The following is a 71,494-nucleotide window of genomic DNA, read 5'->3' as shown; positions in this document are numbered from 1 at the left end:
TAACAAAGAAGCTCACAGAGAGAGATTGAGCTTGTTATTTAACCCCAAGCTGGTAGGGGGAGCTCCTTAATAAAACACTTGCGGTGCTACAATGTGGCTCAAGGTTCAACAACAGCACAACAGAAGTCACTCATGGTACAGCACTCTCTCTACAAAACAACAACTGTCAGTGACTCTGCACCACGGCGTAAACACAACATTCAAGATAACAGTTTAGAGTAACGTAACCATAAACAATAAAACAAGAACATCTAAACAGCAGCACATGTCCCAAGGCATGATGGGAGACATTTCTGGATGTATTTTTACGATCTAAATATGCATATGTACAACAAAATATATTTAACAAACAAGTAAATTGTGTTTTATTACATTTACAGTGATGTTATGTTATTTTACATTTGACGTGTCAGATCACAGTCTACTTATGTAAATGTAATGATATTCTAGAAAAACAGTACACATCTGTAAAATACACAGTAAAATCATTTGACATTACTATTTTTTGGAACAGTGTAGGCTAACACTAACTAGCTAACAAGATTATAAACCTGGGGTCTGTTTCAGGAAGCGGGTTTAGAAAACTCAGAGTTAAAAATGATACTCAGGGTTGAGTAACCCCGAACTGTCCAACTCGGAATATTCAGTTTCAGAAAGGCTGATAACAATTAGTTCAATCAACGCGGAGTTGCTTTAACCCCAAGTTAAGCGCGCGCACGAGGATACATAAAGCCCTGATTAGTGGAGCACAGATTAAGCGAGTCGCCATGGAGACGGAGGGAAAGAAGGCGTGGTCAATGTATCTTACAGCGCTTGAGGCCGAAATTCTGATGGCAGCATATGCCGATAACATGCAAATTTTGCGGAAAAAAAGTAACACAGCCTCAGCTGCAAAAGAAAGGGAGCCGACAGAGTCAATGCGTGAGTGTTAATTTAAACATTGATCTAGGGATTTCCACCCATTTAACACGTTATTTTATTATATTTTATTTTATTTTATATTTTATACATTTTATTTCGTGATGTCATGTGAGCGCAGGTGCAACCCAACAGGCCCCAAACGTTCCTGGCAGCAAGTAAAAATGAAATATAAAAATATAGTCCAAACAGGTAAGGTGTAATTGTATTATGAGCCATAGTGCTTGGTCTGTTTGTCCTATGTAAATCAATTGCAGTTAGAGGCTACATTAATTTTCTTTCTGTAAGCACTTATTGAAATTATCTGAGCACATTACAAGTACATATTTGCTTACTCTGTATGCTCAAATGTGACCCATTATAGCCAACAGAAAAAAAGCAGAGGCCCGAAAAACAGGTGGGGGTCCTCCACCACCACCACTCACAGAGGCTGAGCAGTTGCCCTCAGCCAAGACAGTGGGCGCCCTGTGGCTGAAGGCATCTCTGCGGGGACATCCTCTGAGGCAATAACCCCGCAAGACACAAGTGCCTACATAAGAGTTAAATTCTAAATAATACATGATGTGCATACATCCTTTCTTCACAGTCACCTTTGCAGTGCGACACATTCATTTGATAAACTCTTCACCATAATGAATTATTTTGTAGTGAAGTTATTTTCCTACTGATTTTGCCTTCCCTCAGTCTTGGTTGTCTTTGAGAGCATAATGACAATGAAGTGTAAGGTGATTGGTATATGTTTGTTAATTGCCATTTGGTCCCTTGTAAGTTATAAGTGACCTGTATAAACCTCATATTCTATCAGTTGATGGTGATGGTGTACTGCATCTGGTGCAGCCTCCTGTTGAGCCAGACCAACATGCAGTTGTGAGTAATACTCCACAGATTATATGAGTTTACAGTAGAACAGCAATGTTGTTAATTTCTTTACTACAGGAAAATAATGAAGAAACATTGACAGCTGTTACAGAGGAGGAAGCAACAGAGACACTTTATGAGGTTTACATCTTACAATGGAAAATATAACAATTGAATAAAATGTGGTACTATAATAAAACCATGGACTTTCTATGTCTCTAACAGAGTGATGATGGAAATGAAGAGGAAGAGGGTCCAGCCACTTCTCCAACAAACCTTTCCTCAGTAAGATGTTCAGCACTGATTTACAACCAACCTAAGTAGGCATGTACTATGAATGTCAATGCTATTTTCTGTGTTTCAATAGCTCGCTGTAAAGCAGCTGTACAAGACCTATTTGATCAAGAAAATAAAAAAATGCGACTTGGAAATGGAACACTTCAAGCAGCAGATCCAAAAGACCAAGATTGAGATTTTACTGCTGGAACATCAGTTAAGGGTGGGTGAAGTGGTCAGAGATGGACGAATTATTTCAGTGTTTGAACAACATAATAATATACTTATTAATACTTTGTGTACAGGAAATACAGGCGACCAATAAAGCCAGTTGAACAAAAAATCTGTTTATTCTTCTTTCAACATGTTGAGGTGATGGGTCAAAGGAAATGATTGTGACATATGGTGTCTCTGACTGCTCTTCCATCTTGTATGTCCGTGGGAGGGTCAGGATGTTCATGGTTTGGATCACTGCTGATGTTTGGTTCAGAAGGACAGTGTTCTCCTCTAATTGTGGCAATGTTGTGAAGAATCACACATGGCCACAATAATGTCACATGCCCTTTCTGGGGTGACCCTGAGTCTTTGAAGGCACTGGAACCGGGCCTTAAGCATTCCGATAGTCATTTCAACTCTGGCTCTTGTCCTGCAATGAGCCAGATTATATTGCTGCTGTGGGCCCGGTTCAGGGTCAGGGTAAGGGGTAAGCAAATAGGGTAAACATGGATACCCCCTATCACCAAGCAAGTAGCCAGTGAACTCTCCTAAGACAGAAGAATACACTTCAGTTCAAATGTCCCTGTAGCAATTGGTCTTTATATAGTTTAAAGTATTTTCAACTCACCATGTCCAAATTTTGTGCTCAGTGTACATTCACGAAAAATTGGTGAGTCATGAACAGAGCCTGGCCACTTGGCTTCCACATTTGTGATAATGTTGGCAGCATCACATATGATCTTCACAGTGCAGAGAACACAAATTAGCATCCATTACTATAATGAAATAATTTGTTAGTTTGAAATGCTAGGGAACTATGTACCTGTACATTAATGCTGTGGAAAGACTTCCTGTTCACACAGTCTCCTTCATTTACTGAAGGAGCAATGATTGGAATGTGAGTGCCATCTATACAGCCAATCACGCCTGGGAACCCTGAAAATAAATGTAAAATTTAAGTAGTAGTTCAAGTATCACCACATCATGAATTAAGTTTTGTTCATCCTGATACCTGCAATTTTGTGGAATCCCTCTTTGATAAATCTTGTGGGTCTATGACCGGGGAACACCACAGACAAGTACAGGAGACGTTTCAGTGCAACTGTAACATTCCTGACTGCCCGACAGACGGTAGCCTTGGAAACGTGCTCAGCGTCACCAATATTATACAGAAAGCTCCCGTTTGCAAAAAAAACGAAGTGCAATACAAATAATATGTACAGAACTGAGAGCATGTCCGCGATGTGTCACATGAGTAATATTAGGCCTGAGGATGTTATTCAAATGAATTATAGATTGTGCTGAAAAACGGTAACGTTCACACAGGAAATCATCAGGAAATGATAAAATGTCCAAACGCGCTCTAATCACTCTCTCCCGGCGGAGAGCTCTGCGGAGAATTTGGGCTTCAACATCTACTGGCTCTTCAAGGAAGGAGCACGCCATGTCTGACACTTCCTACAGTCAGGTTTCCGACAAAGAGGCGGAGAAAGTCAGAGTTAGTTGAAGTAAACCTGCTAGGGGGCAGGTTAGCTTCACGGAGTGTGTCGTCATAGTAACTCACTCAGAATTAATCTAAACTCGCTTTGTGAAACCGAAAACCCAGAGTTTTCGTTAACTCGGGGTATACTTACTCAGAGTTTGCACTAAACCGGCTTCCTGAAATAGGGCCCTGGTGCTAAACTAAGAGAAGCCACAAAATCAGTTTGAATAAGAGTAAACATTTACTCGCCAAGTCAGTGTATCAGGTAAAGATCCACAGCAATGACAACAATAATATCTTGAGCTGATGCTTTTCCAGGTTTGCTCAACATATTCCATAACAAATGCTGGCACCATGAACATGCGGACTGATCCTAGAGGGAGGAGGACGGTAGTCACGTGGCATTTTCAAAACACTTCTTTCATCCTTCCGCACTGAGAAGCAAAACTTCCATCTTACTTAGTTTTTCTAAGTTAAGACAACTCAAATAAATTGAGTTTATCTCCGTGTTTGCATAAAAAGTACTGGTAACTTATTTAAATCGAGTTCTAATAACAAATTGATAAAAACTGAGTTCAGCCTATTTAATATTTTTAATTAAACACAATATTACATTTTACAGTGCACGATGCCCAGCTGGAAACACTTCAGCTACCCGAGATTCACAGAATTTACAGAAAATGTTACATTTTTGTGATTTATATCGTTATCGGACGATAGATGTTTTATATCGGGATATGAGATTTTGGTCATATCGCACAGCCCTACTCTGAGGGGGGTTAGTGAAGTGGCAGTTACCCACTCTGCCGCCCTCACCATCCGCTGCAGTTTTCTCTTGTCCTCCACATTTTTATTTTTTTAATTTGCCAAAGATTTCTGACAAATATTTTGTACATTGCTTGTATTACAGTTAATAAAACTCATACACTTGAGGTATTATAGTGAATATTCAATGTAGAAAATGATTCACCTTGAATCACCTCCCCTCCAGCAGCCCAGAAAAAGCAGTCCTGCATCCAGTTTTGCTGTCTTGATGTCTCTCATATTCTTCTATCACCGTTTCTTTTAAGTTGCAGACATGACAGTCCAACGACAGGCCACCCTGTTTTATGTGAAGCATGAAGCCAGTGATAACAAGTAATAACAAGTTGATAACTGGGATTTTAACCTGAACCTGCTTTATGGTGCAGCTCTCAGGTCTCTCTTGAAAACGTGTTTAACATCAGTGAGACCTTTACTCAACTATTACCCAATAAGCTCCTCTAAATTAAGAAATTCGTTTCCTTGCTCATCCCATTAGTATACACATACTCTATGATACCTGTGTCACACCACAGCATCATCCTGTCCCAGGACAGTGATGGGTTCTGTAGCTGTCCTTTTCCTTCTGAAGCTGATCACAATCTCTCTGGTCTTATTTACATTCAGCAGATGATTCATCACAAACCACTCTGCAAAATCATCAATCATCAAATTGCAATCACATTATGCAATGGAAAAACATGTGTTAGTTTACTGATGATAACTGATTATTTCTTGTTGAACTTGTTGAGCTTTTTCCAAGGATCTAAAGAAAGAGATTCTTCCACTGTAAGAAGTCCAAGTTGTTTTTTGTTTTCCAGCTTACGAAGACGGCCCTCTTGGTGACAATAAAAGCTCTGAATGGACTAGCAGCAGCACATGTTTGCAATTATAATGTTGCAATCACATATGTTCATGCTTTTTATGGCCATAGTTACGACTGACTAAAGGATGCTGTTCCTTCTTGCATTATATTGCGTGGCTGTGCTTTTATTTGGGATTCATGTGTAGATTGCAGACTTTTAAATGTAGTCTTCAAATGAGTTTGTAAAAATACATTTTTGTACATGAAGATTTTATTTTCAGTCAAAACTATGATGATGTTTGCATGGTGTAGAAAGACAATAGACTTAACCAATAAAAAACTGAAGTTTCTAATGCACTTAGAGGTTTCAGATCACAATACAGTATAAAAATCAAGACCAGCTATACGGCTGTGCATTTTTCTGTTTGTTTAGTCAGCTGTAGGCTGTACAATACATGGGTGGTGATTGAGGTCACACAGTCCCCTCAGTTGTCTCTTTCAGCTCCTCTTCAGTGACTGCAGGCTGGTAAGTCTCTGTGAGTCAGATAAGCAGATCCATTATAAACACAAACCGAGATCTTGCACAAAAGTTGATCAACTTGTGGTTAAATATGAAACTCTGTGGTCTGGATATTCATCTATATAAAAAATAGGCCAATTTTGACACATGGAAGCAGAAAAAAGCACCAACAGTGTTTAAGAGAGCTACTTCATGCTGGCTGACAGGACAGAAAAATTATATTTGTGCTTTACTGTAATGAGAAGTCAAAAAGTATGTTGTGGAAAAAAGTCCAGCTTTCCCTTGCGCTACACACCAAAAAGTATTTTTAACACGATTCTTCCAATTTTTAAAAAACACAAATGCAAGGCTTTACTGTTTGTATTAGAGCCTTCATACCTTATATTTTTAGTGACATTGTTTTTTTGTTTTTTTTTAAGGTGAAAAGTCTTGTTTCAGTGTTTCAGCATGACTAAAGTATAAACTGGTCCTTCCCAACATTTACAACAGCCTTTGTTTTAAAAACTAACAAAAGTTATTCTAAGATCTCATACTTGTAATTCAAACTCCAGTCTGTTTTATATTTAATATCTTCAGTTCAGATGAATAACAAGGAAATTATATACAGTAGAATAAACACCCCTCTATGTTCTATGTACCTTAATAAAAGGTCAGTTTTGATGCCATTAAATGAGGAAACAAATGAGGGTATGTCATTAGAGCAGGGCTGCCCAATCCCAGTCCTCGAGAGCTACTATCCTGCAGCTTTTAGATGCATCCCTACTCCAACACAGCTGAATCAAATGGTTTGATTACCTCTTCAGCATGCCATCATGTTTGGCAAAGGCCTGATAACAAGCCATTCATTTGATTCGGGTGTGTGGGAACAAGGATGCATCTAAAAGCTGCAGGACGGTAGCTCTCGGGGACCGGGATTGGGCACCCCTGCATTAGAGGTTCAAGATTGGTCTCTATAACCTACAAAATAAAAGCTTACATCAAATCTGCCTTGCTTAGATTAATGCCCACTAACAACTGTTATTAATCATCAACACTATAAAGGGTCAAGGCTGAACTTATTCTTGTTTACTCTCCCTGTTTGTTCCCCATGTTTTTTCTTGTGTCATAAAAGGCCTTAGATAACCTGATGTACCTTTCTCCTTTTTCGTGAACCTTCGGTAGCACCTGAACAGCACGACGAGCACCAACGCCTCCGTCACCTGAAAAGACCCATAGATCATTGGGAACAGAAACAGAGGGCCTATCACTTCCTGGGGGAAAGCTATCTTCAATATGGTGATGCACAGCTGGATGTTCTGACAGCCTGTTTCCACAGAAACGGTCCTCCGCTCCCTGGTGACAGACACACATGTTCATGAGTCATGAATATAAACAGAAAGGCTCATAATTCTTTCATCTTTGATGTGACTGCCTTGACTTGACTCGATGACTGAATTAAGCCAAAGAACCTACGATTGGCTGAGTCTGAAGATCGCAGAGAGGACATATCCAAAGGAGTAGCCTATCAAAGGCATGAGAGCAGCGATGGCCAAGAGCGGAGGAGACAGCACAGTCAGCATGACTCTTCCGATTCCAATGTTGGTTAAGGTGACGATCACCACGATAAAAATCATCATTATAATTAGGCCTACCTGCAAACAGCAGGACACGAAACAAATCAACTCCATAGCAATTTGACAGTTGACTGACAAGCATTTTAAGGCAAAATGAGGCGTATTCCCTTTTACTTCATAACAAATGTGGCAGATAAAACATTGTGAGCTGAACTTGTATTTGACCACAGTAGTAAACAGTTAAGGTAATTACTTTTTTTAAATTAAAGCTGAAAGTCTGACTTGAGTCACAACTTGATTGCTTGATTTAAAACCCACCATGATTGTGTACAGATGCAAAACTACAAAAAATGACTGTTGAAAAACTTAAGGACCTGACTCTGTTGTCAACAGATCCAATAAAAAGATCAAAACCAAAAATAAGCCGATCCAGTAACAAATAGTGAAGCCTGATTTCTGATTTCGAAGTGATACAGAGATCCTTTACCATCCAAAAACCAGAACACCGTTCTCTAAACCATGTACTGGTTCACATTGACCTGGTTACCTATATACGACCCTGGTCCAAAGAACTCTTTAGGACTCACTGGGTAGTCATGTGATGTGAGAAAAATGAGAAAGATTCATTTAAAACATGTGACACACAAAATCAAACACTTGATTGATGTAAGAAAGTTTTGACTGATGATGTACTGATAAACATCTCTGTGCCAGTTAATCAACACTGTTTATCAGTTCTAGTGATCTGTCCAACCTTCAGACTCTTGTGAGTATGCACAGACCTTTGTGATGATCTTTGAGTACTGCGGCCTGTAGTTATTGATGATGATGCCGATGCTGCACGGCACCAGGATCATGACCAGTGATACGATAATTTCAACATAAGGGACAGCGTTCTGCAGGTCGGAGAAACCCTGACAGTAGAGGTAGAGCAGGAGAGGCATCATACCAAGAGCCAGCAACGTTGAGCAAGAGGTCATCACGATGCTGAAGGAAAAAGATAAGCGTGAGACCGTGACAGCTTTTATCTTTTTGTAGCACCATAATGCTCAAAATTTCCTTCTCAGCATTATGTTGACAAAATGCATTCAAAATTTATCATAGTGTGAGACACTTCATACACGCAACACGAACAGGTTGCACAAATTCTGACTGTTCCAGAGGTTAAATACATTCTGTTTATATAGCGCCAAATCACAACAACAGTTACCTCAAGGTGCTTTATTTTGCAAGGTAAAGACCCTGCAATCAGATGACCCCCTATGAGCCAATGAAGAGAAACCAATGTGGAAGAAATATACTGTCTCTTTCTAAACTGCAGAAAGAGTATATTTCTGTCTCAGATGTGTTTACATACAACATAAATAATGTGTATTCAGTATCAGTATTCTGAGGTTAAGCCAAGCAATGAGAAGAAAAAAATAATTAATATGAACAACAACAAGAAATAGTAGAAGAAGAATATTTGTGCAGCCATGTGTACATTACTTAGGGTTTCAAGGCAAAAAGGCAACAAAAATCCACTGCGAAACATTCCCGTTTTACCAGAAATTGAATGCTCTGGACTTTAATTCCCCTTTACAAAAAGTGAATTGAAAATTGAAATAATTGAATAATAATTGAAAATATTATAATCTAGATGAGGTAAAATTTGACTGAAGAAAAGCAGTTTTTACAAATAGCAAGCAAGAGCCCAGTGGAAAGACTTCATATCATATCATACTGAGTGTTTCTTCAGTCACATTTCTCACTCATTATGTGTTAATATACCTCTCTGCACTGAATCATACTTATTATTAATCTTTGGCTCTCTTCCAGAGCATGTCTTATCCTGTCTTCCTTCTCTTACCCCAATTGGTCCCAGCAGATGTCCCCCCTCCCTGAGCCTGGTTCTGCTGGAGGTTTCTTCCTGTTAAAAGGGAGTTTTTCCTTCCCACTGTCACCAAAGTGCTTTCTCATAGGGGATCAAATTATTCTTGGGTTTTTCTCTGTATGTATTATTGTACAGTCTACCTTACAATATAAAGCACCTTGACATGACTGTTGTTGTGATTTGGCACATAAATAGAATTGAATTGAATTGAATATCATGTCTAAATTAAGCAGCAAGGTCTCTAGAAGCCAAGAGCAGTCCTTATGTTAATTGTTAAGATCGCAGAGTGGATGTTCCTCTTATTTCTACATGCTATCAAAAACACAGTCCCGTTTTCCCACTTTTCCTCTTGTGAGCAGCTCACCGTTTGGGAGCCTCATGCATTACTTCCAAAACCCTGCCTAACTGGAAATTCCTCATATCCTGTCGAAACATTGCTTGTGTTATTTTTGCTGGTTTGGGAGCCCATGACATGCTTGCCAACTAATTGTTACAAGGTTGGCTGCTACACTGTGTTATGCAACTCTAGTACATGCCATTACGCTCTTGTTAACATTCCTTTGTTGATCAGAGTTCCTGTTTTGTCAGTGGTCATTTTCTTGTTCCCAAATGAAACAAAAACAAAAATTCTAATTTATAAAACATTAGTGGGGTTGTGTGAGATAACGATGTTCTTCCAGGCACTTGGTTATACAGCATAACAAGATAACAAGCTTGTAGTGACTGAAACAATCTGCATTCTTTGCCCTCATTGCCCACAGTCTGTCCTCACTGATCATGTTTATGAGCAACAGGCCAAACGAGGTCCTCACGTATCAGATAAAGGAGGACTGTCTCGAAGCCTAAAGTAACCACCTGTTGCTTCATAAGGGAGAGATAAGAGACGAGGTGAAAGGCTAGCCGAGTGAAAGTATAACGCCTAGGTGTCGCTCTGTTATGATAAAATGTGTCACAATGATGATGATCTGTAAGACATTCATTTCTAATAACGTGTATCACTGCTTTTCAGACTGCAAGGTGTATTATGATTATCAGCGGTACGATAACAAGACGGATGAGGTTGCTTAACTTAAAAAAAAACACAGTTTATTGCATATCTTTTCCCAGAACTGAATTTAAATAAACACACACGGTTTCGGGTTTGTGTCTTTAACTTGTGTGTTATTTAAAGTTGTTTCAAAGAAAATTAAACCATCTAGATTCGGAGGTGTCAGAAGAAGATACCTAAAAAATGTGAGATTTTAACAGCAAACCATTTAGGAATGCACTTCCTCCCGCAGTAAGGGGTTTTGAATTTTACAAATAAAATAAAGACTAATAATCTCTAAGGATTTATGTCTTTGTGCATTTGATCGTTTAAGAAAAAACCCAATGCATTAACAGTTTTGGAGCTAAATATTTTCTGTTTGTGTACCTGAGGTTCATGTCGCCCTGAAGAGCCAGAGCCAGGATGTTGGAGAGAGCTCCTCCGGGACAGCAGCCACAGATCAGAATCACCACAGCTGCTATTTCAGCCAACTTAAACAGCTGTAACGCAATAATCATAGTAACCTCATATGCAAAAGCAACAAAAGCGAGATCTGATAATGACACAAATGTGCACTAAGAATACCTTTAAGCATTTTCTTTTACTTTTTTTAATTACTGATGATTCCTCTGCAGTTAATGTCATAGTTCATGAATAAATTCTTAATCAGTGAACAGATTAAATGACCATTTTATATATTCAGAAAAAAACAGAAAATACTTTATTTTACTGTTTTAGCGCTACTAACATTAGAAATGACAATTAAAAATGAAGTAAAGAAAAAACAGGAACACAAATATTTTCCAGTACAAACATATTATGCCTACTGCCTTTCTTACTGTAGTGTTTATAATCTTATTTCACTTTGCATCAGTACCAACCTTAGCTAAGAAAAAAGCTGTGAGAGGCATTATGCCATACTGAGCCACGACTGCAATAGCCACCCCCTTAGGTTTTCTCATATGATGCTGGAAACAGAAGAAAAGTTCACATTAGCATAAGATTGTCTCCTTACATTTAGCTCACATATGAAACTGAACTTGCTGTAGTCACCTTGATCTTGGACACCTCCATGGTGCATCCCAGTGAAACCATGGTCACAAATAAGACAATTATCATAATTATGTTGATGGTTTTGTCCATTACTGGTGACATGGTAGGCATGTAACTGGAGGTGCTGTTTGCATTTGTGTTGTTGAGCCACGGATCTGGATCGGAGATAATATCCACTGTGTGGTCCATGGTGCCTTCAAATCAGAGCTGTGAGTGGAAAATCAAATGATAGGGCAGGCTGACTTTTGCAGGCTCATTCAAAGAATTTTGTATCCTGAGGACAGAAGAGGTGCATTAAATTTCAGTCAGTGTAACTGTCCTTATATTTATGGTGCATTTGGTTGGAATTGTAGCTGTTTTAACCTTGAGTCTTGCACAATGTGGATTTGGTGTTGTGTGCAATGCAGTCCGTGACAGTTAACTTTGGCTTTTTGCAGGTTTTGCAGTTGGTACTATGTTTGCTGCTCATTTGGCCTAATGAGCAGCAAACATAGTATGATGCACTGTGAAGCAAAATAAAGTCAGGTCAATCAATGAGCAACTTTAACCTCCAAATGTATGGAGGTTAAGGTTTAACAAGTTGAACGTGTCAGATTGCTAATGATATGTATATTGGCATATTTATTACCAAGATTAACAACTGCCTTATTTGCAGGACCTGCATTTTTATTTTCAATGTTTTTCCATGAAAGGTTTGTTCTGTTTAGCACTCATTCTGTTCAATTTCAGTGACAGAAGAGTGAAATGAAGCATTAAACACATCTGTGTGGTCTCGGTCATCCAGGTCATTATAATCTTGAGAGCTTAAAATAAGCGGTAACCGGCCTTCTTTAAGTTTGTGAGGATGTTTCACTTCTCATCCAAGAGGCTTCTTCAGTTCTAAAACCCAAAGGAGGATAGGCCCAGGTATTAATCTCCTAATGTAGGTTTTCCTATTTAGGGGTGGTCATTGACCTACTAGTGATCATGTGGATCATCACATGAGCCAAGGTGTGAAACAAGGCATGGCTCATTAAAATGCTAGAGGGTTAAGGGTGAAACCACTATGAGACTTTGCCCCACCCTATCATGTGACTTCTTGAGATCACTAGAGGCTAGGTGTGAGTGGAAAAGGTTCGCAAGATTGTATCATAGATGGCTGATAGCTGTTGTCATAAGACAATGTCTCTGTTCAGCGATGGTCAGTCACAGTGGATGTAAACAGCCTCCATTACTCCTCTTAGAAACCATTGATGCTTTCAGCCCTGAATATAAACACTGTCATCTTTAAAGGATTATCCTTTGTCCATCAAACACTCTGTTGTATGTGAGCATACACAGAGATTGAAGCAAAAACAAACCTTAATAATTACGATGGAATCCAAGTTCTCTAATTGGATAATTTTAGGTTTTATTGAGCTAGTTAATGCAGAGAAATCCTCGATAGGTTGAAGCTGCTTTATGGTGCACTCCTCTTGAAAAAGGTGTTTAATATCAGTTAGTTTTGTTCACTTAAATAAAATATATGAAAAAAAATTATAAAACTAGATCAGAGTCAAATAAAGGGGTCTCATTCCTCACTGAATCGCTCTTAACGGTTTCTACTTTGTTTACTTTCCCAGAAAGCTCGATGTTGTGCGGACCTGAGATAAGATCCCTGTTTTGAGATAGTAGTTGTACAGGTCATAGTACACATTATATGGGCCTGAGACCATTTAATGTAATCATTACATGTGCTGTAGATGTTCAGACTTTGAAACTCCTTCGAATTCCCTTACTGTGTTTGAGGTAATGCTGCTGCAGCCTACACACCTTATACCATGCTGTTTTTATAGCACACACAGTGCTGCATACACAGTGATATAAAATGACTTATTTTGTGTTTACAGGAAGATGAAGGAGTTTAAAGTCATTTAAAAGTACAGTGCTTGACATTTAACCAAAAACACTTGGATAAAACGTGTTTAACATGGCATAGTTAGCTAAACAAAGCATATGCCTCGCTGAAAGTCACTTAAATCTAGTTAATCTGTGCATTAATGCACAACAACATGCAGCATTTGCTTGTTTCAAACCTCAAACTCCAGCATGCCTCCATCTCCATGTGACAACCACATCCTCCCTGCTGGCATGCTCACATGCTGTGTGCACACAAATTGCTTTCACAAGATTGCACATCTCTGTTTTCTGCTCATATAAACAAGAACATGTTTGGAAAAAAAAACCTACAGCACAGCAAAGCTCCATAAAGGTGTAAAGCATTACTTTTTGACTGTGCTGAAGGTGAGAATTGCACACCTAAATCTAGAGGTCAGTGTGCAGAAAGTAGGAAAAAGAAGAAATTAGGAAAATTCTCAAGATGCTTTCCAAGAAATGAACAGCTGCAGTTTTAAATTGAATATATATATATATATATATATATATATATATATATAAATATTGCTGTATTTACCTTCTGGGACAGATTCTTCCTTTCCTCGTCTCTCGTCTCTTTGTCATAAAATCAACTCTTTTGTGTTGACACTCCTGTTATCTGTAACAAATGACAACACATGGAGGCTTCTGTTTGCGCAGAGGTGCCATCTAGTGCACAGCTGACTACAGCACTTTAAGAGAAGACAATCTCCTCCGGGAGCTTCTGTAATGAAAAACGATAAGAAACAAACAAACAAAAAAAGACTGAACTATTAACGAATAACTTCCTCTAACTTTAGAAAATCAAAAGGTGTCCATGTATTGTTTTTGTGGGTCCTTGCTGATCTGATTCATTCTTTGAATGAATCAGATCAGCAAGATAAGATTCTTTGAATCTTATCTGATTCAAAGAATGAATCAGATAAGAATGCATTGTGTCTTTGACAGTGAACATCTGTGAAGGAGTCAGCACTGTGGAATTCCTCGAAGAGTCCCCAAAGATGTTTTCTGCGTATCCTGTTGATTAGCTGTAATTGAAGGAACAAGGGGGTTGCATTTTGAACAAATATCCAGAAAAAGACATGCCTGTGTGAGGCTTTGCTTGTAGATGAAAAATAATGCACCAAAAATGGTCATTTAGTGCTTAAAATATCAGAATTACTGACAAATATTTGAGGCAGAAAGGGATGGGGCAGTGGTTTGTAGGGTTTGGCCTGTTGAGCTGTTGTAGTTGTTGTAGTTGAAGGAAAGCCCAACACCAAGACATTCAGAGATGAGAGCCGAGACATATAATCTCTCTGTTCTGGGCCTGCTCAGGGACCTCCACCTGGGGGGACATGCCTCACCCAGTAGGCATCCCTGTCAGCTACCAGCTTTTAAGCTCTCTCGTCACCAGGACAGACTGGTATAGGTCGTGTCCAAATTCATGGGCTGCATCCTCCTGAGGCCGCATTTGTAGGCCGATTATGCCACAGCAACACGACGACGGCTGTCCAAATTCGTAGACTCCTCCGAATGCAGCCGAAAAATGCGTCCTCCTTTTCCCCGAATTTGAAGGATGGGTCGGGTGTATCCTTCATGGCCCACCATATCTCAGAATTCATAGCGCGGCCCAGCCAATTCCAGTTTTCAACAATGCGGCCGCTACTAAGTTTTTAATATTACTCTTATTACTCTTTCTGGGTCACAAAATAAACTTTTAACATATTTTCAATGTAGCTGTGTAAACTTCAAATATCTGCTCGGTTTATGAAGATATCGCATATTTGCAAAAGTGCTCTGACATTTTTGGAGACGTCTGTTATCCGCCAGCTCGATAGCTAGCCGGGAGCTCGAGGGTCACTAGAGCTGCCGAGAACGGCACAACTCCCGGCACATCATTTTCAGATCACCGCAGACTTTCGCTACTCACGTTAAACGTAATATATAAGTCACTTAGACAACCTAAAAATGTTATTGTTTGGCTTTTTTCAGTGTTTTATTTGTTCATGAGTGAATCAGTTTGGCTGAGATTAAAGTTGTTAGATTAGATTAGATAAAATAAAACTTAATTATCCCTCGGGTGGTTTTCACACAGCTGAATAAACATCAAATAGAAAACTGATTAAACAGAAGTGTGAGACGGTCGAGAATTTACACCAGTGTCCTGTTATATTTTAGATAGCAAAGAGCAGACAGCTGAGTTGATTAAACTCCACCAAGACAGCGGTGACACAAATCTGAAGGTTAGACTGTCCAATTTCACAGCCGTTTACTTCCGGCCTACCCGACCATCTGAGGACCCGGCCCACGTAGACCGCGAGGGCCGGGTCCTCAGGACGATGCAGCCCATGAATTTGGACACAACTATAGTGTCCACATCACTGCAGTCACAGCACCACTCCGTCTGTTGATCTCCCGCTCCCCTCTCACCTCACCCGTGAGCAAGACCCCGAGATACTTAAACTCCTCCACTTGGAGCAGTAACTCATCCCTGACCTGAAGTGGGCACTCCACCCTTTTCCAGATGAGGACCATGGCTTCAGACTTGGAGGTGCTGATTCTCATTCCCAGCGCTTTGAACCTCTCAAGTGCGAGCTGGCTTCATCAGGTGGTGGAAGCCACCACCTGATGAAGCCAGCAGAACCACATCATCTGTGAAAAGCAAAGATGAGATTCTGAGACCACCCAGGTGGAAGCCACCTGACTAGCCCTGGTGGAGTCCAACACCCACCGGGAACAAGTCAGACTTATTGCTGGCTATGCAGACTGAGCTTTGGAGGTGTCTGGTTGTCCAGAGGTGCCATCTAGTGCACAACTGACTTCAGCACCTCAAGAGGTGAAGCTCATCCAGGAGCTTCTGCAATGGAAATGTAAAAAATAAAAAATAAATCTGAATGAACTGGTAACTAATAACTTCCTCTAACTATGAAGTCAAAAAGTGTCTTTGTTTTCTTTTTGTGTGTCCTTGCTGGCTTAGCCCTTTAAAGCAAGAGGCATTGTGTCTTTGAAGATGAACATCTGTGAAAGAGTTGACATTGTGGAAATCCCTGAGGAAGATTCCCAAAGATGTTTTCTGTTTGCCCTGTTGGTTATGGACCACAATGAGTCACAGAGTATAAATAAAAAAAAGAATTTGCAGCCCTTTGTCTGAACACAATGCTGTAATCACAGAAACAACATCTTAACATATCCAGGGGGTTGCATATTTAAAAACAAATCTCAACAGATGACGAGTGGCTGAACAAACATACAGAAAGAAGAGGTCTCTGCTTTTAGATGAGGAATGATGCACCCGAAATGGGCTTTTAATGCTTAAAATGTCAGAATTTATCAAAAGTAGAACATTAAAAATACAAACAGATGATTCAGTCATTAGGAGTCTGCAGTCTTGCTTTATTGCTAAAAATACTTGCAATGATACCTTTGTGCCTGCTGGCTTGCCAGCAGATTAGCATCTGCCAGGTACAAACTCCACACATGATCACAAGTTATGTACAGCTGACAGATTGTTACCTGAATACTGATGCCAAGTTCCTCACTGGCTTTCAAGAGCTCATAATTCCATGCCAAAAATGATAGAAGTAGCTCTGAAATGACAACAGTACGTCCTGCTTTATGCTTTAAGATGTTTTTTGGTTATAGTCGTGATAAAGATGAGTTTCCACTGTTGCCGATGGACTTGTGGGAAGCATGTGGAGTAGCTCTATTTATTTGAAAAGAAGAAGATACACACATAAACACAAAAGTAGCTTATAAAGTGGTGTGGGCTGAGATTTTGGTATAATACATTAACATTTAGCTTATTTAGTTCATTTAGTGTATTTTTATATAGCATTAGCCCTGTGTCTGGCGGGATACATTCGGGTGTATCCGGCCTCCTGCTTTATGGAAGCTAGAATAGACTCCCACTCCCCATGACCTTGAACCGGATAAGCGGAAGAGAATGGGTGGATGGCATTTGCATTTATTATCAAAATAACTGCTAAACAGCAACAACTACAACAGATCAACAGGCCAAACGCTACAGGCCTATTGTGTCAATTGTGTCAGCTTTTACGCTGTGAGAATCACGTCCTTCCCTTAACCCTGCATGACCAGTTGTTTATGAAGAAAACAGAAAAATCATAACAAAAGCATTTTAAAATGTAGATAGAATAGAGATACATTCAATCTGAGTCAAGACACTAATTAAATTTTTCAAATATGTATATAGAACAAATTTCATATATATAATGATGTTTAAGTAAAACACGTGGACCACGTGAGATACTGTAGATAAAGGTGCTTCTTTAGACACAGTAATCCAAGGTACTGGATGTCGTGCAAATAAAAAAGAAAGTCTGGAGAACAGTAATACTCCATTGAAGCAAATTGGCAAGATGTCCCAGTATGACGCAGAAAGAGCAGAGATTGGCATTTCCAAAAAAGTCAACACCATTTACTGTAAATCACTTGAAGGGATCTACAGCTGACATACAGCACAGACTGCATTCTGTTGTGAGACAGGCACAGTGAGTCATAACGCACCTGCTTGAAAGATAAAAATGCTAATTAGTATCACTGAAGAAACGGCCTCTGTTTTGGTTACTGTTGCAAAAAACAGAATAATTATCTTTATTCTGTTTTTTGCAGCACACAAGTCCTATCTCGCTACTATAACATGATGCACAGCATTAAATTTAATTGTAATTAGAATATTTGAAAAGTATATCGACATCCAGCCAAATAAAAATATATAATAAATTGTGACACTAGAGCCTAACATGGTACAAACTTTTTTTAATATCATGTAATTTTAATCATTTGCCATATTTCCAAAGCATGTTGTTATCCAATAATGAGGACTGCAAAAACAGCAAATTCTTATAAATAATTGCAATGCTAATTATTGATCAAAGGCTTTCTACATAATGAGGGAAACTGTGATAATGTGAAATAACTGTCCTTTTTCGAAATGGCGAACACAATGTTCCTATTAAATTTACACTGGTGATACTACAGCTTGAATTCCAAAAAGAGTTGGGATGCTGTATAAAATGCAAAGAAACCCATAATGCAATAATCTGCAAAAACCCATAAACCCATATTTTATTCATAACACGACATGGAAAATATATCACATTTAAACTGAGACATTTTATGATTTCATGAAAAATACTACCACATTTTAAATTTGATGGCAGCAAAGCATCTCAAAAACGTTTGGATGTGTAAAAAGAAAAAGCTGGAAAACAAGTCAATAAGACAACTGAGTATAAAAAGGACATCTTAGAGAGATGGAGAGAGAAATAAAACTGTGTCAAAATAACGTTCTTCCACATAAAACTGTAAAGAATCAAAAGGCAGGACTACAAGAATCCAAAACAACATTGCCAATGTTTACCCAAAAAAGTACAAGACTAACGGCTATGAATGTGTGAATATGATGCAAAAATGTTTTCCAAATAAAAAATCGTGGACACCATGTCCTCTCAACTAAAGAGAAGAAAGACCATCTAATTTGTTATCAGTGCTCAGTTCAAGAGCCCGTATCTCTGATGGTATGGGGGTACATTAATGCCTATGAAATTGGAATTGGAAACAGAAAATCAGAATATTCAATCATAAATAACATTTAGGTAGAAAACATGGAGAAAACATTGAACATGAGATTAATGCTCTTGTGCAGTCCTGAGTATCTCAAGTATTTCAATAGCACACAATATATTTAATCTTAACATCATATTATTGTAATAATAACTTATATTTGTATATCTATTGAAAAATAGTTCAAATAAACAAAAACACATAAATAAAATAGGGTTGGAGGGACAGAAAGCAGCCCCATAGCTGAGGACCATAGCATGTGAGACTGTGTATATGGGTGCAGCAGGTCAGAGAAGTACTGAGGGGCTCGTAACTGAATCATTGGATCATAATTATTATTTCACACTTTATTGCTGCAGCTGTTGATGATTTAATTACAATCCTACTTGTTCCTTCCATGTGCTCATCCAACAGTGCTGGGCATTGCAATTGACAGCACTCTCTTCCAGTTTGTATTTATCATAAAAATTGATAACCCACGCACTTTGATATACTAATTAGTGCTGCGCAGTTGAGATAAACATGCTTATCTCTCTGTGGATGACATTACTTACTCTTATTTATTTACTTTTTTCTTTTGAGGGGGGGGGGGGGGGGTTCAGGAAATGAGTTTGGATTATTTTTAAGTGCAGTCACGTTTCATATTACATTAGTATACTGTATTTCATTTGCTCCATTTAGATTAACACTGATAATGTATAGTTAACTGGTTTATTGATTAAAATTTACAAGAATAATCTACAATAATATGATCTAAGACAGTTTAAGGATGTAGTGAAACTTTTCTAGCATTTATCTGGCACTGCAGTGCTCCCCCCTTCCTCCTTTTCATAAGTGATGCACCAACAACAATGGCAAGAAGGACAAAAAAAAATCTCTAATGGTGTCTGCATACTGGGGCTCTTCCAGTATGCCAGTACGCTGCAAGGAGACAAAAGGAGGGCATTTTAATGGTTTAGCAGGCCAATCTTGTAAGGACACAGGGGGGAGGGGAAGGTGGCTCAGTCTGGACAGATCAGCTTTTCTAGCTGTAATTACAGCCAAGTCTTCCTTATACCTGGATTTTAATAGTTTTTGCTTCTTCTATAGTTAATCAGTGTCTCTACCTTCCTGCAGCCTGAACACTGTGAACTGTAATGGTGCTCCACACTTCCTAACTCAGCTCAGGCCTGTGAGAAACAGTATTAAGGGTGTGGCGAGACAGCAGAAAATTTAGACTTTTGCTATATCTACTTCATCATCTTATTATTCTATAACATAACCCATCCCTCGAGGTAATTTAAATTCAATTTTGGTGCGCATACACAGCTTGATGGCTTCTTGCTTCTTGCTTCTTGCATGAAGGCGGAGAGGCTTCACTACAGCAGATGCATTATTAAAGCCTGGCCTTATTGTGTTGTCTTCTATTAAAAACGGGTATGCTGTTACTGACCATATTTCTAGGTGACCCTGTTGGGCCATCCTGCTGCAGGACATACAATAAGATTCAAGAAAATTGTAGATGGGGCCCAAAACTGGCGGAGTATACAAGAAATAGAAGAGGCAGATGATCTAGACTGGCTTGACAGAAGGATGAAGGTCAGTACAGGTGTAAAGCAGCAGGGAAAGCAAACAAGATGTTGCCTGCAGCTGATGTGGTCTCTTGACCTGCTGGTGGGGGAATGGAGGAGGCTTCTCCCAGCCATAAAAAAAAAAAAATACTGATTCACTGTTGCAGTGCAGAATAATCCACAGTGTAAGCTCCTTATCTACAGCACAATTTAGTGAAAAAGGAAGCACCAGAGCAGATTATTGCTCTTACTCTTGCTATTATTTGTGCAGAGACCAGCTCCTATTTGCATTTATTCCACTAGCATTACAGAAAGGTCTGTTTGTTTTTTTTCTTAAATTTTAGTTTATCAATTGAGTCATTAACATTATTTTGTGTATCCCAAATAATAACCCAAGGATATTTTATTGTTTTTATCATTTTTAAAAAACTAAGAAAACAACACAAGTTATAGTTTTTGGACAGGACTCAGTCAATCTTTATTTCATACTCTTGATCCCTAAAAAGAAAACGAATTACATAAAACACAAACAAGATGAAAAGAAATAAAAAGAAAAACAGAAAAGAAGGAGAGGCATACTAGGAATGAATCGCCTGATTGGTGTATATTTGTAGGCTGCTGTAGCTGGGCCTGAGCATGTGAGAGTTTATGTTTCTTCAGTATGTTCTTGAAATCCACGTGTCTCAGCCATGGCCCGTTTAGCTCTTCTGACATACAAATACGACTCCAACCACAATTCCCAGAATGCAAATCAGAAAAATAAAGACGCTGTGACGTAGTATACAAGCGAAATCCCTCCTGGATATTGTAGTTTAGAAATAACAACTGCTTACATTTACAACGGTATTCAGACTTTCTTTTTAAATGCTTTCTTGACTCATCCAGGGGAAATTATATATTTTATAAATACTACCTGTAGTAAAATGCTCCACAAATATTAATTTGCATCTGAGAAATTAAGAAAACAATCCTATCGACTACACTTCCCAAAAGCCCTCTTGCTTCTGCGCATGTGTACAGCGGTGTGGCAGCTGCGTGTGTGGAGTGCAGTCACGTGGAGCCCGTAGAGTCCACCTCGGCTCCGTCCAAACAGAACGTGAGCTGTTAGCTGTCCGTGTATAGGAGCGCCGCTCGGTGCTAAGCTGATTCATGTTGTTTTTTTAGCCACCCGTCCGTTTAAACTAGCCTATTTAATCGAAGAATGAGTGATAACGATGACATCGAAGTCGATAGTGACGTGAGTATGGCTGCTTTTTGCTTTTTAAGGATGTTATTCCGCCAGCTGGAAATTTTTTTTAGCTCAACTAGCTCGTCGGCTAAGCGCTAGCTGGCAGTAAGCTGGCTAGCTCTGATCTTCTGAGTAATTTTATCGGGATTCCAGCTAAATGATAAGAAACAGTAGGCTTTCTTGCATCAGCTCATTGTTGACCTGATTAATTATCTTACTTTTCTTCAGCGAAAACAGTGAGATTGTGGAGCTTTACGAAGAATTGTGGCTACAATTGTACTTTTTGTTCTGTTTCTTTGCAGGAAGAATCACCGAGATATCACTCTGTGGTGCGTAATGCTGGATTTGTCCACTGTCGACACAAAAAAATGTGTCTCTGATTATTGCTAAGTTAACTTATTCATCACCACTTTGCTTATTTAATTTTTATTTATTTATTATGGTGTATTAGTCAGATTGCACTATTTGGGTGGTGGGGGCTAGTCATGAAAGAGAATGTGATAGTGCGGATATCTCAATGATAACACGTGTATGTTTTAAATTTATTTATATATGTGTGTGTGGACGGTATTTTTTGCTTTGCGTGTAGTTGTTCATGCATCTCTGCAAGTGAAGCGATAATCCTCGGCTTCAGTGTATTGCAGGGTATCCCCCATCCTGTGTATACCCGACCATAGGGAGACTGTAACACGAAATCTATATTTAGACCAAAGCTTTATCCCTACAGAGGCTTTTTTTGTGTGTGTGCGCGTGTTTGTTGTTTTTTTTCCGGTTAACACAAAGCCTTCTGTGCTCCGTAGCAGCAGGTTAGTGGCCTGAGTCGTCTCCCCCCCTCTTCCACCCCAGGCTTTTTTGCTCCCCTCCGCGGGGATTCCGCTCACAATCAGGTTTGCATATCATACATGTAGGTCATCTTAGTAAAGAGAGCGCGTTTACATTTTGTTCTGCAACCATGATGCAGATGCAGAGGGGGGGCGTAACGGGTAGAGAGGCTGCTGCATCTCCTCGGACAGGGCTTGGTGTCAGGAAAGGGTGCAGCGGGATGTTTTCCTGTATTGCAGACGGTGATTAGAGCCATCTTCTCTCTACAGGCAGCGAAAAGGCTGGCAGCCTAAATGAATGACGTATAGCTGCATGCATACAAGCTAGGGGGAAAAAAAACACCCTGCACGATTTGGTTGGTGCACACAAAAACACCATGTTTCCCCGCCTGTCAAATAACTAGAATTAAAATGCGGAAGTGCTGTTTAGGAAATATTAGTGTTAACATTATAACATGAAGTGATATAAAGATTAGAAAATAGACTTTTTGCTGCTTCCCCCCAACAGACCTGAGGCAGTTCTCTCTTTATTTTTTGATCAATACTGACTTTAATGTTCTGCTTGTGTTGTCTAGTTTATACATGCATACCGAAAATATTTCGTTTTCTGCTGAACAGTAGGAGTATTTTTCTTCTTGCTTAAAATGGGCCTTTCGGGGTTGATTATGCAAGCAAGTCCCATTGGTCTGCTTATGGTTGCCTTACTTACAAGAAGTTTATGCATTTTCTTTTTCTGGGGGGTGAATTTAAACTAGATTAAACCCCATTTTAAAAAAAAGAGTAAATATATTTAACGCAGTTAATTTTATTTGCAGGAAAACCCTGACTTACTGCTTCAGACAGTTAGAGAAAAGCTAGCTTTAGAGCAAAACCTGGCAAGTTGCTTTTAGAAAAAAATCACCAGTGTTTTGCACAATTATTGAAGTGTTACCTTAGTCATAATTTTGGATGTTTGTCAGATGGCTTAAAAAAAGTGGTCTCAAGTGTATAAAAAAATGTTGCAACATTGGCAGATGTGCTCACAGATGTGTGGAGAAATATCATTACTTTATGCAGGATAAAAACAAGTTTCCCTCTTCTTGTTTTGCCAAACATCAGTAATAGAACAGAATGGTGTCTCTTCGTGGTTTAATTATCTACAGACAAGTAAATTTACCACCAAGAATACTTTTGTCAGCTTGTTCAGATGCTCTCGGTTATTTATTTATTTATTTATTTATTTTTTAATTAGATTGTGGCTTGTATTTTCTCAGGATTGCACTTCCCAGATTGCAATTTCTGTTTCCAAAAAGCTAAATTCACCACTTTAGCTGTGCAAACAGAGATAGGAATAAAATGTAATGATGGTTTTGGTGTGGCAGACATTGAAAAGCTCTCAAAACTTGAATAGTGATGTGGAAAGTGGGCCGGTTGTTTGTAGATATGTCTTGGAAGGTGAGATAAGAGACTGAACGCTGTCTAGTCATGGAGCAAAGGGGCTGCTAAGCACTTAATGTATGTATGGTATGCAGTGTGTAATGGTTAGAAAATGTACGAGGGGCAAAATATGATTTGTTTTGTAGCTCCAAGAACAGAAATGTATAAACTAATGAACAGTGAAACCAGTCATTGTAACATCTTAAATATGTCCTAATGAGGACATTTTTTTAAATCGTCAACTTTGCTTCACTTGCTGGCGAATCTGTTTTAGTGGCGTTTCCATGGTTACTAGTGCAAAAAGTTTTGACAGCAGCGTAGGCTTTCGTGCGGGGAAGGTGAGTTGGTCAAGGAATGGCCAGGAAGCAGCAGCTAGGCACCTGGTGGTGTTATGTAATGTCTCATGATCAGGTATGAATAGAACGGAGGAGAAGCTCAGCTGGCGTAGGCCGCCAGCAGAACGTATCAGCTTTACAGTGAAGTGATAATGGTTGCAAGCAGGTAATAGGACACCTGCTTTTTGTGGAGCCTGATGTGCTCAACAAGGTAGCTTGACCATGCAGATACTGCTGTGTTTATAGCAGCTGTTTAGTGTTGGCGACCTAGTTAAATGTAATTATGTGCATAATGTAACCTTTAAAGTGGATTCACTTGGAATTAAAATTTCCTACACAAGTCAGAAATAAAGAAAACATTGCTGCAGTCCTGGCTCTCTGAACGAACAGACTTGTTGAAAGGTATGTCAGGTTACGTGACAGTACATACGTGGAGATCTTGTGGATATTTTATGTAAAGGGTGTGGTGTCTGTCCTTTAATCTGCTCTCAGAAAGAGGCATGATTCCTTATTTTTCTGTCGGTACTGTGGGGTCACATCTTGATATTTGGGGGCAATTATATTGTTTAATTTTCCCAAAACGAGCTTTTCTGTCAGCTTATTTTCACTCTTTTTTTTTTTTTTTTTTGCCTTCAAAAGAAACAACAAGAACAAACAGAATTTGAGATGTTTTTTTTCTTTTCTTTTCCCAAAGACACATTTAGTAAAAAAGTACCCTCACTGGTACTCAGATTAATAAAATTTTGTAATGTAAAAAAGCAGTTTCATATTAACTGCTAATCGTTATTAGATTAGTGTTCAATATAAATGATAATTATGTAGGTTAGAGCATGTATAGTGCAGACAGCTGGGTCATTTCATATAAATCTAAATAATTGCGTTTCCTCTAGACCTTCTCAGATACGGTTGTTTTGTTTTTTTGCTTTCGGGCTTGTAAAAATATTAAATTATATAAAATATTCATAGGCTGAAGGTAAAATCTTGCCTCAATTAAACAGACTGAAGTTGGTGTACCACTAAAAATCATTTACCTCTGAGATCATGAGGTGGGTGGTATTAAATAAATCAAATTTTTCATGAAATGACTAACCTTATCTTTACTAATGTGATATTTACTGTCTAAAACAGAACCACTTTTCCTTTAAAAAAAGTACTTACATTTTATACTTATAAGTCACTACTGCAGACCTTGAAACTGTTTTAAACTGCAGTGGTTTTAAATGTCTTTATGTACCCTGTCTCCTCTTTAACTGGTGCAATGAAACTTTGCATGAACATTTAACATTTATATGCTTTTAAAACATTTATTATAAATTCAAATTCTGATTGCTTTTGTAAATATTCAACATCCTCTTGAGAGTGCGACTTACATTGCCAAAGAGTAACTTAAAGGCACTAAAATATATATCTGTGGTGGAACTTTGTTCAAATCAGCACTTAATAGTGAACGAAGACTTTGAAGAAGCGTGAAAGGCCTGTCAAAATCCGCCTGTGAAGCTTATTTTTGCTAATTTTAAACGAATGGAAAGAAATGAGGAAACAAAAGCAGCTTTATGGAATTATTGGATTGGAGTTTATTGTGAGGTTTAACTAGGGCTGGCTGATATGGGAAAGAAAGTCATAAAACAATAATTTCTTTCTTATCAGTCTGAAATATAAATCGTGCTGTAAATGGACTCACAATTTCGGTCAAGCTTAGAGGTTCTTTTTCATACCAAGATATACAACCAAGAACACAAACACAAATGGAAAACTGAAATCTTTGGTCCGTTCCAAATAAATATAACCTAGATATTAATCTGATATTAAAAAAAAATAAAAGTTTTTTTTTTTTATATAGATTCAGACTGTCTGTACAAATTCAAGAACCTTTCAAATGCAGGCAAAGGAGAACATTCAGATAGTTTAGGGCCACTTGTGCTCCAAGGCACAAGCGAACAGTTATGTCTATAACGTCTGTTCCCTGAAGCAGAGGAACGGGTTGTATTCCCCTGAACAGCTACCCTGAGGTACCCCTGAGCAAGGTACCGTCCCTACACACTGCTCCCCGGGCGCCCAATGGCTGCCCACTGCTTCACTGAGTGAATGGGTTAAATGCAGAGAGGAATTTCCCCACGGGGATCAATAAAGTACACTTTCTTTTTCGAATAAGAAGCAAAGTGCCGTCTCAACAAGTGGGCAGTGACGCTCATATGGATCAGATGTGCAACTTGACCACAAAGCCAGTGTGGTGGCGAAGAATGACACAGCTGTCCAGCCGTCGCTCTACAGTCCATGTACAGCTTTGAAAGTACGAGAAATGTTAATGGTCAGTTCCTTTAATTCAACATTATCGACTGTGCTTACTGGCATCGTGTCTTGTTATCGGACGCTTCCATTCAGCAAAGTCCTCGTAGCTTGAGTCTTGTGCCGCGAGTCGTCGTTAAACTTTTTATTTTGTTTTATCTCAGTCACACTCACGTGTACTGCTGTAGCCCAAACACTAGCATATGTGGTGCTACTGGCTACACCTCCTATGTCAGCCTATGCTGACGTGGCTCTGTGTTCTCATTATCATTGGTCTTTTGTCTTATCTGTCAAAACATGCTGGAATAAGGTTTGTCAGCTTTATGGTGACCATATCTCATATTTATATTGAGCAAAACTTTATTCATGGGCATTTCTTTTGTCGTTTTTATCGTCCAGCTCTGAGTTTAGCCAAATAAACTGTACATTTACAAAAGGGAAAGTAAACCTAATGGCCAGCGTTGATTGGTAACTGTATTTAAAGCAGTTCCAGTGTTTTAAATAGCTTGTCTGTAAGTCACCACTTGCTTTTAACAAGCAGGAATTCTATAATAAATGAATGCTAACATACTCTGGGCTTTACTCCTGTTAATATACTGAACATAATAGTCTTCCCCTCATTGCCGTTGAACGAGAAAGTCAACCACGTGCACTTTCTGTATCTATTGTCTCGTCGCTGAAGCATTCATAGATACAGCCACCAGACTGGTAATTGCACATGCCATCAATAGCAGTCATGTTTGTTCATGCAAGGATTAATGGAGGGAGTGCTTGGCACAATGAGGCACATGGTCCTGGTGGTTTTTTTCTCCTTTCTGGTTGGTCTGTTTTATGCAACACACTGTAGGAGCAGCTGCCACTGAGTCACATGATATGCATTGTGGGTAGCTTTAAGGGTATATATGTGGGGTTTTTTTTTTAATTAAAGTTTCAGTGACACTCAGGGTGTCTAGGATGTGTTCATGCTCTGCAGCATTTATCTTCTTGCTAAGACCTTCAGCAGGATGTTTACTTGCTTAAAGTATTACTTGAGTCACGCTTTACACCCACCGAGATCACAGCAAAAGACTTGTCTTAACCTGCTCTTCGTCTCACTCGTGGCCACTTTGGCTTTTGTTGTAATCCATGGACAAAATGAGTCAGATGACACAAGGTCACCTGACTTCTGTCTCCTCTTCTCTTTGCCTGAAACTGTGGCGTGACCACAAATATTGTTCTGTTTTCATTGCTAATATTTTAGTCACATCTCGTGCTTTGCTGAAGCTGTGTGATGGTGGATGTACAGATGATTTTGGAGGCTCTTATTGGGTGTTGGGCTCAGCCTGGTGACAGCATGGATTAGTCAGGAGTCAGATTTGATTGGAGGCTGTAATTGTTTGGCCTAAAAACAGGCCGAACTACATTCTGATCAGTGCTCTGGTCATGTGCTAATGGCAACTGTTTTATGCCTCGAGTTTAATTGCAGTTCAGATGTGTGGTTTTGAATTAGCAGCTAGTTATGTGCCTGTTTTTAGTTGGTGTTTGTTAATAGTGTTGGGTTGTTATAGTTAAGCTAGTTATTTGATTTGACAAAAGACATGAAAAATGTTGTATTTTAGTTCATACAGCAGCCTAAAATTAACCTCAAATTTACGGTGAAAAGCCGAACCCCATAAAGGTTGGAGAGCAAAACAACTTCTGTTCATGACGGCTGAACTGTTTATTTTCTCATCAGGGAGTTAGCTGACACTATTATTTGTCATCATGGTTGCAGTGACTAGTTTTCATGTTCAAATTTAGAGATTTCTCCGTATTTTGGTCTATTTTAGACAATAGAGTTTTGCAGCGAATGAAGAGGGAGCTGGAAGTAGCATTTCATTGTTAGCATGTTAAGATGTAATAATGCATCTACAGTGCTTGGCAAATTTATTAGACCACTATCCAATGTAAGGTTTATGCCACACTAGATTAACACTATTGGTGATTGTTAATCCACCAATATGCACTTTATGCTCTTTAATTTGCAAAATTTAAAGTTATTTATTTAGATTTCTATGGTTGACTGATGTTCTTAATCTCAGATGAGTACAGTGTGCCGGCATAAATGCAGGTATTAAAAAACACAAATGCAGTTTGTCTAATAAATACCAATATAATTTTTTTAGATTTAAACAAGTTTTTGATTATTTCTAAAATATTAGCTTGATTGTTTTTATGACTATTGGTCTAATAAATTTAAGCATTTTGTGTTTAAATATGTTATATCTTCCTTATGTTTAGTTAAAAAGAAAAGTTTTCTCACCTTTGGTCATATTTAAATTTGGGTAAAATATCAGAGTAATGACGGTCTACACTAAGATCTGGCCTTCTATGTAGAATCTGTCATATCGGCTGCTGATATTGAAATCCGTTGAGGACTGTGAGGTTAAACCTTTTATCTTGTGGATTACAGAGCGATAATATTTGCATGAGTTTCAGTGAACTGCAGTCCCTGTTTTAATATGAATTTCTTTAAAATGACAAGATAAGTGTGTTGATATTAAAAAAGAAGAAAGGAGGGTTATGTTTCACAAATTTTGAAGTTAGTGAAAAGGAAAGGATTTACATCTTTAATAGTAAAATGAATTTTTACAGGTTGAGGCTGTTGAGCAGTTTAAAGATGGCCTTAAAAATGTGTGACTAGCATTCTCAGTGTTTTATTATAGATTGAAGACAAACTCATTTTGATGCCTTACTGGGAATATTAACTACATCTTAAATGAGTCCTCCTCCTCTGTAATGGTTGGTTAATAATAATGATGGCTGCACTGAATTAAAAGCACAAAGCAGTGTTTTACTGCAGAGTGCGACTTGGCAGCAGAGTGGCTTGTGAACGTTTGACTGGGACGGCTGGACACCCGCTGTCCCTCTACCCACGCTGCTCTGCTGCCTGGCTCAAGGCCCTGTGACTCTTGTCATTGCAGGCAGACAAACGGGCACACCACAATGCGCTGGAGCGCAAGCGTAGGGACCACATCAAAGACAGCTTTCACAGCCTCCGGGACTCGGTACCCTCCCTGCAGGGAGAAAAGGTTGGTAACACTCAGCCTGTAAGTCTGCCTACCACACAAATGCCAACTACACACTCATGTATGAAAAATATTTGAATTTGAATGAATTGTTATTGTGTCATGTCTATGCTAAAATGTGAATTTTACTGTTTATGATGTTTAGAAAACAGCATGTAGATGTTCAGAGATGCAGATGTCTTGTTGCTTCATGTGGAGGGCATTGATTGGGCAGCTGATTAGTGGAGGGTAAATGGTAGAAGGGTGCAGACTGGCAACAGGAAGGCAGTGATGCAGTCTAAGTACTTGGAGCAGCATTGGGAAGTTATTATGAGGACATTTTGTTGCTCTCTTCCTGTTTTGACATCATTGACGTTGAGAATTTTTAGAGTGGGTTCAGCAACTGGCTGCACAAGGGTTTTATTTCAGTTCGGGAAACACACAGTGCAAAATGGCCTGAGAAGATGCTCGGCTATATTTATCTCAGTCCGAATCACCACATGGATATGGCTGTTTAGCTATCGATTAAAACAACAAAACAAGTTATGGCTGGGTATCAAATCAGTGTACTTTTGTGGTTCTGAGTCTGTGTTTCAAAGATTACCAAGTGGCAGTCTGTTGTGGTTTGGGCAGGTTCACAGTCTTTGGTCACAGTTCCCAATAATAAACATTTTGCCAATTTTTAGACCTTAAACTTGCATTAACGTAAAAAATAGGAATATGGACTTCCCCTGTTCAGTTACGGATTGGGAGTTGTGAACCTTCTTTGAGATGAGTGTGGCTCGATCACTAGCATAAATGGTTATGAGGCTGTTTATGGCAGCGGTCCCCAACCCCCGGGCCTCGGACCGGTACCGGTCCGTGTGTCGTTTGGTACTGGGCCGCGAGAGTTGAGGCTCAGGTGTGAAATGTATGATTTTCAAGGTTTTTATCGGTTTTCAGCGTTATTTTGTTATTGTTTTTATCGTTAACTCGGTTTTCCTGGGTCTTTTCACATGTGTTATGAATAAATCTTCTTTTTTTTCGGTACCGGTACTAGTTTTATTTTGTTGTATTTATCCGCGACACCTTAAAGGCCGGTCCGTGAAAATATTGTCGGGCATAAACCGGTCCGTGGCGCAAAAAAGGTTGGGGACCGCTGTTTATGGCATATCACTGATCATAAACAGGCAGATTAACCAGAAGGCTTAACTCTTTAAATATGGAACGAATTACAAAATAAACAAACCCTTTTAATGATTAAGCATCTTTTTCACCTTCCTAGTGGTTCTGGCCTTCTAGTGTTAAACAGAAGATTGCAGTGTTTTGACTGTAATTCTGATCTTTTTTCTGTTTTTTGTTGGTATTTTGGCTTGAGTAGTGTTTGGTTTTTTTCTTACCCAACAGCTCCCCTTCCCCTGCACTAATGGCCGTAATGTATGTCGTAAACAAGCAGAGTAAAAAATGTGATAGATTGCATCTTGGAAAATTCTTTCAAGCAGTGTTTTGATCAAGATAATGAACACTAGTATGTTGGCTGCTTTAGAATATGTGGACGTGTTAAATAGTTGAGCGTTGGAAAGTGCATTCAGTGCAAGCATGTTGAGCCTATAATCTAGAAGGAAGGAAGGCTGGTGGTGCCACACTTATTGTTTCCTGACTGTTAGTCTTGATCCTCAGTCTAAATAATAATTTTCCATTGATTAACTGCTTTTTGGGAAAGAAGAAACACGTCTGTTCCTTAAATGTCAGTCCGCTTCTGCCTTTGAGGTGAAGTAAGGTTTAAAGCCTTCTGAGTTTCTTGGGGTGAGCAGTAGAGCTGCTAAAGCGCTAACCAAGAGCAGCTTTACTGCCATCAGACTTGGAGATATTTGGGTTGTGTTTCTGCCCAAATGTGTTTTGTTGCAGGGTAAGGAGCTGAAATCAACTCGTATCCCCTTTAACGCAGTGTTTCACCTGCAAAGGCATTAAAGCGGTTATGAAATTAGTAGTTGGAGACATCCATATCATCTGTAGGATATATCTGATGGACATTTTTTGCCTCCTCTGGCAGCAACACATCTGTGGATGGGGTGAAGGTCCAGTTAGCAGTGTTAACCTTCTGAGGCAGAGGAAAATGTCCACATATATTTATCCATCCATACTACTTGGCTTACCTTTATCAATGAGAGTAATGTAGAGTTTAAATGTTTGCATTAAATTTATGCTGTGGGTACGTTGTAACTGCAAAATCCTATGAAACCTCGTGACCAGACATGCATCGCCCTACAAAGGTAACTGCATTTCATTGCATTGCGCAATGACTGCGATTGGTGCCGTTTCCATCTGTGCATTTCTGACGAGCACTTCTTGTGCCTCTATCTGCCAAACTGACGGGAAGAGAGCAGCTCAACTTGAAGAGAGAAGTTCCACTCACAAGTGCTATTCGAGTGGCAAAATTGCAGTGCAGATACGCCAACTCGAATAAACTACATAGTGGCCTCAGTATAGACGGTTAAATGAAGCTTAAATCCCAAATATACTTAAATTTATTTCCAGTGGCGTGTTCTTTGCAACGCATGACCTTAATTGAAGTTTTGTAAACGTGCCATTGCTAGCCATGTGAAATTAACTTATTGCCAATTTTGGATGTGTGGCAATAAAAGATCAACTGAATAAGGCCTTGGGCTTAGAGTGGTCAGTGACCACCTGGTAACTGCCTGTTGTGAAGGATACATAATCCCCAACTGGTTGCCGGAGGTTTGATTGCAGTTGCTAGGAAAATAATTGCTAAAGACACAGGCACGCAGGCCTACAGACCGGCCAGTGACTCACCTGTTGCTAGGTTGTTCCCTGACCATTTGGCCTTGTGATTGCTTTGATCGCTAGCATATTGCTGCGGTTGTTTGAAAGGAAGTGATGGAGTTGTCTACAAATATGGTCCAGCTACTCTCCGAGCTGTTGTGACACAAGCAGGAAACAGATCATTGGCATTCAATGAAAATCATGTTTGCTTCAGTTCTGCAGCACAGCTTTTACTTTTAAGGGAAGCGTTCTCATTTCCAGTGAGTGTTGCACTTTCTCCAGTTGTCCTGAGCTACTGGTTAGCGAGTGTTTGCACAAGAAAAACCTGCAGGCAACTTTGGGGGATTGTATCGCATTCTCTATGGTGGACACCTCTTGCTGTCACTGTCACTTTAATTTAAATTAGACTTGTTTTTCTTAAACAGAAGGTAAGTTGGAGCCTTTAAATGATTTTTTTTAAATCAGTGATACCCAGCCATAATTTGTACAGGTCAAGTAGCTGACAGACACCAGGTAGGCTTGATGGCAAAGCTGTAATCTGAGCTGGTTGCTGCTGCAGTGTTTGTTGTCTGCTGTAATCGAGGAGAGGCCTCTGACCGTAACTTGTCAGGGGTATGACAAAGCTTATGCATGTCAGACTGAAGTGCTAGCAGATTTCAGGGGGTTAAAAGAAGGCAAGCTAGGTAGAGAAATGCACTGCTGTCTCAGATACCCTGTAGTGTCCTGCAGTGGTTTGAGTCTGCAGTGTGCTGCTCTCTGGGGCCAGTCTGCGTAGCATCATGGCAGGGGTTAGAGTTACTGTGTTAGAAATGTGATAAAGACTCTGTATACTTGCGTCATTGCTTCAATTTTTGCATGTGTCACTAACAGCAGTCTACCAAACAGGCGTCTCGAGCTCAAATCCTAGACAAAGCCACAGAGTACATTCAGTACATGAGGCGGAAAAACCACACACACCAGCAGGACATTGACGACCTGAAGAGGCAGAACGCACTGCTTGAGCAACAAGGTAACACTTCTTATCGGGGAGAGGCGGGCTGATTAATGCTGGTTTGGGTCGGCTGTGAGGTTTTCCACCTGATATGTGCAAGCGTGGACGGCCGAACAATAAATGTTTGTTTGAATGTTTTGGCGATAAAGGAGTGTGTGTGTGAATAGTTTTAGAACACACTGCTCTTTACGCATAAACAGATTTTTTTTTTTAAAGAAAAAGAACAAGTCTGCCCCCTTTTCTGTTCTAAATTTACTATAGGATCATCTGCAACTACATGGGGGAAATACAACATTTTATCATTATGTTTGAGCGTTTAATAACATGCCTCCTTGTTACCTCCATGTAATCACCTAAAAGAGAATGGCCCCTCTAACGTCTCTCCCTCATGTTTCTAAAGTTTATGTATGAGATGTGCTTGTCTATTTTTACGTCCAGGGCCGAGGTTGCTCTAAGGCTAATATTTCCACGCTCCTCAGTAACCAGGTTACAATCGGCTTTCTTCAGTAAGCTCATAACAGTCATGTAAACGAAGATGGTGGTTACTAAAACCAGAGTGAAGGATTAGACAAACCTGGCAAAGCTCAGAATGATGGAAACAAGATTGATTTTCGACATAAAAAGCAAAAGGACCCACAAATGTGCATTTCGTACCAAGCATTACTGGAGAATCCAAGACACAAAAATGGTTTTAACTGTTGAGCACAGGAAGCTTTCTCAGAGACTTTGGAGAGACAAAGGTCTAAATATTGTCATTGTTTAGACCTTGAGCAAATTTGGACCATCATGTTCTGCTCTCTGATGTACCTAAAATCCTCCAAAACTCAATGAAAGGTGTAGCTTAGACATGGTGCAATAATACACTCTTGTGCAAAATGAGGATGTTGTCCATATGTATATGAATCACGTTTGTTTCTTAAAGTCTTAAACCCTCCTGATAACTGAGCCGAAAATGGTTGCATTTGCTTTATTTTACACTATAATACAATAAGTCACCATCTTTTAACAAAGTATAATACGCTTCATTGAGCAGAGTTAAGTGTAAGATACAGAAAATCCTGAGTGCAGTGTTCCCACATAAGGATGCAAGGTCTCAGGAGGCTAAAATTTTGTGAGACCTCTGCGTCATCACTCTGATTTTTTCCCTTCCCCCCTTTTAAGCATTAGATTGCACAAAAATGCCAGCTGTAGCAAAACTGATAGAAATAAGATAATATATGTAAAATTAAGGGTTTTTTTTGTTTGTTTGTTAGAAGGCTCAATAAACAGTCCAGTTTCAGGCTTTGAAGCAGTTTGATTGAGCTCATGTGACATCGTGGGCCACAAACAACCCAATTTAATGTTGAGTGGGCCGGCCCAAAGAAGCTGCCCTTTCTGTCGGTCTAAAGAAGTTTAACTACAGAATTTTGTGCTGTAACTTTTTTGTCATTTAATAGTTGATTTACTACTTTTTTACTTTGGTGTAGTATGAATAGCCACGGGAGAGCTATTTGCCAATAAGAGAAGTTGTTAAACTCATGAAACTGCAGGTAAGAGTCCGAAGTAAATGCCCTCCTTCACAATTTCTAATGCCATCCAGATTGGTATCTTTGCTGGGGCGATTCTGACCCCAGGATTCAGATTCACTCTTAAGTTTGACTGTTTGAAATCTGTTTAATTACTTCAAGATCTCGCGCTGAAAGTAATCTGTTAGTGCTTTGAATGCATCCTAATCAGGTTTCTGTCCAGCTTATAAAAGCAGAGAATTATGATCAGCAGTGTTTCCTCAGACCAATCGTTTCTTCAGTAAATTTGAGTTCTCTGTTCCTTTGTGTCCACGCAGTCCGCGCTCTGGAGAAAGTGAAGGGCTCAGCTCAGCTCCAGGCCAACTATTCCTCGTCTGACAGCAGCCTGTACACCAACCCCAAAGGCAGCGCCGTGTCGGCTTTCGACGGCGGCTCCGACTCCAGCTCGGAGTCGGAGGCAGAAGAGCCACCCACCAGGAAGAAGGTGCGCGTGGAGGCCAGCTAGAGAGCCGAGCGTCTTAAAATGAAAAAATTAAAAAAGGAAAAAAAATAGGTGCGGTCGAGGCAGCAGAGCACAGCGGAGGGCGAGAGGGGAGACGGCCTTCAAAGCTCTCGAGGCTCACCGACCTCTCCTACCTTCATGCCAACGACCACCTCGGCCTCCCTCGTCATCCTCTCTCCTCCGTCTCTGGGTGGGCTCGCACTGGAGACTCGTCGCCATCAAATCTCCTCACAACAGCCGCCACAATCGTCTCTCTCCAGCCAGTCTCCACCCACGGGAGAGAGGTTGTAAGCAGGGTGAAAGACAACTGCTTCAATCCACCTAGAGAGCTTCAGGTTCCCCTCCTCCTCCACCCCTCTTTCTCTGTTGATTTTTGTTCTCCATCATTGGTATCCTCCCCTTCTTTAGCAACATCAATCCAAATCCTAAAAAGAGGCAGCTTGGCTATGTAAGGACTCGATGCTCTTTTGTGTGTGTGTGTACCCTCAGTAAAGCTCTTCCTCCTCCCCCAAGTTATCTTTTTTTTCCTTTGGGAGGAAGGATGAGCCAGGTGTACTCTTTCAAGCACTGCTATGTTATGTATTTTTTTTGTTTTTGTTGTTTAGAATTTACACACACACCTAGATAAAAAAAAATGTTCTGGAAAGATTTACCTTTTTAAAAATGAATAAAACATTTGTAGCTTTCTTTTTTTTTTTTCCAGTAAAGAATGTGAAGATGCTCGGAGCAAATGTTAAAAGTGATAACCCACCTCAGCCCCACTGGATTGCAGACGTTTCCTGCAGCACACACTTGTCAACACAAGATGATTAAAAAAAGAAAAGAGAGAGAGAAACCTGTTCTGTTGAAATTGATGTTTTGAAGGAGAATATTCCTGAACTTATATCGTATTTTGTCCTTTAGCTTGAAGTAGTGGATGACTTTAGGTGGCTGAATACATTAGGCATCTCATTTTATATATTTCAAAAAAGCATTAATTGGATGTTTTCAAGTTCAAACAGTATGTTATGCATTTCTTTAGTGATCACACGAGTCATGAGATGATGCTGATTTTGTCACATGTAGTTTTCTTCAAGGTTATGAACTAGGTTTTGAATCTGAAAAAGTAGCCCCCGTCTCCTGCAGTACAGGGAAGCAAAAGAAGTCCATGTCAGTGTGTTGTGCTTTACACAGTAAAAATCAATGTTGCTGAATCCCCCCCCCCTCCAAGGAAAAAAAAAAAAAAGGAAGCATTTTCGTGTCTAGGAAATGTGTGTGTATGTATATTGTTTCCATTTAATTTCTATTTAGAAGGATATTATTAGTGTAGTAGGTCTTTGTCCAGTTCCATTCCATGGAAATTACAAGTATGTTGTACATACTGCCAACAATTGTCTTGCAAGTTGAGGCCTACCTTTACTATGAGACTATAAAATAAACTATTTTATCCTTTAGCTGTCTGTCTGTGGTCACTGATCAGCATTTCCTTCGGCGTGTGAAAGTGCTAAAATATTGGACTCTGCTCAATTTCTTTTTTCTTTTTTTTAAGAATGGCTTCTTGACAGCTGCCTTTCCAATGAGACCATTTATGACGAGACCTTATCAAACAGTAGATTGATCAACTGAAATGCTAAATTTCAACTGTTTAGCTGCTATTTGAGGCACTAAACATCGAAAAACTCAAAGGCTTTTCTTTTCAAAAAAATTTGCACAAAATGTTAAAGAAATCTACAATAATTCATACACGGGGACCCAGAATTGATCTACTGACTCCCCTGATGAAGGCTTGTGTGCCAAAATATGTTGGAAGGTTTTTGTTTTTTAAGTTAAACATGACAGTGCCATAAGAATAAAAACATTTGAAATTTTCAACTGAAAAGAAAGAGCCTTGGAACTTCTTTCCTCCTCCACCTGTGGAATTTCCTCAATTTTTTTAAGGACTCACTGCACACATATACGGCACATTTCCAGCTCTTTGGGATTCACTTGTTGGCCCAAAGCTATGCCTCTAAATCAAATTTAAGACCAAACTGGAAATGGAAATACCCATCATAGATGAAATCTTATTTGGTCATTAATGACCTGTGTCATCATCCTTATGGTTTCCATGTTTTGTTTTTCAAATTTTAAAATGCATTTCGCCGTTAACAGTTTCTAGAAGTCTGAAAATGTGCAATTGAACTGAACAATGCAGCCACATGGCGTGATCGAAAAAATGTGTGGCGGCGGCTTAACGAAGCTGTACGTGGGAACATTAAAGACTGAAACTGAATTTAACTGATTTATTGTGCAGGTGTAGTGAAGTCAGGTTTTTCTGGTTTTGTTTGTCTACCTGATGCGTTATAATTTCCCATTTTTACACGAGAGTAGTTTTTTAACCAGGTGGCTGAGCAACGGCCAACCCCAGCCTACTCTGTCTGTTCACGGTCATTCCCTTCTTATTTAGAGGATACTTTTGTGTGTGTTTCCTGCTCTCTGGTTTAACCACTCCCTGGATTTTAGAAAAGTCTACAAGCATCTGAAATATTTTAATTGCTTTAATATGTCATGTTCTTTGCCCTGAGTTGCACACATGTACCAATTTGATGACCTATTCAAGCGCCGAGTCTCCCTTCCCCAGTATCCACCTGTAACTGCCATTCCCATTACTGTAAATAACATGTTTGCATGGAGTGAGCCTAGACACGCTGCCTTCATAAAGCTGATGCAATAAATCATTTGGCAAATGTCCAAAAACTCCAGTTTCTAAAATAGGAGGGTGCGACTACTGAGATGAGAAAAACTAAATCTGATTTTGTATAGATTTATTCTGTCTTTTGTAAAGTCTAAAATGACCTCAAACGTAAACCTTTTAAGATCTACAATAACGCTTTACCCTTTTGAAAGCCTACTAGCAGTAACCCTTGATGCTCTTCCCTGAACTGAGCGTCTTTCATACTTCAGGCCTGCTTATAGGACAAAATGACTGGGTCTGCATCATCTAGCTGTCATCTGAAAACCTGGAAAATATCCTAATGGTCATCAAACTGCATCTTTATTGTTACACACTGAGGTGTCAAGTCATCATTAAGGGTACAAAGGAGGTCATAAAATGTGATCTTTATGGGGGAAAGAGTTAAGTAGCTGTCTTAGTACTTTGTCCCCATTTGTCCTGTAATCATAGGTAATCATGGACTCGACACAGTTTGCTACCTTTTAATTTGGCAACACAAACACCTGGTGAGGATCTACTGCATCCTGTTTTGCTGAGCTTCAAGTTAAAGGGAAATTACACCGAGTGTGATTATACACTCGCCAGCCACTTTGTTAAGTACACTAGTACCAAGTTAGATCCTCCTCTAACAAGTTGCTGGAAACATCTGACATGTGACTCTTGCCCATGTTGACATGATAGCATCAAACAGGTGCTGCACATTGGTTGGGCGCACATCTACGATGCAAATCGCTTGTTCAAACACATCCCAAAGGTGCTCTGCTGGATTGAGCTCTGCGGATGCCATTTGAGTACAGTGAACTCGTTACATTCACGAAACCAGTTCGGGATGATTTCGGCTGTGTGACACAGTAGATACACCATACAAGTGTGGTCACAAAGGGATAGACAGAATAGTATGTGGCATAAAAAAAAAAAAAAAAAAGCACAGTTTGAATTTCAGGAGGTTGTTTTGACCATGCCTGTGTGTGTAAATACACCAAGTTGCTGCCCTATTGTTGGTTGCTTTACAAAAGCAGTGGAACTGGTGTACCTAATGAACTGGCCAGTGAATATAATATGTGTATAACATACAAACCCAGAAAAAACACCTGACCGACCCTCAGCACCCTAACACCATCATGAGAAAAGCTCTAACAAGTTTTATTAACCTACTGAAACCTTATAAAGTTCCACCTTTATTTCAGAGAATGAAAACAGACAATGCAAGCAAAAAAAAAGAAAAAGAAAAGAAAGAAAAATAAAACATATTCAACTGAATGTGAGGCTGCCCTTGCAAAACCGTTGACCTTTATTTGGGGCAAAATTCAGCACTGGTCTGCAGCGAGGGTCAACTATCCCGCTTGTCCACAAAAAACCTGACAACAGCTTCCCGGCTCAGGGGCGATCCCCAGAGTTGGCTGATTTTTGTTATTTTGTTTTTTTAAAAACGCACAGTGACGTTACTGCTGAGGACCAACTAGGACTGAAGGTCAGCTGATGAGGAGGCAGCAGCAGCATCTGACGGTCTGTCTTCACCGGAGCCTCCCGGCTGCCTGCTGACCTCGGGAACCGGCATCCGGAGAAAGTGCTGCAGGGCCTGAGCCACCTTCTCTGGACAGATGTTGTAAACTGGATGAGTTGGTGCCTAATTGGTCAGAAGAAGAAGAAAAAAAAAGATTTGCGAGATATTTCGTTTGTCGCAGTATGTATTTTTTTTCTTATTATATCCCATTAGCTGCAGCACTGATGTGGGTGGAACTGCAGTTTCACTATTATGATGCCGTTTTAACATTTTCATCACAGGAAGCTGCCACCATCCACCGAGACTGTTTTATTGATTTATCTGAGAATTGCACACCACAAAGAAACCCACTACACTCTGAGCTGAAAACACCATAGCTCGGGCACTTTAGGGATACAGGTTGAACCTGGCTGCTATTTTAACCTACGAGCCGATATGCATATTCATGTGCAGGGGGAAGACTTACTGTAAACAGCTGTCAGTGCCAGTAATGCAACAGCAAACAGGAAAACAAAACCAAAACCAACTGCCGCGGCCTTTACGTGCAACCACACGTGTCATTTCAGTAGCTTCAATTTTTTTTTCTTTTTTATAAACCCCACTTATTGTAGAGCATCTTTCGGAGCTTCTCATTTTATAGCTCGCTCATATTAAACCTGACTGCACTGCACTCAATAGTCAGCACGGGAACAGCGTTGAAGCGTTTTTGACTCTTCTTGCAGGTGCGTGCAGATTAAACCATGGCTGATAAAAGAAAACCAGTACTTTAATTATTTACTGCATGGTGATGAAATGAAAGGGTGCAAAAAGCAAGAAAAAAAGGAAGCAGCAGTTACCATTAAAGAGACAGTTAAACTGTTAAACTTAAATATTCTTGCTTTAGCTATTTAAGCTAAGTTTCCCAGTTTTAGAGATACTGGCTGCAGAAAAATGTGCAACTTCTCTTGAAAATAATGGGATTATAAACCAAAAACTGCCCAAAAAGAAAAAATAAAATAAAATAAAATACATATAAAATGTAGTGCAGAAATCATGTCCTGGTTATAAAAAATAAAAATAAAAATTGCCAACCTTCTTAAGCAGTTTCCCGTATGAGCGATTATCTCTGCAAGCAGCCGTGTCACTGTGCACAGTTAGTTCTCATCTACTCATGAAGAGCCGCTTGTGTTTGCAACTGCGTGACATGATATAAAAACCTGTATGCATACATAATATTTGAGCTCTATTGTTGGTATTTCAGTTTTTGATGCAAAAAGGTCCTAAAACATTGTTTTATTTTAAATGAAACCACCTGATTTAATGCAGAGTTTTCAGCCGAGACTGACACAGACCTTTAGGAATGAATAATGCCATCAAAAATCTACATATGTCGTTAGCTAGCATTTCAGACTTGAAACAATTAACAGTAATGTTAATCTCTTTAAACTGCTCAGGAGTTCATTAGTGTAACTCGGTGAGGACTCCGCCCTAACATAACAGCCTTTGGAAAAGCACCTTTTCTGTAAAACCTGTGAATGCTTTAATATGAGTTTCTGTCAAACATGTTCCACAGTGTCCTGTCAGTGGGTCTGCTACAGTCTGAATGACAGAAAACTTGAGATCAAACGGTGAACAGGAGGGTTTGTGCAGACGCCTGCAAGCCCAGCGGTTTATGATCGCACGGACTCATCTGCTGAGGCATTATTATGCACTAGCTCCACATGCGGTTTCTCATGGCTGCTCTGCTTTTACCACTTATGCTGGACATCCTGCGGTCCCACTTGAGTCCGTTTTCCAAACTGACAGTGAATTGATGACTTATCAGAAAGCCTGTTCTCAAACCTCTGTGCTCTTTGGGAGCCTTGTTGTTGATGTCACTACAAATGCCCTGCATCCCAACTCTAAAGGGAGCAGCTTGTACATTCGTTGCTCTCTTCAGCTTCAGCTGCTATTTCATTCTATTTCAGCTTTTTCTGTTAGTGCGCTTCACCCACTGCATTCTTTAATGGTACAGTTTGTTCCACGAGATTTGGCCCGGCCTACGAGCAGGTGCTGTGATCTCTGGTGGAAAACTGAGCTTCTGATCCAAGTCAGCCTGCATCTTCCAGTCCTGGACAGTATCCAAGAGTGTAGCTCCCACTCTTGCAGACTGATTTGCTATACGTTTACCTGCTCTCATATATGCGGTCGGTGCTTACAAGTCAAGGAACAGGGGAAGGGATGGCATTCGGGTAATTCTTGTTCTAGGATGACCGCCAAATAACGATGGATGCAAAGCTCTTAGCAAGAGCAACGTACATCCGTGTGTTTCTCAACCATCCCCTTCAGGGTCTTCACTAATGATGACTGAGACCTCACAGAGTTATTCAGAAAGCCAAGGCGGGTCAGACAGATATGAGTGTGCACTGATTATCTAATCTAACTCTGAGTGAAACAGGAAGGTAGAGTTAGAACTGTAGAACAGCTCATTTAGGATGACATGTTTTAACTGAATGTAAAGACCAGCTTCTGACTCCACTCCCCAACAAGTAACATGTCCTCTATGTAAAATATTTATTACACCCAACATTTGTCAAAGTTTCATATAATGCATATCTTTCATTCTCACCAATCTATTCTCCTCCTTGCCGAGGATCACCTCGTAATGGTTGTCCATGTTCCCAAAGTGCTGTGCTATGGAGAGGCCGCTGAGGCAGTAACACGTGTGGTAAAAATCTCTGGACCTGGACATACCAAGACAATAAAACAGGGCAGTGATGTAAAAACGCTACGCATGAGTAAAGCTGTACAAATATGTAGTGTGTGTGTGCGCTCAGATGGTGTGGTACTGACTTGCCAGGCTTATCCAGAAGGCCTCCTGTTGGGTTCTGACAGCACAGGAGGATGTACTCCTGCAAGGCCTGCTGCTCAAACATCCACCGCTGCTGACTCAGCTCTGACTCTCCTGAGCAAACACACAGGTCAGTCACAAGAGGGGAAAAAAAACCAACAAAAAAAAAAAAAAACCCAGGATGATCCCACAGAAAATTCAGACCTCATTTTCAACATGAAAATGTGAACACCTGGCTATTTCCAGTTTTAACATTTTAAAACCCCCCACAGAATAACAACACAAATTATAGTCAAAATCTAAAGAAAAATGACCTCCTAACCACATATTCTCTACTTTTCTGATTTACATTTTAGAATGAAGGACTGCTTCACGACAAACCTTAAGATTTTGACACTGATAAATCTATCACTCACTATTCAAAGAGTTTTGGGTGAAAATCTACTAAAACTGGAAAAATATTCCATCTTTGTTGCACTGACATTCATTCAGATCAGCTGAAGTCAGTGGAGACTTGCTGATATTATCATTTCAAATAATTCTGACCAAAAAAATCACGCTTTGCTAAATTGGTTTTCCTCGTGCCGCTTGATGCTACGGTGATGAGACCTTTCAATTTCGAACTGTTTTAAGAGTTTAGGGTCAAAATGTAAAGGCACCTTCTTTGTATAAGGCTCTGTGGAGTAAAGGCAGGAGTCCAGCTTGCCAGAAAGAGTAGCAGCCGTCCACTAGTTTATTGCAGCGGCCTTGGAAACCTCCTTCAAATCGCATCTGCCTGCTGACCACCCAACGCTGAGGAGGAAAGGTGACAAACACACATTTAAATACACTGAATTAACAAACAAAGCATGTACTGCATGTGTTTGTGTCCCTTTAGCTCTGAGTGGAATCGCATGTATACCAACAGCTGAAAACCTCACAGGGTAAGACGAGACAGGAGGCAGGAGCGGACCAGACGGGACCTGATATTTTTCAGAATAGGAACGATTTAGAAAACTGCTGCCATGGAAATTGCCAACTGGTACAATCCAGTCCAATAGGACTGAATAATTATGGGATATTGGAGTTAATACCAGCTCCACTCTGGAAGAAGGGGTGGGGGGGGGTTAATCAATGTGTATTAAACTACTGCACATCAGTTGCTACGAAGCAAACGTGGGAAAGAAGTATTTGAAGTTATTTAATGTCTCATATTAAACTTTATTAAGCTGTATGGAAAATTATTGCATTTTATCTCACAACACAGACGGTGATATGTGCACCGGTGATCAGTAAATTAACGTTAGAGTATCCACCTAAATTTGATAGTGAGTATGTGTGTTTTGTGCACAAGCCCAATTTTTGCCACATTAGACAACAAAGAGCGAGTGTTTCAGTTGACAAAAAGGTATACACTGTAAGAGTCCCAATCAGTATTCAAACATGGCGTATAACAGCTAATTTTAGCCTTTAAGTATTTTGGACTATTTTTTTTTTTTCAATGCAAATTTCCTTCAATTCAGATTTTCTGTTATTTATTTTTCACATAATTCCTCATTAAGTCACAGGGTATCATAGATGCTTCAAACATGCTACTGCTTTAGCTTTAATTTCACTGCATCTGGGGGCTGAGATTTAACAAACAAAAAAAAAAAAAAAAAAAAAAAAAAAAAAGGCTTTTGGTTGGCTACAAATATTGAACTTTGATTTGCTGCAGTGGTGGAGAGCGTTAAAACGGCTCTGAAAATTCTGCTGTTTAAATAGAGCATCAAATTATCACAATGTATTTGATTTATGATGTGCATTGCATAAGTTAAGGAATTTGTAGGAATATCATTTGTGTTCTTTAATAACCAGCAAGAGCAGACTAAGAAAAAGAACATCATGATGTGTCCCCTTTTCTGTGCACTTGTGCTACAAGCAGCTGGCGTTCATGTTGATGGAGCAGAAAATAATAGTTGAGCAGCCTGCACTTTTTTGAGGAGTGGAGATTACATAACTGTCATTTTTATTGCACAAAAGGACAAGAACGTAACAGTGAAGCACAAAGTACACCCAGGCCAGGAAACGATCCACTCTAGCTAACGCAAAATTGAACTTTGTGTTAGCACGCTGGCTTTGCAGGTGCTTACAAAGCTCACAGAGTGAGTGTGTCCTGAACCCAGCCCAGCAGCCAGAGCCTTCAAGAGGTAACAGAAGCAGTGACGCTTGTAACATTTCCAGCCTCCATTTGTACCTCTACATGTTTCTACACCAGATGAAACTAAACTGCAACACATTTTTATTTGAAGTGCTCTTTGGACCAGATTTGCTCTCAACTTGGTGCACACACACAAAAAAACTGTCATTTTGTTCTGGTAGCAGGCCTGAAATATAATAGAAACTGCTCAGTTAAGAAAAGAGAAACAAGGGTTAGTCCTAGTGAGTGTCCGAGGGCGAAAGAGCTAATAATGTGACAATACGCAGGCCATGTAACACAAAAGCTGCTGATCAATGGCTAGGTTATTGGGGGAGCAGCCTAAACAAAGTCAACCCACTCTACCAGTTCTTCTGCATGGACACCAAGGCATTCCAGCTGAGAGATGTAATCTCCCCAGCATGTCCTGGGTCTGCTCTGCCCCCTCCCCCCCTTAGGACATGTTGGAACACCTCACCTCACCTCAGAGTCACCCAAAAGATACTGGAGGAGAGTCACCTGAATGAACAAGCTCCCCACCTCTCTCTTTTAAAGGTTAGAGACTGGCCACATATGTAGTCATCCAAATTTGGATGAGGGAACTAATGGGTGTTTGCGTGCCACAGAGGCAAATTTTAATTAGTGCACCTTCAAAAGGTTTTAAATGTCTTAATCATGTGAGTAGTGGCCGCCTTTACCAAAGGAAGAAAAATGCAAGGCAAAGAAACAACGCGGCTTGCGGTAAAATTAGTATTTTTGCCTGGTTGTTCACGGATTTAATGAATTCCTAATGAGAATCTGGACTATGATCATCACAAGATCATTAATAGATCCCCGTGAAAATAAACAATGACACCACGTAAATATGAAAGTTGTTCATTGTGAATTATCTATGTATCTCAGTGTTAATGAGTTATGCATTCTCTCACATACAATTTTTAGGTTATGACTCGAGTTGTGCAGCGAGCGAGTCTTGCTGCTTTTGATATTCTCCACCTGGTTTCAACTTACAACCTTTGCTAACCCGCCGCCTTCAGTCAGAGCCATATGCCGGGCGTCTCTGAGGGACGGACAGTGACACACAACACCTTAGAGAGCGCGCTCTGTTCACCTGCCACTTGAGCTGGGTGTTGGGTGAAAATAACTAACGTTGTTTAAAGGTGGAGGGACTTTATAGCAGCGTGCACGCAGGTGTGGAAACAGGTTTACTTAACAGTTACATGCAAATGTGATCACACAGTATTTGAATAAAAGCTAAGGGATGATGACATCAAGTGTTTTATAAGCTCAATAAAATATAAAAAACTGCTGCAGACTGGCCTTCTGGTTACAGCCTTATCATTTTATCTTCTCAGGATGACCTCAAGCTTTGTGTCAACGAGCATCTGCCCCACTGCAGCTTCCCTGAGCATGACTCAAAAGCTCGACCTGCATCAAAGCTAAAGGGCAGCTGTTCCCAACCTTTTACTACTAAGGAAGAAGGGAAATGAGATTTCCCTGAGGGGAGAAACAAAGCATCCCAACAGTTGCAAAACAAAAACTAATGTAAACCTCCAGAGCGCTCCGAGAGTAACTACATGCACAGATGTTTATTCTACAGTACAGAAAGAGTGATTGAATACACGGAAGCACATTAAGGTGCAGGAAAACAACGTAAAGAAGTCATAAAAGGAACATCAGCAGTTTTAGTAGATTCAGGAAGAGCGTAACCCGTGTTTTTCATAGCTCCAGTTTACAGATGTCTCCTAAACAGCTCACATGCAGGTCATTATTAAGTGACTCCTGTGTAAAGAGGACAGCTACAAGGACTCGGCGAATGCGTTTGTAATTGTGCCAGTTTAAACGAGTCTGTGAAGAAAGAACAGGTTGCAGTTTTCCTGGAAACTGCTTCAAACAAATTATGAGTAATTTATCACAGAAACCAAACATTATAATCAAACTATCAGAATAAGGAATTTTTTAAAAGCTGAACATTTCTAGGCTGCTCTGCCTAGGTGACATCAATAAATTCAGGCCTCCTCTTTTAGCAAACAGCAGTAACATTCACTCTTTAACTTGGGACCCGCTCACTTCATGTAATCTGTGGTTATTTTGTTGCTTGAAGTCACTGAATACTTATTTCCTTTTAGTACTTCATGATGAGGTTTGCATTACTGCGACATGCGATTGTGCACAATAAAAGTAACATGTAGTGTAAAGTTGTATGCAAGGACAGTTCCTGAGTGACTAATTTTGGGTTTTTCTCACCTTTATTAGATAGTTTTCAGTAAAGAGGAGACAGGAAAGATGCCCAACAAAAGGCCTTTGTTCAGAGTCAAACCCAGGCTGCTGCATTTGGTCTTGCATTATCTGCTTGCCTGCTCAACTACTGAGCTAAACCAGCACCTGACGTTTGGCACTTTTTGTGAATGATTAACTTGGGAATTAGAGGCCTGTGGATGCATTAAAGTCAGTAAATATCATCACAAAGATAGTAAGTATGAGAAAAGCTTAACAATAAGTGGATCAGATTAATGTTTGTCGAATAGAAGGAAAGACTGACATAGAGATTTCTCCACATTTTTCAGAAGATGAAATTTTGTTGTGAGTTGCAACATTGTATTTGATTTTTAATGACATTTTCTGCTTGCTTCGTCACAGAACTGAGCACCCAACTTTGAAAGCGATAAAACTTTAGCACAAAGCCCCTGTTGTGACTGACAATGATAGCATCTTTTTCTGCTGTTGGGACACAGACTGAGCATTTGAGGTTACAATAGAGAGGAAAAGGCGGGGAGGGAGGATGTGCTCACCAGCAAGGCTTTCAGATCCAGCATGTGTTCTTTGCCCAGGATGACAAGGGCGGCTGTACCACAGAACGTGTAACCGCCGTGTGCCTCCAAACCCGGTACTCCACTTAAACCACCCTCCCAGTTCTGACAGCTAGAAATCAGTAAACCATGTAGTTAAAAAACAAAAACAAAAAACCCATACACTGGATTATGTAAAAAAAGCAGGACAAAAATGCTCTTTAATAATTTACTCAGAGTGCTGTGGTCGGTTGTAGTACCTGAGAATCCAGTTGGTTGTGTTTTCAAACAGTTTAGGTGTGAGGATGTTTGTGAGCGATGCTACCGAAGCTGCACAGTATGCACTCCTAAAAAAGCAGAAAAAACAAATCAGGCTGATAAAGACCACGATAAAGTTGAGGGGGAGCAGGAAGTCTGCTCTCGCTAAACATCATCATACTGTGTTTTAGGCTGCCAGCAGACCAAACATAAACATCCAGTTTGCCATTTATGTTCCCCTGCTGTTCAGTCACAGTCATTTTGACTGTTACATATTTTGTTTCCCTGCAATGTTGAGACTGCAAGGAATCATAACTAAACTAGAATTCAAGAAAGGTGTTTTTTTAAATCTTTGATATTGTCAATAAATCACTTGAAAAGCTCAGGTATCAGACGTGCATAAAACTCCTTATTTGGTTGCAGAGATCGTCCAAAAACTCAAAAAGTGTCATATAAATAATCTTCTATCTTTATGATGAACACCTTGGCTATAGTTCATGTGGGTTCACAAAACTATGTTAACTAAATAACTACTGAGAGCGAAAACAAACAATAATCACCAGCAATGAAAGAAAGACTGTTTTATTTGATTTCAATTTCTTTCAAATATGATAACACAGGCTTGCTGCTTTTAGCGTGCATGAACCGATGTGCTTATGTGTGCTGGGAAAAACCTTAAACCAGGTTTGTAGAAAGACAAGTTACTTTTTTTCCTGTTAAGATGTCGAAACAAAACAAATCTGGAGCAATTATGTGATGTTATCACGTTAATATGGACCAGAATCTATGGAAAATGTTTCCAGCATCTTGTTGAATCTATGAAACAAAAAAGGCAAAACAGGATCCAACCTGGAACAGGCAAGCTGTACCTAATAAAAAGTTCCCCTTGAACGTATAAGCCACTTTTTGTTGGAGTACTTTCATCTGGAAAATACATTTAGTGCTGCTCGTGAACAGTGACAGCAGCCAGACTTGTTCGTGGTAATTAAATTGAATGTGTTCTTTTTTTTTTAAAAAAAGCTAAGCTATATCAGACTTCTAGCAGAAAACAGTGATTACACGAATAAGGCAACTAAATCTTTGCATAACACTGTATATCACCAAACTTACACTAACATCAGAAAATCCTGTAATTAAAACCCCTAAAAAACTTTCAAAATAAGGATAACTTTGTTGACAGTTTAGAAAAATGTGACACAAAATGGTTTATCAAAAACTGAATAGCAAAACCTGCCTAAGAGAAAGACAGTTTTAGTAATACATAACGGCACCTCGATGCTAATTGGTTGGAAACAGATATCAGGCTCCTCTGAGAATGAAAAAGTACCTTCTGAAGTTCTTTGTTCAAAGGAAACTGAACCTCAAAGAACAAAACAAAAAGATAACAAAAAGCCCCACATAACAGTCGCAAAGAGGAAAAACACACACACACACACACACACACACACACACACACACACACACACACACACACACACACACACACACACACACACACACACACACCCGAAATGAGATAAATCCAATATTATGTAAAAGAGATGTGGGCATTTCTCATTATTTCCCCTGTTATCAACACTAAAAGAAAACACAGGAGAATATAAATACAAAGCAGAGTGTGCTTAAGGGGAAATTAGCCTTCAAAAATGACCCCCTTACTGTGATCAACACAGTATGGACACCAAAGATGTTTGGTGTCCAAGCAGTCATCAAAGATGTAGTTAACGATATAAATTTTCTTATGTGATGAAAAGCAAATTCTAAAAAATAAAAACCTACAGAAAAACACAAGGATAGAGGAATCAGAATTTATCTTCTGGGACCTCACCTGACATCCACCTCTCCACCGACGTGCATCACAAAGGAGCCATCTGGCTGCTTCACTGACCACAAGAAATCTAGCAGCTTCTCCCTGGAGGAAGTCAAAACAGAAGGGGGAGAAGGGTCGATTAGAAACAAGGATGAGTTCATGGTGTAAAGAGGAGGAGGAGGAGCTGTAGATGGAGTGAAGAATAAACAGAGGAGAGAGAGGGCAGGGGGTGGAAGAGTAGCTGCTGCAAATTTAATAAAGCACTAATGCAAAGTCAACACCCGCTGTCTAAATCTGCGTCGCTGCGAAGAAACGGGAATTGCTGCTCGACTGTAAACACGCAAAGCGTCACCTTTTCTCCGTCACGCAGAGTCAATTAGGAGAAAAACAACTCATGTAAACAGTGTTTCGAAATGGTCTTATAATGAGCTGCTGGTTAAATAACATTAACATGATCCGTAGCTGCGACATCCCCCTCCAACTGTAAGAAAATGTGTTATAGTGGTTATAGCATAGGAGGGAAATTCAGTTACACAAACAAATTTAAAGGCGTAAATTATGAATTTCAATTACACAGCCACAGTTTAGTTTCATCTTTATTTGTCAGAGAACAAACTGCACAAAAAGATTCATCTCATAGGATAACTGCAAGCTAATTCCAATCTAAAGCCCACAGGCATGTGGACACAATATTAAATAGCCTATAAAATACAAATAAATATCCAAGATACAATAAGAGCACTGTAATAAACTATGCAAGTCTAAAAGAAATCCAATAAATATCATCACATAAATTAGGGGTTGTCTGACATATTAATTTCAAACAAACTGAGCTGCTTTAACAGAAGCTGTTTTGTGTTTGTCATGTCGTAATTTTACCACCCTAGCAGCACACTGTGTGATCATACCTGTCTATAACATTATAGGCCTCATCTGTGCCGATGATGCAGAGGGCGTTGACGGCAGCGTAGGTGGGTGCAAGGTGGGCGTGTTGCCCCGGTCCCCCGGCGAAACCCCCTGTTGGGCTTTGACAGCGTGCCAGAAACTGACACACACTGGAGAGCAAAGATACAGAGGTTATAATATCATTATTTATTTAATATACAAACTGACAACCACAAAGAGCAGCCAAATGGTACTACATGAATGTACTACAAACACCAGCATACTCTTTCTTACATGCAGGATTGCTGAAATTGCACAGCAGCAATAAAACACTCATTAATTGTATTGATAGTTTGAACAAATGTACTAGCCCACCACCCAAAGGTTTACCCCACAACTGCCCTAAATGAACAGTAATTGCCAAAAAAAATCATATTAATGTTTGTAAAGGCTAATCCAGCAGCAATAATGCTAAAATATAATTACTGTTTTTAATCAATTTTCAAATTCACTGTTTTACTATTTTTTTCAGCTTTTTTGTAAAACACATAATTTATTTATTTATTCGTTTGATTAAGACGGCAAGTTACAGTTACCATTTACCCCAGATCTGTGTCAACACCCAAAGGGTTCGCAATTTTTGGCACGTTTAGGCAATCTGCAGAAATGTATGTTTGCACAGATAATGAGTTTTGATGCTCACTTCCTTGAGTTACACAAGATATTGACACGATTTCTAAAAAAATAAAAATAAAAAAAAAATAATGCTGATATCTAAATACTATTTTTAGAACGAACTATATAGGAGGTGTCAAGAAATGGGGATCACAGCCATGTCGTATGTTGCAGTTACACATCTTTAATCACAAAAACATTTACTACCAGTAATTTGTCAGTGTAGTTCTCCTACATGCTTTATAGCTTTTTTTAAAAAAAAAAACAGTAATTGGCCCATTACTGTGGCATGGATAGTGTATTTTTTAAACATTATAGTCTTCAATCTTATTGCAGTTTTCTGCTTCTAATCACTGCATTGCAATGTTTTGCCGTAAACCAAGGCTAACAGTAGAACCTTCAGTAGAAAGGTCTGTTAGCAGCTGCAGATATCTAATACCCAATGTGACAATCAAAATGATATGAAGGTGACGATCACGTTGCTTTTGCATAGAAATGATTAGAAACCATGATTACTTGCATTAGCACATTTTTAGAATATCTTTCATAGATAAAGGATGTGGTATGAGGCTGATAAGCACAAAAATACGTCATAAATTACTCCACTTGGTCATCTGAGGGTTAAGTAATCCTGTACAATACAGATTCCAGTCTGTATAAGTATGTACGTATAACAGCTTTTCTTTCTGTTTAAAAGTTTGACGCTAATTATTTCACCCGACTTGAACAAACCACTTTTTCTGCACGCTACACATTTTCCGTTTACTAAATAATCACAGCTCCTATTTTCTAGCTCAGACCGGCAGAAAGTTGGAAGGCTATAAAACACGCTCCACTGGGCTATTTCACTTTAGCTGACGTGTCATACCGCATAGACCAACTCTACCACAGGTCCCTTTCTTTCCAGCCTCCATGCACCACGCTGCTTCGCTCACAAATGTCCTCTTCATCCTCCGCCATGGAGAAAAATAATAAAACTGTAAGAGTGCTTTGAGCCAAGTGAGTTGGAAGGGAAGCCCACTTTAATTTTGGCCAACCGGTTTGGTGCCAACACTGACCTGAGAACAGTGTACACTTCATAAACCAGAGAAAGCAATCTCTTGTAGGTTGCATTGTTATAGATCGTTGAACAGGGCCAGTGTTTTTGTGTGTGTGAGCACAAAGCCATCACGTTGGTGCCCGGGCAGTGCCAGCCGGTGTGCTGGCACGCCTCACGGTTATAATGAGAGCGTGGGCTGGCAGCCTGGAACGGCGACTCGCTACGTGGTTTGCAGAGTGCTACTTTTGACTGGCAGTAATTTAATCAAATGACATTTTGGTGGCAGTGAGAGCAACAGTGTTTGAAGCCGTGTCAGCATAAAAAAAAAAAGTACTTAAAAGTACACCTGCCAGTCATGCACAATGTTGTCATCACTTTTAATCACACATAACAGGCATAATAACTCTTGGAAAAACCTTCATTTCACTGCTTCAAACATCAACACCCCAACTTTTTATTACTGCGAGTTTTCTATTACAGAGAATAAATTAAACTTCTTGAAGCTGGCTATGGAAACAAGGACAAGGAATGATTTAACAGCAAAGCCCAGGCCAATGCTGCAGCTGGACAGGAAAAAAAAATAAAAAAAATAATGGTCATTATATGGTAATTTAATCAACATCTTTCATCTCTTACCACTTCTGGTTCTGTTTTATAAAATGGTGACTTGTGTTTTAGGAAGGGAGTCAGAGGATAGGAGGAGTTTACAGTAACATTGGTACATGTAATGTAGTATAATGTCTGCGTCCAACACCCTGAACCTGTGGTGGGCCACTTGTGATCACGAGGCTCTTGCTTGTCTACAAACAATTGCAGTCTGACTCGCACTGCTGGCACATGATCCCCTTCAATTCATAACAGTCAGATTCCTGACACGCTGCAGTCAGTCAGTCAGCCTGCACCAATGAGTGTCATGGCTCTTTGCAATCGGGGATTCGACTGAACTGGCTGCCAACTGGTTGCATTCTGGTTGTATAAAAATAAGGTTGCTGAGCACTTAAACTGCCATCTTGCAGGAACTACATCACTATTTTGGGGGGAAATTTTGGGTCCAGATCTATGAGGTTCCAGCTAGACCAGCGGTCCCCAACCTTTTTTGCGCCACGGACCAGTTTATACACAACAATATTTTCACGGACCGGCCTTTAAGGTGTCACGGATAAATACAACAAAATAAAACCAGTACCGGTACCGAAAAAAAGAAGATTTATTCATAACACACGTGAAAAGACCCAGGAAAACCGAGTTAATGATAAAAACGATAACAAAATACCGATAAAAACCCTGAACCATACATTTCACACCTGAGCCTCAACTCTCGCGGCCCGGTACCAAACGACTCACGGACCGGTACCGGTCCGTGGCCCGGGGGTTGGGGACCGCTGAGCTAGAAGTAGTTAATATGAATTTTTCTGTAGGTAGATGGCAACAGAATTGCAGTGTTTACAATATGTCACAGTTACAAATGAATTTTAAGTATCTGCCAACTTCAATCACAAACTGACAGCAGACCAACTCAATCTTATTGCTGTTTCATCACCATCTTGATACACCAATGATGCTTTGAAGAAGAAAAATAACCGCAAGTGGTCACAGACCTGGTCCCCATTTTCAAAGCAACCGTTTCAAAGGCAACAAAATCACAAGTTCACACTCATTTTGTTTGTGCCTCAGTATCCAACTGTTGTTTGCCACAGTGTGGCTGTAGCGTAAGGAATAAAGTATAAAGGACATTTTAATTGAGCTAATAATCTCTTTTTATTGTGTATAACCTGAGACATAGGAAGAGCTAGTATAACTGTATTCTGTACAGATGTAGTCTGATCTTCTAACTTGTTTTAAGCAATATAACACGTTTAAACACATCTGGAGCATTTTAGAAAAATATGTTGAAATTTTGGGTTTATTCATATGTACAATTATACAAATGTGCATAGCCCCTGGGTCTGAGAACTGAAGCAGATGCCCTAAACCTGCATTCTTTTTCAATGGCCTCTATAGGAAGTCTGAGGGAAAACAGCCTCAGGTTCCTAACTCTGTCACATTTACCACTGTACTTATAGGGTGGTCGGTAATTTCAGATCATATGGAATAAGATAAACTACATTATGTTCATTATTGGAGCCAGAAAGGAGGATTATCCTGCTCAAAACTGTAAACCGTCTCCTTTTTAGGGCCTAGTTTAACGTAAGAGTTTGCTACTACTACCAGAAGGGGGCGGTAATGTGTCTACAAGCTGTCTGCAAACTACCAATGATCAACCATAACAGAAAAACACCACTTCCCTAGCTACCAGGAGGTGGACCTGAAAGTTGTGTGTGGTTATATTGGATTTTACTATACAAAAGAGAAAACTGCAAAGCAAAAAAAAAAAAATGCAGTCATCAAGGATGTTGTGTAGAAATCTTGAAAAAAATAAACGAAAATGAAATCCACTAAAAAACTCTGTTAAGTAAAGCTAGCATATCACAACTATACCATATTTCTACATTTGCTATTTATGGATATTTATAAAGAAAGGGCGGTGGGGTATTGGTGGGTGGCATCTTCAACAAACCTGCTTTACTGCAATAATTATGAGAACTATGCAAAAAGCAATAAATAACAAAATTCGTTGGCAGTGCACGGGTATTATTTGGCTCCACTCTGTTGTCGTGTGTGACTCACTCTGAGGCGACGGCAGCAGGAATGGGCTCCTGTAGTAACTCCAGACTGTGAAGAATCCAGAAGCAAAGCCACGGTCGGCTAGCATCCAGACACTACTCGCACAGACACACAGACACACACACGCAAAATCAAATGGGCATCACATGACCGATTACAGCTATAAATGAGATTGTGAGATCAGCCAGTCAGAGGCACAGATGAGAGAAAAACAACTCTGCCAGACACACAAGGGGCAGGAGGAGGAAAATGATGGGAGTGAGCCACACAGAAACATCATACAAACTCATTTTCTGCAGTTGGTAAATGGACTTTATGATTATGTCTGCCATTTATGATGCAAATATTAGTTGTGTGATGCTTTTTGTGCTGATTTTATTACATATAATTCAAACTCAGTTTGTTCTCTTTAGCACTGCGTACACTTAACTACATAAATTGGCTGTCTGCCTGCTTTTGTGTGATCAAAGGAAACTCCACTGAAATAATGAAGTTACTGAGCTGAAGAAAAGGAGAAACACAAATGCTTTTCTCTCTTCTGGCTAGAGTAACATAAAGCACACACATTAAAAAAGTAAAAGATAAAAAAAAGCAGTGACTTTGCCAGAAGCAGACAACTATATTTTTTTGGCCAATTGAAAATTGCAGCATTTCTATTTAAAGCAGAGGATAACAATTCGGCATTTTTCCAGAGGCAGTGAGAGTTGGTGTCCTACTGTTCAGCACACGATAATAAGCATACACTCACCAGCCACTTTGTTAGTTACACACTTAACGGCTTGCTAATGCAAATAGCGAATCATTCAAACAATGAATGTGGAATGGTTGTGCCAGACCAGCTGATCTGAGTATTTGAGAAACTGCTGATCGACTGGAATTTTCACACACAATCTTCTCTACAGTTTACCGGGAATGGTCGCAAAAAGAAAAAATATCCAGTCGGTACTAGTTCTCTGTGTGGAAATGCCTTGTTGATGTCAGAGGAGAAAGGCCAGACTACTTCGAGCTGATAGCAGGTAAGCAGAAGTGCATCTCTGAATACACAACAAGCTGGTTCTTGAAGTAGATGGGCTACAGCAGGAGAAGACCACAGTGGTTGCCAAAAATGAGGCTCCAATTCACTCGCCAAAAGGCTCGCCAAAACTGGACAACAGAAGATTACTAAAACATTGCCTGATGAGTCTCAACTTCTGTTGAGACATTTCCATCCTGCATTGCATCAACACTTCGGGCTGGTAGTGGTGGCGTAGGCACACTGGGATCCAATTAATACCACCTGAGCACCTGTTCACATTTTGGACAGAGAGGACAGATGGTTTGAAAGAGGAGTGAAACAGGCCATCTATGTCCACTGTGAATGACCATCTTTGAGCAGAAGTTGTGGCTTACGACACCAACTGTCTGCCATCTAAAATCCAGTGTCAAGATCCCAGGCGCCTTAACGCCCACTCACACTTTGGGCCATTTGACCACAGTAAGTCACATTTTAGGGTGGGGCAAGGTCTCACAATGAGTTCACCTGAAAACTTGGCTGATTGTGACCCAGACCAGTTTTCACACCATGGCGCGTGTGATTAGGCAGAGGATCAGTGGGGGTTCCACGACCCTCTTAGGGACACTCCCAACAGGGCTTAAAAATCTGGGTCTCTCCACCAGTTGCTCTGAGCACTGAAGAAGCTTCTCAAATGAGAGGTGAAACGTCTTCAAGAAACTTAAAGAAGTCCAGAAGCTTTTCCTTCCAAGACCACCTGAGCATAAACACTTACTGAACATTTTTGCTGGCTGCTTACAGCATGATAATTTACCAGATCACAAAATTCAAACAATCTCAAACTGCTTTCTTAAACATGAAAACGAGCTGATTGTACTGAAATGGCCTCCACAGTCATCAGATCGCAATCCAATAGAGCACCTTTGCGCTGTAGGGAAACAGGAGATTCTCATCATGGATGTGCGATGGACAAAACTGCAGCAATTGTGTGATGCTATCATCATAATATGGACTAAAACGTCTGAACAATGTTTCCAGCACTGAACAGCTCAGCTCTGAAGGCAAAAGGAGTACAACTAATAAAGTGGCTGATGAGTGTAAATACAACGCCTACTTTGATTGAAATACAGGTTTATAAGAAAAAATAAAACTACATCTACATATCTACAACACATAATTTGTGTGTGTTTTCTTTATTTATTAGTAATTTACTTTACCTCATAAGCATCTGATAAATGACGTAAGCCCTTCTTGAGATACTGGTAGTGTTGTTCCCGCAACAACGTTGGCCTGAAAAACAAACGCGGGACAAAAAGTTAAATGTCAGACAACTTGGAAATTTTTTTTTTTAAATAAACAAAAACAAAATCAGAAAAGTGTCAGTACTCATAATTTCAAAACTTAGACACACAATTCACTTGTTTTTCTAACATTTGTAAGTTTAAATTTTAAAAAAAGAAGAACTGATTTATGTGTCAAAAATTAATTATTCACCAGGTAGCCCAAAATCTGAGAAACACAAATAAAATGATCGTCTACGCAAGGGTTTGTGATCAAACTCTGCATTATTTATTCACTCGTTTCAGATATTCAGATCCTCAGCAGTCTAATTAGCGACTTCTGTTTATTTCCTTCCTTATTTTTTATTCACTTTCTATTAGGAGAGCTTTGAGGCCTGTCCTCATTAAGAACAAAAAGAAAAAAGAAACCAAAGCCAGGCAAACCAAAACATCAGCTTAGCCTTTCAAGTTTTAAAGTATTTCTCAACGAAACTAAAAAAAAAAAAAAAAAAGAAAAAGAAAAGAAAGTCATCATGTCTATCATATTTTTCAGCACTGTGTTTTTTTAATTTGTTGTCGATAGATTTTTATGCATAAAACTCTTAAAACTATCTAGGGAGCAGCACCACAAACCACCCATTAATGCTGTGGTATGTGATACTGGTCCATATTGTATTCTTATCCCGAATAAACATCAAATTAAATTGAGGTAGACATATGTATAATATATAGGAAATTAAGGCAAAAACTAATAAAAATAAACATATGAATGAAAGAATGCCTTAAAACACTATAACAGAATGACAGAAACTAAGGAGCCGCATAGTTAATCTTTAAATGTTTGAATGAAAATTCAGTCTGCAGCTCTTCATAAACATAAGTCTGACTATATATCTGCATCAATGACAACTGATACCCACCCACTCTGATTCTCTGCTTGACCTTTCCACACAGTGTTCGCGACACCTGTTATAATATGCACTTTCTACCAACACAGAATGAGTCACAGATCACTACATGACAGAAGCAGAGCTCCACATCTAAAACCTCGTCTGCCCACCACACAAATATATGTTCAACCCACCCTTTTAAATGCTGAGAGCTCGACAGGCTACACGCAAGTGTACACAACGAAACCAAAAATTAGTGAAAGAAAGAAAACAAAAAATACAAAATGTACAAACAAAAATACAACTAAAAAGATAGGGGGAAAGAACAAATTAAAGAAATAAATGAATGACCAAACAAATAAATAAACAGAGCAAAAGAAAAAGAAAACGAATGACCAAATGATCGGAAGGAAAAAGAAATTAATGAAAGAATAAAAGCTATGGAAAAAAAACAGTGAATAAAAGAAGGAGAGAAAGACTAGATAGAAAGAATAGAAGAACTAAAAGAGAAAGAAAGCACATAAAGAAAGAAAAAATATTACAGGCAAATTATCTAAAGAAATAAACTAATGAAGGAAAGAAAAACAAACAGCGGAACAAAAAATGAAGGCACAACAAAAATATATTTTTACAGATTGCTGACATTGATTATAGGTTTCGTCGACCCAGCTAATTCAAAGAACTTGCCAAACTTGCTTTGTCGTACCCCCATCAGGACATTTCTGTTAGAGCTTGTAGCTGTGGATCCCTTAACCAGAGGCGCTGAGGGTTAAGACCCTACGTTCAAATCTCTCCTCAAAACTTATTCTTACAGAAAGTAATTTTTAATAATAAAAATGTTCTCATTTCGCCTTTATTTAATCTTAAATACTTTATTTTACCCATCCTGTAAATCACTCACTGTTTTTATATTTCATATGATCCATTTATTATGTCCTATAAAGCACTTTGCAACGATGTTTTAAAAAGCGTATCTAAAAACTTTAAATCTTGCCTCCCACCTGTTCGAGGTCAAGTCCCGGCCAAGGCTGAAAAAACAATTATCACCACTAAAAGCAGGACCTCAGCTGATGAATATCACGGATTCTTTAGTAGTACTAAAATGCATTTCTCCATTGGTTGCAGTACTGCTGACATTCACATCTAGCAGTTGTCATAGAAATGAGATGAGTCACCTCATTGAGAAGCGACGGCAGCTGATAGCAGAAGCAAACTACGTGGGCAGATCTACTCGCCGCTAAGATAACAGCCATCGTGCATCACAGTGCAGCCTTCTCTAATAGCAAACAAACAGCAGGTGTTTGTGGGTAAAAAAAAAAACAAAAACATAATAACATCTACGGCCAATAATGGTGTTCCTGTAAATGCCTCATAATGGCTGTTCATGTAGTCACCTTTATGAGTGACTGATGAATACGTAATTATTATTGCTATGGCTACACAACGTCTGGCCTACTTGTCAGCAAGAGTCTGAAAATGCACACTTTTCTGTCATAACCAGGCCAATTTAGTGTCCTGGTTTCAGGTAATGACTTTAACAATGTAGGAAGCCAGGTCTGAGTCTTTAAAAAAAACAACAAAGTAAGATTTTGAGATTTTTATAAAGAGACAAGGCAATTCTTCTTTTCTGTTTCAGAAGAGTCACCTGACAAGGAACTGCAAAGAACCCATCCCGTCTCCTTTTTCAAACATCAACATTACCCATAAATGACACAATCCCACATATGGTGAAAATACTTTGGGATGCACTGAAAATTGGTATTGGTCGACATTTTCCTTACTGTCTGCTATCGGCCCATTGGCAAATAAATTGCCAATAAATGATGGCAGTGTTTATCACCTACATCCTTACATCTGTAATCTACTTTCCTCATTTTGTATGATGGAATGTGTGATTCTAAAAATGTACTGCAGTGTGAAGGAGGACTTCAAATTGTTAATTGTTCCCCTTGGACAAAAGGAGAAACAACCCCCCTCCTCCTTTAGCGGATATCCAAAATCTCTATAATCTATAATGAGAGCTCATCACTCCCCGCAAACAGGATAAACATAGAAATTAGTGGGAGATGATTAAAATTCTGGAGCCTACAGGTAGATGTTGGTGCAGTTTAGGGATTGAAAATGTTGGCAGCAACACATGGCAGCATCAGCATTAACATGTCAGAGGGAGAGATGGGGATTTGCAGTTTAATTAAACATTCAAATCTGAAGGTGGTGTTTGATATATGAAGTGCGGAGAACGAGGCACATCACAGGCTGTAGTGGGCTGAGCTGTCTGCCTGAAAAAGCTCACAGACTCTGCTCCATTGTATTCTACAACACACTGCGGATACTTACTGTGGTAAGCTGTGTATTTGCTTGTAAATACTCATGACTTCTTGAATGGATTTCTCCACCTTTTTCTAAAAAAAAAAAAAAAGAGAAAAAAAGCAGCATGTGATTGGTTGTTATGAAGCTTATTTTGAGGGGGAAAAAAAACATATTTTAGGCATTTCAGAAAACAGGATTATTTCCTATTTAAAAATCTGGACTAGCATCAGCCACAAAATCCAGAAAAGGTGCGATTGATGTGTAAACCCCTGAACATTAACAGCTCATGTGTGTTTTGTGGTCAAAACTGTCAACTCAATCAATTCAAAACATATAACCTCGTATTTGTGCCTTACACATGACCTATATTATGGAAAGTGACTGAAAGAGCGTGAGCTACTTTATCAACGTTAGCAGCCAGGAATATTTAAAACTTCTATCATAATCAAATGGGTAACTTTTGACATTATTTGTTCATGTACAGCGGGGAAAATAAGTATTTGACACATCAGCATTTTCATCAGTAAGGGGATTTCTAAGTGGACCATTGACACAACATTTCCACCAGATGTTGCCATCAAGCCAAATATTGAATTCATACAAACAAATCAGAACATTGAAGTATACAAGTTAAACCATAATAAATAAAGTGAAATGACACAGGGAATAAGTATTGAATACATGAAGATAACAAGGGGCAAAATGACATAGAAAGCCAGGAGATCACCTGAAATCTGTCAGTATTGATAGAGAAATCCTGTCCCCTATCAGTACTAATTGATATCAGCTGCTTTAGTCCTAATTGATGGCCTATAAAGGCTCCTCATTACCCAGAAGGCACACAGGAAAGACTTCATGATGGGTAAAAGCAAAGAACTCTCTCAAGATCTTCGTAATCTTATCGTTGAAAAGCATTGTGATGGGAATGGTTATAGGTGCATTTCCAGAATGCTGAATGTTCCTGTGAGCACTGTGGGGGCCATTATCCGGAAATGGAAGGAGCATCAGTTCACCATAAACCTGCCACGATCAGGTGCTCCACGCAAGATCCCTGTCCGAGGAGTCCAAAGAATAATCAGGAGAGTTCTCCAAGAGCCAAGAACCACTCGGACAGAACTTCAGGAAGACCTTGCATCAGCAGGTACTGTTGTTTCAAAGAAAACTATAAGCAATGCACTGAACCGCCATGGCATCCATGCACGCTCACCACGCAAGACTCCATTGCTGAACAAAAAGCATGTCAAGGCTCGGTTAAAATTTGCGCAACAGCATTTGGAGAAGCCTGTGGATTATTGGGAGACTATAGTATGGTCAGATGAAAGCAAAATTGAACTTTTTGGCAGCCATTCTACACACCATGTTTGGAGAAGGAATGGCACTGCTCACCACCCCAAGAACACCATACCAACAGTTAAGTTTGGGGGTGGTAGCATCATGGTTTGGGGCTGCTTTTCAGCAAGGGGTACTGGCAGACTTCATATTATTGAAGGCAGGATGAATGGAGAGATGTACCGGGACATTCTGGATAAAAATCTGCTGCCATCTACCAGGAAGCTAAAAATGAAAAGAGGGTGGACATTTCAGCAAGACAATGATCCCAAACACAAGGCCAAGGTAACAATGAAGTGGTTTCAAAGAAAGAAAATCAAGTTGCTTGAATGGCCCAGTCAATCACCTGACCTAAATCCCATAGAAAATCTATGGAGAGAACTGAAGATTAAAGTTCATAAAAGAGGCCCAAGGAACCTTCAAGATTTAAAGACCGTTTGTGTGGAAGAATGGGCCAGAATCACTCCTGAGCAATGCAGACGACTGGTCTATCCATACAAGAGGCGTCTAGAAGCTGTAATCACCAACAAAGGCTTTTCTACAAAGTATTAAATAAAGTGTGTTCAATACTTATTCCCTGTGTCATTGCACTTTATTTAATATGATCCAACTTGTATACTTCAATGTTCTGATTTGTTTGTATGAATTCAATATTTGGCTTGATGGCAACATCTGGTGGAAATGTTGTGTCACTAGTCCACTTAGAAATCCCCTTACTGATGAAAATGCTGATGTGTCAAATACTTATTTTCCCCGCTGTATAGCTTAATTTAGACCAGGGATGTAAAACATATGACAAGTGGGTGAAAAAAGCCAGCCAAAGGGTCCAATTTGACCCTCTTGAGGGCTTTGCAATGTGTGAAATTTCTTGTGACATCACCAATAGTCACTACTCTTCCTGCTATGGGGATATGCTACATTATGCATACATTTCTGATTGTACTGTTTTTTTAAGTGTATGGTGTCATCAAAAGGGGTAAAAATCAGTAAAATTAGCAAAAGCAACAAGGCACCTAGATGGACACTGTCATTCCACCTGATCGAGTTATGTATGTTTGCAGAGACCAGAAACATAAATAGTACCTCTTATAAGTTACATCATAACTCTAACATAACTATCATAATAGTTCTTTTAAACTACAGTGGGGCAAAAAAGTATTTAGTCAGCCACCGATTATGCAAGTTCCCCCACTTAAAATGATGACAGAGGTCAGTAATTTGCACCAGAGGTACACTTCAACTGTGAGAGACAGAATGTGAAAAAAAAAATCCATGAATCCACATGGTAGGATTTGTAAAGAATTTATTCATAAATTAGGGTGGAAAATAAGTATTTGGTCACCTCAAACAAGGAAAATCTCTGGCTCTCACAGACCTGTAACGTCTTCTGTAAGAAGCTTTTCTGTCCCTCACTCGTTACCTGTATGAATGGCACCTGTTTGAACTCATCATCTGTATAAAAGACACCTGTCCACAGCCTCAAACAGTCAGACTCCAAACTCTGCCATGGCCAAGACCAAAGAGCTTTCGAAGGACACCAGGAAAAGTATTGTAGACCTGCACCAGACTGGGAAGAGTGAATCTACAATAGGCAAGCAGCTTGGTGTGAAAAAATCAACTGTGGGAGCAATCATCAGAAAATGGAAGACATACAAGACCACTGATAATCTCCCTCGATCTGGGGCTCCACGCAAGATCTCATCCCGTGGGGTCAAAATGATCATGAGAACGGTGAGCAAAGATCCCAGAACCACACGGGGGGACCTGGTGAATGACCTGCAGAGAGCTGGGACCAAAGTAACAAAGGTCACCATCAGTAACACACTACAACGGCAGGGAATCAAATCCCGCAGTGCCAGACGTGTTCCGCTGCTGAAGCCAGTGCATGTCCAGGCCCGTCTGAAGTTTGCCAGAGAGCACATGGATGATACAGCAGAGGATTGGGAGAACGTCATGTGGTCAGATGAAACCAAAGTAGAACTTTTTGGTATAAACTCAACTCGTGGTGTTTGGAGGAAGAAGAATACTGAGTTGCATCCCAAGAACACCATACCTACTGTGAAGCATGGGGGTGGAAACATCATGCTATGGGGCTGTTTTTCTGCCAAGGGGACAGGACGACTGATCCGTGTTAAGGACAGAATGAATGGGGCCATGTATCGTGAGATTTTGAGCCAAAACCTCCTTCCATCAGTGAGAACTTTGAAGATGAAACGAGGCTGGGTCTTCCAACATGACAATGATCCAAAACACACCGCCCGGGCAACAAAGGAGTGGCTCCGTAAGAAGCATTTGAAAGTCCTGGAGTGGCCTAGCCAGTCTCCAGACCTCAACCCCATAGAAAATCTGTGGCGGGAGTTGAAAGTCCGTGTTGCTCGGCGACAGCCCCAAAACATCACTGCTCTCGAGAAGATCTGCATGGAGGAATGGGCCAAAATACCAGCTACTGTGTGTGCAAACCTGGTAAAGACCTATAGTAAACGTTTGACCTCTGTTATTGCCAACAAAGGTTATGTTACAAAGTATTGAGTTGTATTTTTGTTATTGACCAAATACTTATTTTCCACCCTGATTTACGAATAAATTCTTTACAAATCCTACCATGTGGATTCATGGATTTTTTTTTTTTTTTCACATTCTGTCTCTCACAGTTGAAGTGTACCTCTGGTGCAAACTACTGACCTCTGTCATCATTTTAGGTGGGGGAACTTGCACAATCGGTGGCTGACTAAATACTTTTTTGCCCCACTGTATATATGACCATTTAACAGTGTACCTGTAACCTGTATATTTTCATTATCTTTTTCTCATTGCATCTTTCTCCTCCTCTTCTTAATCTGCCTGATCCACCATCACTGCTCTCATTTCCACCTCATTTCCTAAGACAGCCAGGTCTTCATTTGTTCACTTGGCACTTTTAAATGTTTTCCTAAAGTATGAACAAATTCAGGTACTAAAATATTGATAAATCACTGAATTGTGCATACCCACTGTAAGAGACAAACAGTGATTTTGACACCCTGGATTAAGATGTGTGTGCATGCTGCAGCAGCTGTCGCACCTTCCCACACAGACTCGAGAGAAAGATCTCTTCTGGATTGCAAATAGCAAAAACGTACATAACAATAATATTTGCTCCCCCCCGAAAAAAATGAAAGATGAACTTTTTAGAAATGAGCAAAAACGGCAGTCTGAATCCTAGTTTCCTTTTTTATTAATGCAGTTCTAACTTGTGCCTTGACTGAAGTGATAACTGTTACTGGATCTGATCTAAAATGATTGCAGTGGAGTAACTTTCAAGAACAGTGCCCAGGATGCAGAGATGTTCAGACGCTGTCAGAAATTGAGGTGTTATAAGGTTTTTTCAAAATAAAAGCCCTCTCCTGCTATCATGTTTTAATTGGGAAGAAACTAAAGACAAAGTTAGACTTTATGTCATGCCCAGGCTTAACTATTTTAATTAGTTGGCTAGCAGCTAGCTACATTCAATTTAATCTCATTAAGTAACAAAGCTAGCCATCCATGGGCTAAATGGATAAAGCACGGCGAACTAATGCCCGCAAACAAGTTTCTGATTACTTTTTCAATCAAAGTGCCGACATTTTAGCAATATAACGCATTGTGTGTATGGCAGCTGAGTTTCTGTGCACTTTTCTACACCCAGACTGGAGAGCCGCACGTTAGCATTAGCCACACTGCTTTATAAAAAAAGAAAAGCTAACGCTCGTGTGCTTACCTGCTCCACAGAAGTCACCGTCTCTACCCCGTCATCCAAGAACATTTCTGCCGATTGCTGCTCACGGAAACACCACAGAGGGTTAGGCATGTTGTCCATGGTGGTGAAGGGACCTCTTTAGATGTGCGGACGCTCTGAGTGAAGATATAATTTTGTCGCTATTGGTTTGTTTTGACAGTTCACTCACACTTTCGCTGGACTCCGCTCACTTCCGGTTGGGCGGAAACTGCGTGGATAACTGTTACGGTGTCTCCAAAGGAACAAACTTCTTTAGTGAGGTTTTATTCACTGAACGCGAGAATGTAAAGAAACGAGCGGTGCCGCTTGGAAAAGTGGTAAACATACATTTTAAGTGTTTATGAGCGTGTGTATTGTGACCATTTTAATTTCATTTCATTAACTGGCATTCTGAGAGTCAATGTAACCGCAGGTAATATTCCTGCTGGTTCCTACCCGGTGGGGGGCGGGGGATACCGGAAATAGTTCCGTTTTGCCTTCCAAATTAAAACTGAAAGTTATTTAAGGTAAAAATCGACCACCTTTAAGAAAGGGTTTCACGTTTCACGTTTACATATAACAAATTCCCCTCTCGCCCCTGCGGGCGGTCTATAGTTCAAACTCGTGTCCTCTACCAGACGCCTGGGAGGTTGAGGGTCCTGCGCAGCATCTTGCTGTTCCTGGGACTATGATATATACAATAAAATAGGACTGTAATTAATTGCACATTTGTTTGTTGATGTTATGTGCATATGTTAAGAGGCTTAATTAAGCTTTTGCACATTTACTAAACTCTATTTTTAAGGCCCGGTGTTCTGACAAAACGTCCTACTTTGGCAAAACGTCCTACCGTAAGTAGTTTATGCACATTTCTGCTGTCACAGAGTCATTCCAGCACAAATGTAAGTAGGTATGACGGTTTGCCACTTAACTTTGCCCATCAGAGTATGCTTGTAGCTCATAATTATAAAGCCAGGACGGTTTGCCACTTCATTTTAGCCGTTAAAGTATGCTTGTAGGTCACATTCACAAAGGTAGCATGGTTTGGTCCTGAGTAAAACTTCAGGACTATAATTGTTGTTCTTGTTGTTTTTTAGTATTATAGAGATGACTCTCTGTCAGACATATACATTGTTATGTATTAAGTGCTGAGAATTATTGCATGTGGTATGAAAGATTTCCTACGTCTGACCTTGTAGCAGTATAGCTGGAACAGTCTGTTGTAGATCCTGTCTCGGGACAGATACAGGCTGTATATCCAACCCATCTCTGTGGCCCCTAGCCCTGTAGATGCTACAAATAATAATCTACTCAAAGTAGCAGTAGCTTATATGATTGTTTGGACTTGATTGTTATTATTGTTGTTATTACTGCATCCCAGAAATGTGCTGCAAGACACCAATAGCACCATACCTGCCTAAGGAAAAAAAAGACAAGCTTTATGTATTTTCCTAGCTTTAGAAACACGTTTTTAAACAACCAATTTGTGTTTTGTAATTCATAAACATTTTTAGATTTTGTTTTGGCAGATTTAAACAGCTAAAGTCTGGGAAATTTGGGCCTGGTGTATTATTTGTTGTCACTATCAGAACTTTTAAAGCCAACAGCGTGTACAGAACATGTTAAAATTCAAAACTAGTAGCGCGAAAGGGCCACTTTTATGTTGAAAAACATCACCGGAAGTGTCTTTTTATCATCGAGTCTCACCTGACAGCGGTCCACCGCGCCCAGTGGAAGCTGGAGGCTGACTGTGAAGCTGGGGCATCCTTGTTTTGTTAACCACCGACCCAACACCAGTGACCAAAAAAAAGAAAAGGAAAAAAAAAGCGAAGTCAAAGCCGTTTATGCTGAGCTTCTGAGCAGATATGGGATGCAGGTGGGGAGGGGTCGTTCGTCCATCGCTGAGTTAGCTGACTCCGGCTTTTATATTTCAACAATACGTGCAACACTATGGCTAAGCAGTACGATGTGCTCTTCCGACTCCTGCTTCTCGGAGATTCTGGGGTTGGGAAAACATGTTTGTTATGCAGATTCACGGACAACGAATTTCACCCATCTCACATCTCCACCATCGGTAAGACGCTGCACTGCCAGCAGGACTCGTTTGTTACCTGTTTTCTGGACTTCATGTTGATCAGTTTCCTGATTTATCCTAACCCTCTTTCATCGTTTTATGTGTGTGTGTGTGTGTCCCTTTTTTGTGGCCAATAATTTTTTACCAGTTAGATCCAATAAGGTTGAACGGGAAAGTGCTGCGTTATTATTTAACCATAGCAGTGAATTCATACAGCAGAAATAGAAAAGCGTGATTGGATTGTTTGGAGAAGCCCTGAGAGGGGAAGAGCCAACACTTGGCAGCCATGCAGATGAGTTCACCAACTACCAGCGCTTGGCACTGACTATGCAAACGAGTGCCATTCAAAAAAAAATAACAAAAAAATTTATATGTATGTATGTATGTATGTATATATATATATATATATATATATATATATATATATATATATATATATATATATATATATATGAATGATGAATGAGAAGTGGACGTTTTGCATCAGCATCCTTGTTACCGGTTAAACTGGGGCCCTGGAGTCAGCAGGTGTGCATTAATTGGCTGCAAGTGGTTTCTGATCAAAGTTCCTTCTCAACTCAATGCCTGGCACAAATTTAGTGACCCATTCTGTGAGGTCTTTAAATAAAATGTAAAATCTTGTAAAATGAGAGTTTGTCAAATGATTAAAACTGCAAACATCACTGACTAAATATCAGTTACACAATCCTGGTATGCACTAATCAGATGTTCTCTCTGTGACTGACAGGGCTGACATGTTCAGCTCCTTCTCTGTTTGCAGAACAAACTCGTAGATTTGCCACTTCCCCGTCGATGACTATTGACTCAGCAAAGCCGAGCCAGCCTTCATTCTCATAGTTAATATGGGCTGTGCGCTTCGTAGTTTGGATTCAGAGTCACGACAGGCGCATTACCGTGTTTTCCTTTGAGGTGAGGGAAATAAGGATATACAGTAAGCAGTGGGTTTTACTCACATGCTGCTGCAGAGTCTGCAGACTGTGCTCTCTGTGTGTGTTTAGTTAATAGAGAGATCTGCAATTTGCCAGAAATGAAGAAGGGAGCATACAAACATTGCCGTGGCTGGTGGGTGAAGAAAAAGTCAGCAAATGCTCCTGCTGGTTGTGAGTGATAACTGACTCTTGTAGTGAAAAGACACACAGAACATGTTGTCGAGATAAGGTCGAGGCAATGAATCATGAATCCGGTGCTAAGCCATGTATTTACAGGCGGATATTACTTCACAAGATCCAATATAAAAAGGGAATAAGAACACGACCGTGTCTCTATTTGTTTCTTCCTTTTTATTTTTGGACTCCTTTAGTAGTTAAATAAATGCCTTTCTATTAGTTTGAATAATGCTCCTGTAAATAATCCACACTCTATTAAGCTCAAATTCATTTAAAGGCTTGTCTTCCCTCATGTTTTTGCCAGCCAGATGTGATATATGCCCACATGCATACAGCTGCAAAGGCTGCAGTATGCTATTTTAAGTCCTAGACCTATAGCACTCCACAGGAAACTTCCACCCTGGAGAGAGTGATGCTTACAACCTATGCAGCAAGCCTTTCTCTTGTCTCCTACAAGGAAAATCCCAGCTGTTTGTGCATGTTGAAAATGATGAATATATCGATCTTTTTGTGCTTTTGTTAGACCATACCCAGTGTTCACAAGCACAGCTGGATGTGGTAAGAATCTGCCGTCTGGCAGGCAGTGAAATCCAGACTCATATGGGTCAGAAGAGCTGTTGGCAGCAGGTGGTGCCTATAAGCCACACTTAGAGGTCTTTCATGAAATAATTAAAAGTTAATTCTTCTGATAAACAGGGCCCACAAACTCCAAAGGGAAAGAGAGAGCAGGAGCTCAAGAGTGACCACCATCAGTGCTTTCCTTCAGTGGTTCAATGAATCATTTCCCAACCTTCACGCTGACTGAGGGATATAAATTCTCTCCCCTGTCCCCCTCATTGGTTATTCCATTATTTATCACATCCCTTTACGGTCCACTCATTCATTTTCCCGCTCCTAATTATCCCAAAAACTGCTGCTCCCATGGCTTCTCATTTTTTCCTTCATAAAACACTATAAAACCTTTGTCTCTCATTAAGCTCCTGCTGTTACTCAGAATGCTACAATCACAACATGCAGACATTAACAGCTCCTAAACAGTGTGATAATGAATAGATATTTCTAAGTATGTGGATACCTGAAAACATATATATGAATTTTGATTGCTGTTGTTATACTGTAGGCATTAATCTTCTGCAAGGCATTTGAAGACAGTGAATTTTCTCCCATATAGCCACAAGAGCATGAATTAAGGTTGTCAGCTGTGACTTGTGGGGGAAGGGTTTTGGTCCAGGGCTTTTTAAGTGTTTCCACACCTGAAATCCATCAAAACTAGCTGTTTTGATGGATTTCAACTAGCTGTTGTTGTTTAGCTGCCATTGCGTGGAGGATATTGTCATGTTGACATGTTGTTAAACTAACAGGCTTGGTTCAGACCAAAACTATAAAAACATAGCTGGGAAAACACGTCCACTGTTTCTAGAATTGCATTTTCCTGTGTTTTTACAGCATTTTGTTGTCACGTGACCTGTAAATGCTTTTTGGCATTTGATGACAGGTCAGTCCCTGCCATTTCTGCAGGAAGCTATTTTAAGTTATACATAAATATAAAACTGTCAAATTGCATTCATTTACTGTAAAGTACATGCAGACAGGTTTTCTAGCATTAAACAGTTATTTTTACACTGAAATTACTGTAATTTAGATCAAGTTTCCTTCTATAAAAACATCGCAATACTGTGCTGTGTAAAATATTGGCTATCCACTGTAATATTGTCAGCCTGTTATTTAATGTGATTTTAACGCCGATACTTTAATTACCATTGGAAGATTAATTTTGCATGCTGTAAATCTATATATACAATCACTTTATTGCAAAACCCAGTTCAACTGCTCGTTTACACAAATATCTATCTGCCAATCACAAGGAAGCAAATCAGTGCATTTAGGCATGTGGACACGATCAAGACAATAGACATGAATTCGAAACAGGGCATCAGTAAGAAGAAGAAAAGTGATTTAAGGACTTTGAACATTGCATGGTTGTTGGTGCCAGATGGGCTGGTCTGAGTGTTTCAGAAACTATTGAAGTGCTGTGATTTTCATGCATAGCCATCTCCAGAGTTTACAGTCAGAGAACAGAGAAGAATTGCCAGGCTGCCTTGAGCTGATAGAAAGGAAAAGGTAACTGAAATAAGCACTCAGTGCAATCAATGTATGCAGAAAAGCATCTGTGAAAACACGTTGAGCCTCACATGGGCTACAGCAACAGAAGAGGACACCAGATGGCACTCATGTCAGCTAAGAAACTGAGCCTACCTCTCAGTGGACTCACCAAAATTTGACAACAGATGACTGAAAAAAGGTTGCCTGACCTGATGAGTCTTGATTTCTGCTGTGACATTTGGATTATAGTGTCAGAATTTGGCATAAGCAACATGAAAGCATAGATTGATCCTGCCTTGAGTAAACAGTTCAGACTGGTGGTGGTGGTGTAATGGTGTGGGGGATATTTTCTCGGCACCATTTTTGAGCCCCTTAGCACCAACACAACAGCCTACCCATGTACTGCTGCTGACCATCTCAATCCCTTTATGGCCTATTAGCCATCTTCTGTTTTTATTTCCAGCAAGACTGCATGTCACAAAGCTCAATCATCTTTCTGGAACATATCATTGAATATCTTGCACGTAGATGGCCTCCATGCTCATCAGATCTTAATCCAGTAAAGCACCTTTGGGATGTGATGGAACAGGAGATTTGATCACGATTGGACGTGCAGCTGACAAATCTGCGGGTACTATGTGATGCTATCATGTCCGTATGGTCCAAAATCTCTAAGGAATGTTTTCAGCAACTTGTTAAGTTTGTATCATGCAGAATTAAAGCACTTCTGAAGGCAAAATACTCACGCAGTGCAGACCGTCATGTGTGGCTTACAAATCTTCTGCCAGAAATCTACTTTATAACTTGTGACATAGTCAGGAACCTCTTTTAAGCTTATGGCGTAACCTTCCACGTAACCCGATGTGCACCTTGTGAGAAGTGTAACTATACGTCCGGTCAATGCAACCTGCAATGACTTGAATGGCGTAGACGTTTGCAGCGTAGGATTAAAAATTCCCACAGAAGACTAAATCAAGCTTTAATCCGTGTCCACATTTGCGTCTCCTGAGTTAAGTTTGTTGTCTTTCTTGCACTGAGACAAGATCCCTTTTTTCATTAGTAATCACCGTTGCCATGTTACACTGGAAACCACTTAACACATCCACAGCA

At 39.8% G+C, this 71,494-nt stretch overlaps 4 protein-coding genes across 12 annotated transcripts in view; 2 read left to right on the top strand and 2 right to left on the bottom strand.

The window, feature by feature from the left end:
- Nucleotides 1-5,067: 5,067 nt before the first annotated feature.
- LOC120724659 (sodium/bile acid cotransporter-like) lies at nt 5,068-14,008 on the bottom strand. Of its 3 annotated transcripts, XM_040016944.1 has the most exons (8): nt 11,747-11,913; nt 11,384-11,657; nt 11,212-11,298; nt 10,718-10,830; nt 8,213-8,417; nt 7,330-7,508; nt 7,010-7,209; nt 5,068-5,891 (listed from the first exon to the last, which is right to left on the bottom strand). In XM_040016944.1, the coding sequence occupies exons 2-8, from the start codon at nt 11,570-11,572 to the stop codon at nt 5,830-5,832; spliced, it is 1,035 nt and encodes a 344-aa protein (XP_039872878.1). In that variant the 5' UTR covers nt 11,573-11,657; nt 11,747-11,913; the 3' UTR covers nt 5,068-5,829. The 3 variants fall into 3 exon arrangements, with proteins under 3 accessions (XP_039872878.1, XP_039872877.1, XP_039872876.1); XM_040016943.1 differs by lacking the exons at nt 5,068-5,891; nt 11,747-11,913 and adding an exon at nt 13,815-14,008 and having other exon boundaries at nt 6,795-7,209; nt 11,384-11,590; XM_040016942.1 differs by lacking the exon at nt 5,068-5,891 and having other exon boundaries at nt 6,795-7,209; nt 11,384-11,913.
- A 7,432-nt stretch (nt 14,009-21,440) lies between these two features.
- max (myc associated factor X) lies at nt 21,441-36,507 on the top strand. 7 transcript variants are annotated; one of them, XM_040016947.1, is made up of 5 exons: nt 21,441-21,631; nt 21,925-21,951; nt 29,423-29,548; nt 33,155-33,278; nt 35,083-36,507. In XM_040016947.1, exons 1-5 carry the CDS (start codon nt 21,596-21,598, stop codon nt 35,268-35,270), a joined length of 501 nt encoding a protein of 166 aa, XP_039872881.1. In that variant the 5' UTR covers nt 21,441-21,595; the 3' UTR covers nt 35,271-36,507. The 7 variants fall into 7 exon arrangements, with proteins under 7 accessions (XP_039872881.1, XP_039872880.1, XP_039872883.1 ...); XM_040016946.1 differs by having other exon boundaries at nt 21,442-21,631; nt 33,140-33,278; XM_040016950.1 differs by having other exon boundaries at nt 21,443-21,631; nt 29,423-29,530.
- fntb (farnesyltransferase, CAAX box, beta) lies at nt 35,894-65,384 on the bottom strand. Its single transcript, XM_040016941.1, has 12 exons — nt 65,084-65,384; nt 60,046-60,110; nt 56,756-56,828; nt 54,551-54,642; nt 50,193-50,339; nt 49,303-49,386; nt 47,477-47,563; nt 47,220-47,349; nt 42,932-43,064; nt 42,275-42,386; nt 42,051-42,165; nt 35,894-39,586 (listed from the first exon to the last, which is right to left on the bottom strand). Exons 1-12 carry the CDS (start codon nt 65,180-65,182, stop codon nt 39,419-39,421), a joined length of 1,305 nt encoding a protein of 434 aa, XP_039872875.1. The 5' UTR covers nt 65,183-65,384; the 3' UTR covers nt 35,894-39,418.
- Nucleotides 65,385-66,764: 1,380 nt separating this feature from the next.
- The window catches only part of rab15 (RAB15, member RAS oncogene family), a 15,703-nt gene continuing 10,973 nt past the window's right edge, over nt 66,765-71,494 (top strand). Inside the window, exon 1 of the mRNA XM_040018106.1 lies at nt 66,765-67,154. Within this exon, the coding sequence (XP_039874040.1) occupies nt 67,031-67,154 (124 nt within the window). The 5' untranslated portion in view covers nt 66,765-67,030. The remainder of the gene's footprint in view (nt 67,155-71,494) is intronic.

The sequence above is a fragment of the Simochromis diagramma genome, unplaced genomic scaffold, assembly GCF_900408965.1.
Source record: "Simochromis diagramma unplaced genomic scaffold, fSimDia1.1 OVJJ01000802.1, whole genome shotgun sequence".
Classification (NCBI taxonomy): Eukaryota; Metazoa; Chordata; class Actinopteri; order Cichliformes; family Cichlidae; genus Simochromis; species Simochromis diagramma.
The sequence above is the reverse complement of the archived record's forward strand: the minus strand, read 5'-3'. Positions and strand labels throughout refer to the sequence as shown.

What these genes read in the sequence shown, in the direction of transcription:
- LOC120724659 (XM_040016943.1), bottom strand. Translation starts at nt 11,572, where the DNA reads ATGGACCACACAGTGGATATTATCTCCGATCCAGATCCGTGGCTCAAC. An exon ending in CAGCTTTTTTCTTAGCTAAG is followed by an intron (nt 10,831 to 11,211) that starts GTTGGTACTGAT and finishes ATTGCGTTACAG; the next exon opens with CTGTTTAAGTTGGCTGAAAT. An exon ending in ACTCAAAGATCATCACAAAG is followed by an intron (nt 7,509 to 8,212) that starts GTCTGTGCATAC and finishes TGCTGTTTGCAG; the next exon opens with GTAGGCCTAATTATAATGAT.
- max (XM_040016946.1), top strand. Translation starts at nt 21,596, where the DNA reads ATGAGTGATAACGATGACATCGAAGTCGATAGTGAC. An exon ending in AGGTTGGTAACACTCAGCCT is followed by an intron (nt 29,549 to 33,139) that starts GTAAGTCTGCCT and finishes TGTCACTAACAG; the next exon opens with CAGTCTACCAAACAGGCGTC. An exon ending in CGCACTGCTTGAGCAACAAG is followed by an intron (nt 33,279 to 35,082) that starts GTAACACTTCTT and finishes GTGTCCACGCAG; the next exon opens with TCCGCGCTCTGGAGAAAGTG.
- fntb (XM_040016941.1), bottom strand. Translation starts at nt 65,182, where the DNA reads ATGGACAACATGCCTAACCCTCTGTGGTGTTTCCGTGAGCAGCAATCG. An exon ending in CGGTGACTTCTGTGGAGCAG is followed by an intron (nt 60,111 to 65,083) that starts GTAAGCACACGA and finishes TTTTTTTTTTAG; the next exon opens with AAAAAGGTGGAGAAATCCAT. An exon ending in GCCTATAATGTTATAGACAG is followed by an intron (nt 49,387 to 50,192) that starts GTATGATCACAC and finishes GACTTCCTCCAG; the next exon opens with GGAGAAGCTGCTAGATTTCT.